The sequence below is a fragment of the Ammospiza caudacuta genome, chromosome Z (genome assembly GCF_027887145.1).
Source record: "Ammospiza caudacuta isolate bAmmCau1 chromosome Z, bAmmCau1.pri, whole genome shotgun sequence".
In the NCBI taxonomy this organism is placed as follows: domain Eukaryota; kingdom Metazoa; phylum Chordata; class Aves; order Passeriformes; family Passerellidae; genus Ammospiza; species Ammospiza caudacuta.
Genome location: NC_080632.1, coordinates 78,236,094 through 78,291,792, shown reverse-complemented (window position 1 = coordinate 78,291,792; position 55,699 = coordinate 78,236,094). Strand labels below are relative to the sequence as shown.

Here is a 55,699-nt window from a genome sequence, read left to right as displayed (position 1 = left end):
ATGCTGGAGTGAGGGAGCTGCCATTTCTCCCAGCATAAACGTGGGGCTGAGTTCCCAGCCACAGCCCCCAGACAGCCCTGTCCCTGTCCCTGTGATAAAGGTGTGTTGCTGCAGGGCTGGATGTGATGAAGGCTCACAAGAAGGGTGCAGAGCCCTGCAGCCTGGGCTTGACCTCTGAGTGCTTTTGGCTGTATCTGCAGCACAGCAACTCTTCAGTTTTTCCAAAGCTAGTCTTCTGCTGCCCTGCTTCTTTCACTGCATTTAGAGGTACAGAGTGTTTTTTCTCTTCTTGGCGCTGTGGGGAAGCCACCTCTCTCCCATCACCCCCAGACTGAAGGAAAGAGGTTTCCATAGCCCTGTCTCTTTCCCCAGCCTGCCTCTCCTCTCCAGCTGGGTGGAGCTGACTGTACGGAGCTGTCAGCTCCTGCTTTTCCACCCAACGCTGAGCCCTCTGCTAGACTTTCCAGCTATAAATGGATCTCGACTTTTCCAACCCCCACTCCCAACATGAGGAGATGTTGTGGGATATCGGAGCTGGGCCAGGTTCCTCTGAATTAGGAAAACATATGACCCAACTGCTGGCTTTTTGTATGTTCTCTGTGAGCATCGTGCTGGCTGTGGGGGAGCTGTGTGTGTCCTGGCGAGGGCTGTGCTGCTGAGTTCCTTGTGTGCACTGCGGAAGCAGCTGGTCTCAGGCCTGATGCCAGGCCTGCAGGTGCCATCACCAGCCCCACAGGTCACCCCACAAACACAGCATCGTGTGATCTGAGCAGTGGGTCTCCAGGGAATGCCAATGTTTTTGTTACTGGCTGCATCCTGCCTCCACATGCAAATCAGGCACTTCATAGAGGAGGCCTGGCTTTTGCACATAATGAGCAGTCCTGTTTGCTTCCCTTGATTTTGGGATTTATGGCAGGGATCCTGAGATCTCTTTAGCTTTACTGCATTCTGGCTCCTTGGAGAGGCAGGGAGCATCAATATTTCCTCGTTCACCAGGGAGCTGGGGCCTGAAGTATGCACACCAAGGTGACTCAGGGAGTCAGTAGCTGCCCTGGATTTTAAACTGAAGGCTTTTGTGTCATCAGGTGCTAGCCTCCATCAGCCCTGCGGGCATCCAGGCCGTTCATTCCATGAAGAGAACAGGTCTGTATTTAGAAAACTAATTTGTACTCTCATGTTGAAAAATTGCAGTCTGAGAGTCTCCTGGTTAGTGTGCTTTGTGGAAGCTGCTGGGCAGGGTTCCAGTCTGGTGACCTTTTGCTGGCAGCAGTGGGTTTGCATCGTTTTGTCTTAGACAGCAACACCTAGAGCAGCTGCTTCAGAGGCTTCCTCATCTCCTGGCAGTCATCCCTCAAAAACCTTCAGACTGTGGATAAGGGATCATGGAATATTCAGAAGGTGCAAGCCTGGTTTATGGCTGTGCAGTAGTCTCTCTGCAGTTCTGCTTCTGTTTCAGTTTTTGCTGTGGCAGCAGATGCTGTCTGACACATTTTCCTGCACAGGCTGCCTGGTATCCTGCATTTTCCTAACTCTGTGGCTTCATTGTGTTGCCTTTTAGATGGGTCAGTGCATCTGTTGACAGGGCAGTGTTCAATGGACAATGTCCAGGAATAATTATATTTTTTTTTAATGTGAGCTGGAGAATGTGATATTCCAAACCATGATATTGCATAGGGCTTATGGTTTATTAAAACCTAATTTCTGTCTCCCTTCTTGGAGTGTGAGCAGCATTTTGTACAAAACAGATGAGGGATAGATGAAGTGCTCCTTCACCCTTTTCCACTTCATTCCTGGGCTTTGAGCTCTGGGAAGATAAGAAATGAAATTATGTAGTTGTAGATGCTCTTACCTGTGGTAACCTCTGCTGCAGCTAGGCCAGGTGTCAGAACCTGCTGGTTTGCCAGCTCAACTTGGAGTGCTTCAGGTTAAACTTGGTTGTGGGGAGTTTTTCTGCTTGTAGTGTCCCTTCCAGATGTACAGGGAGGCTGGCTACCCCCAGTTCTTTATTTCCTTATGTAATCTGCCTTCCACTGAATACTTAATTCCCAGCTCTTCACCAAAGCCTGGACTCATTGCAGGGTGTTTAATGAGCTTCACTGGCTCTAGGTCTCTGTTCTTCTGATTCTGGAGCATGAAGCCTCATTGAGGTTTTGCTGCTGGTACCTGCTGCTCACCTGAAGCCCACAGTTCCTCCATCTCCTCATTCTTGTGTTTGCCTGGACTGGAAATTATGGTTTCCACAGTTCACATCTCTTGTGCCTGGGGTGAGTGTTTAGTGAGCATATTTATTTCTGGTTACTTAAGCATTGATGTGGACTCTGCACTTCCACCTGAGTCCTCAGTGGAGCCTCAGTGGATGAGCATGTGTCTCAGCCACCCAACACTGCAGGCTCTTTCAGGGGTCCTTGGCAGAATGGTGATGGGGCTGAATCATATTTTCAATTAAAGCTTTATTTTCTTAACAGGTTCCTGGTAGCCAGGAAATGTAGCATGGTTTGGGTTGGAAGGGACCAGAAAGGTTATGTAGCATTCCTGGTCACTGTGCTTGGAGCACTCCTTGTCAAATGCTGTGCTTTGCAGGGCATCACAGCTCTGGTACCTGCAGTGCCTGGTCCCAGGGGCGCCTGTGCAACACATCCAGCTGTGGTTTGGAAAACAGGGTGAAGACTGTAATTTTCTAGTGATTCTGAATTGGTCTGGGTGGTTGGTTTGAAAACTTCTTGAGGAATTACAGGAGCATCATGCAGAACTATTAGCTTGGTAAAACAGCAAATGGGAGATTGTGCTGATAAATGCCACATGTAATGGTGATCTGGAAACAGTTTCTCACTGCCCACAACAAGCTCTTTGGAGTCCCTATGGATTGTTATCTGAGCACATCAGCTAAATGTTCGGCTGTAGCCAAAAAACACTGAAAACAAAATTTGTTGGTATATATTCTTGTATACTAGATACATGTTGTGCCTGCATCTGGGTATCACATACCAGCTGGTCACCCTCTTTCAGAAAGAGTAATGTAGACCTGGAAATGATAGAGAAAAGTGTAATGGGGATGATTAAAGGACGGGGATAGCTTCTGTAGGAAGAGAGATGAAACAAGAAAAAGTAGATGATACTGGGAAAGAGCAAACATCTGTAATAGAGGATTCAGCAGGGAGAAGTTGAGTAAAGACTGACCTTAATAAACTTTGCTATTTCTCACAGCACAGAGGAAGTGCATCCAGCAAAATAATTTATTAGACAGGAGGCTGAGGAAGTCCTTTTTCAACACAGTTGATTTGTAGAACATGTTGCTACGAGATGGCATGAAGACTGAAAATACACACAGATTCCAAAAGGAACCAGACACCTTAATGGCAGAGATGTGTTTCAGTGTCTCTGAAACATGATGGTCAGTGTGTGACCTCCAGCTGTAGGAGCTCCCGATTGTTGCAGGCTGGAAGAATGTGTCCTTAGGGGAGAGATCACTCTGATTGCACTTAGTGAAATCACTCTGTGAATTTTATGTGCCAGTGCCACATTGTCAGGGATACAGCACTAGACCAGAAGGATTTGTGGTGCAACCCTCTCAGGTGGTTCTGGTTACCAGAGTGTGCTGGAACAGTGGGGTGAAGATGAACTGATTTGGTTTTGACCACTTTTGCTCTCACGAGTCTCCTGTGGGAGTCACGCACAGCTCACCACAGATTTTCTTATCACTTTTATTAGCAAATCTGGATGGACTTCCAGGAGAAGGGGACTGATGCAGGCACAGCCCATCGGCTGTCTTGGTGTGCCAGGCACTGCTGTGGTTGTTGCAGGGTGTGCCAGCCCAGTGAGCCCTGCCCTGCCAGGCAGGTGGCATGCTTGGCATTAGCTGTCCAGTCCTATCTTTTTTCCCTCTTGGCTTATGATTAAGATATGGTTTGTGCCCTGATGGAGCAAAGTCTGGATTCTTAGAGCCTCTTATTCGCATAACTGTGGGTGGTGGTGTTATCCATCCAAATGTCTTGTCCTACGGAAAGGGGAAAGAACAGACTGTTGCAAATTCTATTGTGAATTCCTTTATCCTTTCCAAGTCTTATGCTGCAATTTCCTTCACAGTCTAAATAGCAGAATGTCTCCAGTCTCTCTCCAAAGAGATCTGTGAAAGTTTGGAACTATAAAGCCTTGAAAAGCCTTGAAAAGGCTTTATGGTGGGTTTATTTTGCATTGTTCTGTAGTTCTGATAGACAGCCAGTATGCTGCTCAGGCTGTAGTCTCTCTTGCAAGGAAAGGAGATGTGTATATACATTATTTGCTGATAATGAAGTTCTCATTTTTGAAGCATTGTCAGTAGCCCCTCTTACTTGCTGCTCATCCCGTTGAAAACTTACCAAATCAATGTTTCTGGCATTTTGGTTTGTTTGGTTTGTTTTTAGTTTTGTTGTTGTTGTTTGGTTGTTTTTTTGGGTTTTTTTTTGTTGTTGGGAGTTTTTTTGGGGTTTTTTTTGTGGAAGCTGGCTGAGGCTGGAGCAAAAGCAAAAAGCAGTAATGGACATACTATATTTTGTCTGCCATTCAGTTAGCTGCAAGTGGATTCTTCACTGGTTAAGCCGGATCATTGTATCACAGTGAGATTTTGGGAACACTGGACTCAGAATCCAGTCATAATTTTACTTCTGCCTTGTTCCTTGAACTCATAAACATTAGAATGTTTGTGCCTCTTTCAGCGGGAAGGATAGAGCTTTAAAGCCAATTCCCTGTTCCCTACAGAGAAGTAAAAAAGTCTCCTGGCAGCCCCAAGCTGTTTTTAAACGAGACAAATGCCCATGGTGCCTGTCTGCCAGAGCCCCCAGCCCCTGCAGCGAGTCCCCTTTTAGCACACTGCTCCATGCAGCTATATCTGGCTCCAGTTCTTTGTTCGGGGAACGTGACCTCATCATTGTTTTGGTATTTCCAGTGATTCAGCCTGGTCCGGGGCAGGGAGGAGTCATTCCTGGTGCAGGCTGACAGGGTGTTTGTGCGTTTCTGGAATTCCAGAGTAGTGCAGCCTCAGCCCTTCCACTGCTTTGACAGCTCGGCTGAGGCTGGTGCACTGCATTCCTGCCTGGCAAATGGCCTGGGCGCAGCTGGTGGAGGGGTTGATGCTCCTGCTTTTGGGGGTAATGGGGATCCCTGCCTTTGCAGGGTACCTGGTGTGCTGAGGGTGAAGAAAGCAGCAAGCAGTAGCTTGTATGTTGAGGGAAGCCACAAGGGATCTCTGCTGTGTGGGTGGGAAGAGAGTCCCACAGAATGCTCATTCCTGTTCACGGGCTCCAGCATCCCAGGAGGAAGTTAACTTTGCAGCATCCACAGCAGCTTGGTAAGTGTTATGGTCCTTGTTTTTCAAGGGGGGAAGCTGAGGCACCGAGCGGGGAAATGGTCTTCTTGAGGTTTTACACCACTGAGCTGGAGATCCCCAGATCCTTACAGACCATGGTTGCTCAAGAACTACAGGAACTCCTTGTTCTTCATTGCCAGCTTCACCCAGGGTCACTGGTGTGAGCTGTATGCCTGCCTGGCACAGGGCTTATAGGCAGTGCCTGCTGGGCTCTGAAATGTCCTGAAACAGCTCCTTCCCATCCTCTCCCTAAGATCTTCCAAGGCTTGTTAAATGGGTATGCACGAACCCTGCGAGTCTCTCCTCTGCTGCTGATTCGAGTTGAAGGCACAGTGGAGAAAAAGACCCTGAACCCTTTAAACCTTGCTTCTTAACCTTGAGATGAGCTCAGCTGGTTAGAGCATGGTGCTTATAATGCCAGGGTTGTGGGTTTGACCCCTGAATGGGACATTCACTCAAGGGTTGGACATGATGGTCCTTGTGGGTCCCTTCCAATTCAGAATAGTCTGTGATGCCAATCTAGTCCCTATTCCCCATGTTCCATATTTGCCATAAATCCAGCTGCAGTACAGCTTGTAAATTACCCTGAGATGGCAAGGAAAAGAAGAATCCTGGCAGGAGATACCAAAGGCATTGAACTGGGGAGAGGTGGGTAAGTGTCAGAGATGCGGAGACCTGGAGCCTGGGGAGAGGGCCTGGACAACAGGAGTGGGTCAGGGCAGGTTAATGGAGCAGTGCTCCAAAATGCTTTTCTCCCTGGCGTGATGGGCTGCTGTGGCACTCAGGGAAGGCGTGGGGATGTGCCAGCTGGGGTGCAGCATGGGGAGTGGGATGGGTTTGCATTATTGCTAGCACCTACTGCATATGGAGCTTAGGATCTGATGGAGCATGCGGAATTGGGGAGGTCTCTCCTCACTAGTGGTCACTTCACTCCATGCTTCCCCTGGCAGGCAGTGGATCCATCCATCCATCCCTCCCTGTCTGAGCAGGGCAGGCGGTGGATCCATCTCTCCCTCGCTCCCTGTCCGAGCAGGGCAGACAGTGCATCCATCTCTCCCTCGCTCCCTGCCCGAGCAGGCAGGCGGTGGATCCATCTCTCCCTCGCTCCCTGCCCGAGCAGGCAGGCGGTGGATCCATCTCTCCCTCGCTCCCTGTCCGAGCAGGCAGGCAGTGCATCCATCTCTCCCTCGCTCCCTGCCCGAGCAGGCAGGCGGTGGATCCATCTCTCCCTCGCTCCCTGCCCGAGCAGGCAGGCGGTGGATCCATCTCTCCCTCGCTCCCTGTCCGAGCAGGCAGGCGGTGGATCCATCTCTCCCTCGCTCCCTGTCCGAGCAGGGCAGGCAGTGGATCCCTCCCGCACAGCCCTGCCGCGCTCTCCCCGCTTTCCGCGCCTGCTGTAAATGGCTCTGTGTAACACGAGCTGCATTTCTGCCATAGCCCTCTTCTGTGCGCATCTGTATTTACACTGAGGCTTTCATTAGCACTCTGGCCCTCGCTCCTCGCTGCTGCCCACATGCTCCCTGAGTGAGACCCTGGCACCGCTGTGCCTGACGGGGGGCAGGTGGCTGGCAGCAGCGGGAATTCCTCAGCCAGCTCCTGTCTGGAAGAAGTGCCTTGTCATCTTGCCTGTGCCCGCCATCCTGCATCCACAGGGGAGCCGCCGGCGGAGACTCCCCGCAGCCCGGCTCGCTGATCCCCGAGCCGCACGGGGACGAGCTGGTTTTCCTCTGGATTATCGCTGGCCCTGCGTGCTGTGTTCCTCCTGTGCCTCTCATGCCAGTGCTGCTGCACTCGGCTTCCAGCTGCGCTGAGCTGAGCCCACGTCCTGGGGTGGTTGGGTCTGGCAAGGTAGGAGCTGATCCCTTCTATTTGTTCTGCTAAAAGTAATGTGACCATTAATGACTGGATAATGTGGCCAGTCCTGCCCCTGCCTTTGCAGCATGTGTCAATTAGTGGGTTTATTTTGCATTGTTCTGTAGCTCTGATAGACAGCTGGTATGCGGCTCAGGCTGTAGCCTCTCTTGCAAGGAAAGGAGATGTGTATATACATTTTTTTTTAAACCTACATACTGGGAAAATCAAGCTTTTCTGCTTCAAGATGGAGTCTTCTTTTCTCTGTCTTGTCTGTTCTCATGCAGCATCCTGTGCGTGTTCTTCAGGTCATGTCACCTGCTTCTCCAGGAGATGTGAGAGCAGAGAGCAGTCTGATGTGTCTTGGGAGAAAGGGGGTGGGAGGAGAAACTCACTGAAGACAAAAATCAAGGAAGTTCCAATAGGCTCGGGAATGGCTTTAGAGAAGTTATTTTTAACCCAGAAAATCAGACAGGTGAAGAGCCTCTTTTCCTTGCATAGTCTCAAAAGGGTGCTTTGCTTTTGATTTTTTTTTTCCTTTAGTGCTTCAGGGCACACTGTTTTTATATGGAAAGGGCTGAAGCTGCTGCTGTCCCTAGGGATTGACTGAGGCAGTCAGTCTTGCTAGTCTGGTGCCTCCTTTCCAGTGAACTTTGCTGACATTTAGGGCACCTGCCCCTGCCACTGCACACCTTTGCTGCTCCCACATCGGGAAAAGAGGAGACAACCAAGAAACCCAATCCCTGCTGGATTTCCCTGCAACAGCCAAGGAGAGATAAAATAGGAAGGCATCAGCATTTTCTGTGTTTAGGTACAGCTGTTCCCTTTTTAGTCGACAGCAGCTGGGATGTGCACTCAGCCATCCATCTTCCCCAAGCCTAATGTACCTGGGCTTCCCTCCCATATGGACGAGAGTCTGTCTCCTCAGCAGGACAGACAGGGATGCCAGGCCTCCTGAGGTGATGGCTCACTTCTGAGAACTACCCCAAACACCAAACCGTGTTTTAGGGCCTGCTGTATCCCTGTGAGGAGGATAAAGGGGTGCTCTAGCTTATCCTGCGATGCTGCCAGTGGGTGTATAAATAGTGCCCACAGTGTACTATTTTGGTGACAAGCTCTTCCCAGGATTCATCCAAAGAGTTATGTGAGCAAGTGTTAAAAATAACACCAAGCCCTGCCCAAGTGCTGGCGTCATTTCAGCCAAAGTGTTGGGAATCTTCCATAGAGAGCAGCATTGGACCCTTGGTGGGGGCAGCAGGAGGGGGCCCAGAACAACTTCCCCTATTTTCATCCTCTTGCTGTCCTGCTGACTACAAAGGACTGTGTCCCTCAGCTTCAGCAGATGTACTGGTCACCAGGAAGGTGTGAGACTTTGACTTCTAATTAGGTTATTTGCCACTGGGCTTTCCCTGTGTGTTCTGAGCATTATCAGTGGGTCTAATGAGAGGTACAGGAAATTTAATCTAGCTCTAATCTAGCCTGCTGCCAGGTCCCTGCTGGTGGCTGGGGCTTGCTGCCTCACTAGAAAGTCTTGGGCTGTAGAATGGGATATGGAGGCATTCTGGTTCTGGGTTAGGTTTATCCTGAGGACTGGTAGCTGGAGATTAGTTTAACTGTGGAAAGGATATTAAATGTCTGTTGCATTATGGCTGTAGCTCTGGACATTCTTGGCATATGTGTTTATATGACATCCATATAAACACAAACATTATCCCAAACTTTTTCCCTTTTCATGGTGTAGTTGGTGTCTATAACAGAGAGCTGGACCACGCAGCAGAACTACCTGGGGAGCCATGCATCTTGAGCTGTGCAGCCAGTGCAGGATGCACCATCCCACTGTGGAGCTGGAGCTGTGGTTTGTTCCCCTCAGGCTGAGTTTTGCTTGTTGTTGGTCAGGTTCTATGCTGGTTATGCAATTCAGCTGCTGCCAAGCTGCAGCAGCATCATGGTGTGTGCTGGAAGGCAGGAGACCTCCCTGCAGGGCAGCAGAGCCCTTGCCCTTGTACTCGGTGTGTGAAGCCCAGAGCTCACAAAAAGGCTTCTTGAGGGGTTCATGCTCAAAGAAGCCCTGTCTGAAGAAAGAGCTAATGCCTCTTGGAGATAGACAGCTGATGTGGCTCCACTCAGGCCTGGTCTCATATGGAATGTAGCAGCCCCTGTGGGAGTAGAGCACCCATTGCTTAATTACACAGCTTAATACATGAAGCCTTACGCACAGGAGAAGAGGTGAGATGTCCTCTGGGTGCAAACAGAGGGGCAAAGCTGGGGCTCACCTGTTCGCTCTGAGTTGTCAGCAGCTGTATCACGGACAGGGATGCATCTCTTTCAGATGCTGGAATTCAGAATGATAGCATTAATCCCCCTTTATAGTTCATTGCCCCAGGTTTGCATCCCCAGATACATCAGTTCCACTTTCTGGCATTGTAGGGGAAGGGCTGGGTGGTTACAGCTGGACTTGATGATCTTAGAGATCTTTTCCAACCTCAGTGATTCGGTGGTTCTGTAGTCTTTGAGCACTTTCAGAAGGGCTGTATTTATTTTAAGCTGAAAGAGAAAAGCAGCAGGCATGCTGCTGTGAAAGCAGCAGGCATGTGAAAATTGCTAAAAAGGTTACAAGTGCTATTGGACACTCTATGCTTCACCTCCTCTGATATGGGATTACTAATTCTGGCAGATGTTCCCAGGGATGGGAGCAGGTCCTGTTGGAACATCATGACCAAGCATTTTCCCTGGCTGTTGCATTGAGAACAAGTGAGAGAGCAGAGGAGATGCTTGGCTTCTGGCTTGTACTGTTGTATCTCCAGTGCTCCATCATTCTTGCCCTCTCACCTTTTGGCTGGTCTTCTCTTTTCCATGCTGTGTGTCCAGAGCCACAGGCTGGGTGTGTGTGCAGGATGGAAGGCTTTCTTAAGCACACATTGAAAGCACAGGCTTCAGAATTGTCCGGACATGGAAGTACGTCATGGAGATGAAAAGCATGTTTCTGTTTCTCCAGGAACGTGCTCTGGGCAGTCAGTCCTTCATCAGGGGCTTCCTGCTCCTCAGTTATTCTGTTCCATCCTGCTGCTCTCCCATGTCCTGCCAACAAAGAGCTCTCTGAGTCACCACAGTGGTGCTTATTACTAGGCCTCAGCCAAGGCTCTGTGTATCATCATATATTACAGAGCTCCTGAGGGCTCTTTTAGGGCTCCTTCCACTCTGGCATGCTCTTGTTCCACACTGGAATGTGTCTGGAGTGTGTGGGGACGTCTTGTTTCTTGTCCTTAAGCACCTCTTTGGTGGATGTTTCTTGGTAGTTTTCTAATGGCTCTTCTATCTAGAATAGCCTTCTAGACTATTCTCCTGTAGTCTCTGCGGTGCCAGAGTCACACCCCAGGGATTCCAGGAGTTCCTGGGGTGCTGAGATGTCTCCATGGCGAGTGTGTGGAGCGGTCTGCTCCAGCTCTTTCATCTGCCTCACAGGAGGCTGAGCCCTATTTCAGTCTGCCCAACACAATCCAAGCTTGGCACGTTTGTCAGCCGTCTCCTGTGACCTGCTTTGCCTCTGTGGCCTGCCTCACCACTGCTGCCTGGGCTTTGCCTCTGCCAGCTTTTATTTTCTATTTTAAAGAACAGAGCGGGATTTCCTCCCACACACAGATCCCCTTTATCCCTGTAGCATTTCCTTCACTGGGGGTGCTTCTCCAACCTCAGTGAAATCATTGCCCACAGCCAACAAATTTCCCATTTCTGGCTCTGTGTGCCTGTCTGCACATGGTATGGCTGCCTGTTGTTTGAACATGACTTTTGGAGGAGGCAGACCTTGCACGACTTGCACAGCAGCTGGGAGGTGCAAGTTAAGACTCTTTGTGTTAATTAAATGTACACTGATAAGCACATTGAGCCACAAGGTTGCTTAATCATGGGCTGACCTGACATGGAGACCTTGAATACAGCTGACTGATGATCCATGACAGCTTGCCCTGGTAGATGGGAGGTTGTTAATAATAACCAGAGAGAAATTTAGAAGGGTTCTCAGCTGTGACCAAGGATTGTCTCCAAGAGGACTGAATTCTTGAGGAAAAGGTCTCTTTGTTGTGGTGGATGAAATCCACTGGCTGAAAGCTCACAGAGAGCATATTCTGCTTAGGGAAAAGATACATCTGGAGTATGTTTTTAACAGCCAGGTGGATTAGCAGCCAGATCAGCTGGCACAGGATGCTGTTGTACTCGCAGCTGCACCTGTGCATTTGCTGTGTCTTTCCAGGATCGTGTTTGTGTTTCTCCAGGTATTCTGCCTCACAGAATAAATTGCTCTCAGCTTTTAATCCTGCATTAGAGGCTTCCTGTTTCTCTGAGTCAAACAGAAGTCACACGACAGTAAGACCTCCAAAAGCCATGTAATAATCACGTCTCCCTTAGCAGGCACGGTGGACCTGGGCTATGCCATTTCTATGCCATTCCTTGGGTTTCTTTATTTAATCTCTGGAAGCTGACATTGATCAGGACCAATACTTGCTACATACTTCATTTTAGCAATTCAGTCTCTTCCTTCTGTTGATATTTCCTAATGCAGTGAGTTGACCAAGATAGTAACATGGGCATTTGTTTTGCAATGAAGTTGGAAAAATATATTGTTTCCATTTTTTAACAGTAAGGGCCTGTGAAGATTAACAGGTATGCATACCTTTAAATAAGTAAAGCAAAGAGCTTCTGAGATACAAAAGACCATGGAAAATTTTAAGAAAACTGATTTACTTCCTGACTGTTATGCTTTTTTGGTGGAATAGTGAATGGTTAGTTTTATCTGTTATACCTCAACTCCCCTGGGTGGCTCTCAGGGATCCTTTTTTTGTTGTTGAGGACGTGAAGAGCAGCTTGTCCACTTACCCTTGGCAGCAGCCTTTTATACATTTTGGAATGCTTTAATGCACCCCCTGCTTTTCCCCTGAGAACTAACCCACTTGCTTTGCAGCTTACTCCTTTCTGTTCTTTTTTCTGTGTTGTCTTTAAGCTCTCAGCAGTTTGTCCATTTAGGGTACGTCCATGAGCTGTGTGCCAGTGTGGGCAGAGGGGAAGGATGACTCCAAGTGTTGCACATGCAAGACATGCCTATTCACACAGCCCTACATACTGTTTGCCTGCTTCAAAGCCAAATGCCACTGTTGCTCAAGCTCTGCCTGTGATCTGCAGTTACCACAGCTCCCTTCTGAATGAGCAAGTCGTGCACAGTGATTAAAGGTGGGGATGTGCAGTCCGTGCTGTGTGAAGTGCTGTGGTAGTGGATATAATTTATGCTAATTTGCTGTTTGTGTATAGCCCTTATCCCTTCAGCTAACAGGGCTGTAGACAGCACAGGTGAAGGGTAAGAGACAACTGCTCCATCTGAGAGCCAGCAGGTGAATGTACAAGTGGCAGACAGGGCCTCAAGAAGTTTTCAGTGGTCCTGTTCCCTCTCCCCTTTGCAGCTTTTTTAGGTGCCTGCTGGGATGTGGGTGCTCAGCAGCCCAGGCAGTCAATAGTATAGCTCTGGAGCCCTGTGCCTGCCAATATTGTGCTGTTCTGTTGCTGCTGATAGGTGAGCATGGAGTGAATCTTCAAGAGTCTTTCAATCACAGAGTGCTTTGCAGCTGCCAAGACACTGCTCTATTTGCCACTAAAACAGCTGGGGCAGGTAACAGTGCAGAGCAACGCTGTGTGTCCAGTGTGGGTGGTAACTGGAGAAACTTTAAAGGGAAAATCAGGACAAACAGCCATAACTGATATCATGTGTCTCTAATAAAGTGGTTATGTACTCCCTGGGCTTCGTTGCAAAGTGGAGTGGGAATGTTTGAGAGCTGGGAACTCTATTGGGAACTTTCTGTTCTTTTTGGCGAATTCAGGGATGTCTCTGTTTGACTTTTGCTGTTGCTCAGAACGAGGATGGGAGGGAAGGAGTTTGGCACGTGCAGAGTGATGTTAATGAGGGTTTTCTGTGTGAATCATATGACCATAGAATGATTTGGGTTGGAAGGGACCTTACAAAGATCATTTAGTTCCAACCTCCCTGCCCTGGGCAGGGAAATCCAGAACAGTTTTCATACTTACTGTTGCCTTGGAAAACTGAAATATTTATGACTCAGTCTTTGAGCAAGAGGGCAGGAGGGTTTTTTCCATTCTTGGATGTGGCCTCTTGTGCGTCCAACAGTGATGTTTTCCTTCTCCTCTGCTTGCCCTCTCTCTGCTTCATCCCTTCCATTGCAGTTGCTGTGAGCTGAGCCTTGTGTGCAGTGCAGTCACCCTCACTTTGAGTCAGGCCAGCCGTGCCCCTGGAGTGGGCAGGGAATGTCACTTTGCTGCACATCATGGGAGCCATGAGCAGTCACCGTCCTCGGGCAGTGCGTGCTGCGTGCACAGTGAACCATTTCTGGGCTGCACATTCAGCTCAGCCCTGCAGCTTCTCATCTGCTTAGTTGGAAGTACATAATTTTTATTTGAGGTCAGAATGCAGCAGTGCTGTGGGTGCCAAGTTCACCAGCCCCAGTGTATTATGTTATGTGGCAACTTAAGGCTTTCCTCATGGCAGTGGGGAACTATTAAGTTATTGTGAAACTAGTTATTTAGGTAAATGGTGCTTTGGGGGCAGCATTGATCCTTTGAAAACTAATTTTAATAGGAGTGAAGCCATTAACACCTTAATATCCACTGTTACCATGTCTGCTCAGAGTGATTCAGAATGATTGTTTGCCAGATTAAAAGGCTTTTAAAATTTTTTTTAATAATACCCTTTCTGCTTCTTTTGCCAAGGTTTTGACTGGCGCGAGTTTATATTCCCAGTAAGTGCAGCATCAATATCCGAGTGAGTGCTTGGAGAAACAGCTTTGCTCTTAGAGCTGAGCTCCTACTTCAAACACCCTGAAACCTCAGTCTAGATCAGTTATGTCCAGGCTTTGCTTTAATTTAAGATTTTCTGTGCAGCTTTATGAGCCTGGCTTATCAGATCCAAGCTGAGCCTTCAGACATGATCCAGGAGCTGCTCTGCTGTTTGTGTTCTGATTTCCCTATGTCTAGAAACATCCAGCTACTTTTTTGTGCTCTTGCTTTGGCATTACTAAGTATTAGGAGTAGAAGATGCACATTAAGAGTTGGGGTGTAGGGTCATTTCTCCCTTTCACACAGAGTTCCAAGTGATTCACATCTCCCTGTTACCCCAGCCTCCTTTGGGGTGCAAACATACTGGAATCCTGAGCTGGAAAGGCCTGGAGACAGGCAGCTGGTTGTGGGCAGGGTTTAGTTTTCCCATAGATGCCTCAGTAGTGTGGAGGTATGTGGAACTGAGCCCAGCCCTGTGCGGAGCCGTGCCAGCACTAGCCCAATCTGGGAGCTGTGACTTTTTATGGAGCTTGTGAGGGCCTCTGTTCCTGGGCAGTGAAGCATCAATTGCCAGCACTAGGAAGGATTTGACCTCAGTACAGCAAGTTGGGAATTCAGACGGTGATTGGGATGGAGGAACCACCTTGCCCAGTATGATTTTTCTAGAAGTGATTGCAGATGGTCAGCAAAGAGAGGGAGCAGGACACAAAGTACCCTATCCTGTCTATTTGTTCCTGGACATTTGCTGGTATTTTGTTTGTTTAATAACCTGAAATGGATCTCTCAAGTGCCTGTCCTGCCTCCCTTTAATCCGTGTGTAATTCTTCCATTCATAGTACCCTTTGAGAAGTAAGAGGCAGTAAGCAGACTAGAGGAAGATAACAGGAATGTTGAAAGAGGAACTACTGCTCTGAAGGGAAGTTGTTAGTGGAGATCAGCCTCAAAATGGAAGCTGTTCTAAACATGAAATAATGCTCTGTGCTCCAAAAACTAAAACTTCAATAGTGATATTTTGTAAAGACACAAAGCTAAGGAAGCATCATCAGAGGCTGTTCAGTGTTATTCAGTATAAAGAGCTGGGATTATTCCTTAAGGAACAGTACAAATGGGAACTGGATCATTCAAAATTGAATGGCTGTGTGCCTGAGAAATGAGCAAAAAAAGTTCAGCTCTGTCTGAAGGCTCACTGGGGGAAAGTGATAGTGGGGGGAAAACTCAGGGTCTCAGAGTGATGTACAAGGTCAGCATCTAACATGATGTAGCCATGGAAAAGATACATGTCATCCAATGGGACACATTGGTCAAAGCATTTCTAGCAGACATGGGGAAATTTTAGTATATTTTAAGGCATGGGAGTCCTTGCTTGGAAGATTGTGAACATTTCCAGTCACTCTCTGAAGGCTGTGTGCAAACTGGGTCGGGTCCAGAGAAGGAATATGGATATGATCAAAGAAATGGAAAGCCTACCTAATGTGAAGTGATTAGAGAACTCAAATGATATGACTTTAAACACAGGCTGGATAAATGCTGACGTTAAAGCTCATTTTTGGAACATGAGTGAATAGGGGTGAGCTGTGCATGGATAAAGATAAGCTGGAAAGTCAGAGAATGTTCTTAAACATCAGAGGACTGAACTCGGGGAATTAATTCTATTAGAAGACAGCAAGCAACAAGAAGTGTCCAATTTCTTTAAAAAAACAGCAACAACTTTCCCCTTTGAAGCCATTTCCTCATTTGGAGGTGTGGCTCCTGCCTTGGGTCGCTGGCCCTGAAGAAATCAGTACTGCTGTTGCGGGCAGTGGGCAGGGCTCACTGGGACATAGGGTCATCATGCTGGGATGGTGAATTTTGATGTTGAGAATGTGTCTGTGACCAGCAAAACCTCACAGACTCCTGTGCCTCTGTCCTCAGCTCCCCTTGGAAGGCAGTCTCAGTGTGGATCGGTTGGTGATCCCCGAGGGAAATGTGAGGGCTAAGGGCAGGCATTTCCACTGTGCTAACATATGTTTTTATCAGCCTGCTTGGATTTTTGACCCCTCACTCAAAAGCTCCTGTGTCTGTTCCCACTGAACAGAAAAGATGCTGAGCATATGTCAATAACAATCAGCCCACATTGATCCCTGTGTGTCAGAGAGAGAGATGTTGTTTGACCTTGAAGGAATGGAGAATTATTTTAGTTTTCCTTTATCATGAAGTTTCATCATCTGCTTTTGTGTTGGCTCCGGTTTTCTGGTGGACTCTTGCTCCAGTTGGGCAGACCCATGCTCTTAGTTCAACTCTGACCAACATCCCTCTCTCTGGCATTTCCCAAACAGCCTGGATGGTGTTGGTGCTGTGTGGGGCTGCCATGGGATTTAGATTGCTGCCACAAACAATGGGTAAGCAGGGTGGGAAGACTGAGCTGCCTTTGCCTCGCTCCTGAGTGGTCCAGCACATAGGAAAGAGTGAAGATGTCCCTGTGACCAATACAAATGTGGCCAGAAAGTATATCCCAGGCATGTTCCTGCTGTTGCATGTGCAGATAGCAAGGCACAGGTTTTCTGCTGTGATGGAGAGCTTGCTGTTGCTTGTACCACCTTCTTTTTGCTCGAGAGGCATGGACACACTGAAGGTAATGAGGGCTTGGTCAAAATGCCCACCCTTTAGGAGGAGGTGTCAGACAGCTCCCTTTGCTGGGGTACAGCTGTAAGCTGGAGGCAGCAGCTGGGGCTGCCTGGCAGTTCCAAGGGTGGGCAGGTTGTGCCCCACACCTGATGGTGAGAGGTGATTAAAGACCTGTCCTAGCATAGTGCTTGATGTCAGAGCTACAGCCCAGAGAGCTGACTGGAATCTGGGGCTGAGCTGTTTCCAGTTCATGCATCACTGGAGCAGATTTACAGCAAATAGGTGGGAGGCTGGGTCAGCTGGTGGGTGATTTTACTGCCACAGTTGTGGCAAAAATGGAATGGGTTCTTCTTGTACGTCGGCATGTGCTGACCTTAGCAGCCAATTCCTGCATAGTATATGAAGGAATAGGCCCAAGACTGAAATGTGTTGGGCTTTCTAACACCCAGTTGATATATTTGTGACCTAGCTGTTGTCAGCAAGAACTCCATGTCCATGTACAGCTCACTTCCAGTGTGAGTGCAACACCTGTGGCTCCCCCAGAGAGGTAAGCTTTGCTGCAGCCCAGGACTGGGAGGAGGATGTGCCTCCTTACTGGAATTCACAGGTGGGAGATTGGGTTGTGCATTCAGCCCTGCAACATGGGGTAAAGAGGCAGGATTGCAAAGATCCTGCCCAACACCTGGGATGCTTGTGGACATTGAGACTGATACTGGTTAAAAAGGAATTTTCTCCTGCCAAGCTACCTACACTGGAGGGTGCTGGAGTCTGTGAGAAGCACCTGACCAGGTGAAGCAAGATGGGAACCCCTGTTACTGCAGGGGCAGGCATGTCTTGACTCCTCCATCTCTCTCTCTCACCTTCCTTCTCCAAGGAATACAGTCACCAGCCTGCAGAATCCCTGCTTCCTCCTTGCATGACACCGTGGAGTCAGCCATGCTCCCCTCTTGCACTGACTCATCTCTGTGATCAAATAGAAGTCATCTCCTAGAAGACAGTCTGCAAGAAAGGGCTTTGTTCTTCCTTATTAATTAGTACCTGAGATCTCCTGCTGCCTGCAAAGCTTTGGGACAGGCTGTCAGTTCCTAGTGCTGTTGCTGAGGGAGGCAGACTGGGGAGGGAGATGCTGCAGAGGGGTGTGTGCTGCAGAGGGTCGAGGCCATGTGAGTTTGAGATCTGGGGAACATGCAGAATGTATTTTGGGGAGGAGGGTACAGACGTTTATGTTGGGAACTGACCTATAAATAGGAGTGCTTCTTCAGGAACCCCTTGTCTGCTTCGCTGCTCTGTCTGATTGTAAAGAAAAACCCCCCGACTCCATCTGCTCTGGTGTGTGTGTCTGCTACCCCAGACAGGCGTTGCTGTCAGGGAATTGGTTAATGCCAGTGTCCTGTGGCAGGGGCAGGGATGAAGGCAAGCACTCAGCCTGCCAGCATTTGTACCTCCTGGCGTCAGCATTGGCAATGCTTGTGGAGGACTGGGGAGGGCACCGAAATAGTTTCCATTCTCCTCTCTGCTGTGGGAACGAGTCTCCTGGGTAACAAATGCTCCTTGTTCTGCACAGAGCTCCACAGCTGAAACTCTCCGTCTCTCTCCTCGCTGTTGCTCCCTGACTGTCCCAGCTAAAGGGGCCGGAGATATCTGCTTGAGCCTGCCTTAATTAACACTGACAGTACAATGGGACTGGCCAAACGGGGGTCCTGGGGCTGCACGTTAATGGGAGCACAGTAAATAGTCTCATTTACAGCAGCTTGGCTGGAGCAGAGCCTGCCAGGACTGGCTTTCTGCTTGCTGCAATGGCCAGGCAGGGACGTAGGTCCCTCACTCCTGCATCCTCCTGGGGGCTTGTCCCTGCCTCTTGAGCAGGACCAGCTGGTGGAGTGGGTCCCAAGCATCCCAGGAAAGGCGGGCAGTGGGCTGGGGAGCAGAAAGTGCTGCTGATACGACCAGTACATTGACTTCTTGGGAAGGACCTGGCCTGTGGAGCCTGACCTCTGGGACTGGTAGAGTGATCATTCACTGTGGTTTGGAGGTGAGTAGCAGAGCTGTGTGATGCTGGCTCCAGTGCATTGCAAACAGTCTGCACAGCCTACAGCCCAAGGCCCTTCCTCTTTTCCCAGTGGAATGGTCCTGAGCTAGGGGGAACACTCGACTCCTGCCTCTGAAGCCCTTGGTAGGAACCACCCCCTAGCCCCATGGTTTTCTGACAGAAATCTGATTTAAGTATTTCTTGAAGAGATATTTTAAAAGTTTGTAGTATTCTTGGATCTGAGATAATTGGCAGCCACTTCCAGTAATGTCTAACACTTTTCTGTCATAGCTTTTTATGTCATAACTTTTTTTATTTGACCTCTCCAGAGGTAAAAGTTCTATATTGTAAAGTTCTATATTGTCTGGGTTGTTGTATTTGTGTTACTTCTTTGCTGCTTTGGGTACATCACGGCATAAAGTAAAAAGTACTTAGCCATGTGGCAGTTCTTAATTTCATAGAATTTTGTGTTCATGTAACAATTTTACAGCTTCTCTGCCTTGCTCTGATCTGCTCACTTCCTACAGAGCCTCAGTTTAGAAGGTTGGGGCTCACAGGTTTTTTTTTGCTTTTTCCAGTGTGGGTGCTCCAATTTCCGGGCTGTGCTTGGCTCTACACAGGGCTGAAGGCACGGGGCTGGATGAGAAAGGGCAGTAATGTGAGTGGTCCCTGCAGGATGGATGCTGCTCCAGCACTAGAAACATCTGCCCTGGGACAGCACAGGCCAGAGCACAGCTGAGTTTCTGGGGTGTGTGGTTATGCCCCAGCGGGTAGAAAAGCAAAAGCAGCCACATTTGTCCCTTGCACAGCTACTATGCCCTGTCAGGAGCCGCACTACTCCGCCTATTAAGCAAGTTCCATCATCCCTTCGCACCAGCTGCCTCTGGAAAGGCAGATATGGAAAAACCCTTCCAGGTAGCAAGAGAGACTGAGCTGTGCAGGTTGTAACCCCCTGGTTCAGGTAGGAAGATCTGCTGTGAGTTGCGAGAGGCTGGGATCTAGCCCAGGTCATGGGCTTTAATCACAAACTGCAGCTAAAAGTTGGTGGGACCTTGATTTGAGGCCCGCTGTGGGAGCAGGGACTGCAGACATCCTGCCCCTGCCAGGTGGCTTCAGCACTGTGGGAAGTGGTGGTGGTTGTGTCTTGCTCTGGAGGTGTCTGCATTTCAGGGATGCTGTATAGATGCTGTTGATGAAGCTGTCTAGGGCAAGGCACTACAGAAATGTAAAGAAGCTTCAGGAAGCTTCTTGCAGTCTTCCCATCCTCCTCCTCCTCCTCCTCTGCATTGCTTTGCAGACTGCCATTTTATCTCCAAGGGTTCTAGCTGCCATTATCAACAGTAGGAACACTCCAGTCCATTTTGCTTTCCTTTGCAAAGACAGGGTGAAGAGATCAGGCAGCCTGCAAGCACACAGCATCCAAAATCCAGTCTCATCGCAAAACAGGATGCTGCAGCTCTATTTTACAGCACAGGCTTCGATCTTTTTATTTCTCCTAATGCTGCCTACCTGATTTCCCTGTTCCTGTAAGAATCAATCCTCCATCATCCCCTCCTTTCCTGCTCCCTCCCATCCCCTGCCTTGTCTGAGTTCCACAGGGACTGACTGCGAGCTGAAGTGGCGGTGCTGTGGGCATGCTTGCTCCTTCACATGCAGCAACGTCACAGCAGCAGCAGCAGGAGCATCGGAGATGTGATTGCGCAGACCTTCTGCATTGCCAGGGATGCAGCTGTGAGGGGAAAAAAAAAAAATCAGAAACGAAAAAAAAATTGACTCTTGTGTTTTCCACAGCATCCTGGTGAGAGAGCGCGGAGCCTTCTGGAATTTGAGCGCTCAGGAGTGCCGGAGCAGAGTGTGTTCGCTGACGGGAGACGGGGGACGGAGGATCTGTGGAAAGGTGAGATGGATGAATTATCGGGGCGGGTGTCAGCTGTGCTGTTGGTTTTCAGGCCGCTCGGTGGCCAGTTTGTTTTTGTGGAGGGTGCCAGCTAGCCGACGGAGCTTAAGGATTTTAGGGTTGCTTTGTCTCTTCAGAGGCTGCATTGCTTTGGAGCTGGCCGTGGCTGTCATGGATGGGAGCGGGCGAGGAGGCTGTGGCTGCCGCGCAGAATGTGTGTTTGTCCATTGTAGCTGTGAAACAGCAGCTGTCACGCCCGGGGCTGGCTGTGTAGAGGCGAGTCGTGCTTCGCCCTGGCAGTGCCTCCACAAGCTCTCCATTGTGCCTGCCATGGCAGCCCAGCCCGCACGGATTGGGGTTGTTGTGGTCCCGGTGCTGCCATGCTCCCCGAACATCCCTGGCGGTGATGCTGCTGTGCAGCTCAAAAGCTGTTTTGACAGACAGCGCTTCCATGAAAAGACAGAGACAAAGGGCTCAGACAGAGGAAAGGTTGCTGTCACTGTGGCTTTTGCCTTCTTTTTACGGCTTTTTTTTTTTTTCCTTCTTTTTTCCCTCCCCTAAATACTGGTAAATCGTTTGTTCAAAAGGCATTAGGGTAAATATCGTGGCATGTAAAACGCTGTCCTTCTGCTGAGTGACACACGGGCTCTGTGCAGGCTGGAGTCCTTTGTGTTGCCAGGGTGTGTCTGTGCTGGCTGTGTAAATGGATGCACTCTCCCTGCCTCTTTTCACAGATCAGATGAGAAAGGTTATCTGGGAATGGAGGAATTACTGCTTTTAATTACTGAAATGAGGGGTCCGGGCTGGGTACCAGTTACTGGAGCTTAATTACATGGTCTTGTTATAGCCAAATCCCTCTTTTCCCTCCCTGCCTTCCTTCTTCTTCCTCCCTCCCCCACCCTCTGCACAAATCCTTCCATTAAATTGCCTCTGCAAATAGGAAAAGGGCTCAAACAAAGAGAAGGATATATGTGGGATAGAGATATAGATGCTGGAGGGGCAATGTGACAGTGAGAACAATAAAGCAAAAGTATAAAAGAATGAGATTTTGGTATATGTGTTAAAGTGACGCGGCTGTAGGGGAATGTGCAAATGGGAATGTCATAGCAAAAGGAGATAATCGAATAGCAGATCCAGTCTTTTGGAGTTATGGAAAATGCTGAGTGTGTGGGGTTGCAGTTGCAGGATTTTGGGTGAATATGAAGTAAATGGCAGTCAGAGAATATCATATCAGACAATGTGGGGATTGATGGTTGTCATAAAGGTGTACTAAAGTACAAGGGAAGTAGAGATCTGTATTTTTATTTCCACACACCTGCAGCCTTTTATACCAGTGTTGCTAAAGAGTGAGCTTGGCAGGTCTTACCTATTTACGAAAATTTTTTCCCATTTGCCAGTGACCCGGGAATAATTCAGACAGAGCTTTTTAGGCCTATAAAGAACAACAGGATGACAGGAAAAATGTAGATAAAATGGTAGATGTTTAGCAGAGCTGCAGAGGAACCATGGAAAGAGAAGGCAGATGGGAGGCATTGCAGGGCTGGGGGAGCAGGAGGTTTGGGTCAGAGACCAGTGGGAGACTGCACAGAGGGGAAATTCAGGGTTGTCATTGTCAGGGAATGCAAATGTGTTGTTTCTGTTGTCATTCTCCAGCCTCTCACTGTGTTCCCCGCGACGCTCAGTACTGTGTGCAGCCCTGCAGGGTTTGTGGGGGTGGGGGTGATCCTCAGCACAGCCTTTTCTGCAGTAGTTCTCCGGAGGAACCATTTTGATGCTGCAGGTTCTCGTTTGGTTGCTTCCCCTCCGTCCCTATGGAGTGACAAGGCTCCACAGCCTTTATCCCCAGTGATGAAGGCAAACCCAGAGTTTCGGTACAGGGTGAGCCAGGTAAGGAGGAGAGGGCTTCCAGCAAAATCTCAAAGTGGCGTGTTGCCTTCTTGCAGATCGATGACAATATCCTGGAAGCAACATAAGGCTTCCTGAACTGCAGCTCCTTCTCACCCCTGTCTTGCTCTTGGACATTGGAAAACCTCTCTGTGTCTCCCAGAATCCAGCCCTTTCAGGCTGATGGGAGCAGGGAGCGGGATGTGTCTGCAGATGTGCACCAGACTGGGTTTGCTGCTGCAGAGCAGGTTCCTATGGGAGATGGGTGGTGGGTAACAACAGCGTGACTGTGTGCAGCACATCACGGGCTGGAGGGCAGGATGTGCAGCAGAATGTACAGACACACATACCTGCATCAGCATGTCTAAGAAAACTCAAATATGTATATGTATATATGTGTGTACAGTGCCTGCCTTAAGGAATAAAAAAAAAAGGTGATGCAGCCTCCTCTGTGTGGGTGGGAATGTCCCCAGGGCATACAGGCTGTGCCTGGCTAGTAGGTACCACTCTTACAGGAGCATCTGTTAAGCAGTGAGAGTGCACAGATAATCTCTGAGACGCTTGAAAGATGGGCAAGAGGTTCTGGTGAGTGGAACTGGCTGAAATCATCCACAGGACTGTCTCTTCCTCACTGCACCGATGCAGATGATGGAGATAAAGTGCAGCTGGATCTCTAGATACGAGGGACCTGGACCTGCATTGCAGAAAGTGCAGGTGGCCCAAGAGAATATGCTGTGAACTCAGCAATGGTCTGCCCACAGCTCCATTACTGCTTGTCCGGTGTCTGAGGCTGTGTGAGCAAACAAAGAACAAATTTTTAGTCCCAGACATCTTCATTTTCTTCCAGTCTGATGTTCCTGGTGAGTAGAGATGTCACTCTGGTGTGGTTCCTGATACCCAGACAATACTCTGACTTTTGTAGCCCCATCTTGCGCTTTGCCCTGTTTTTAATTTATTTCCCTGTCTTATTTTTCTTTTCTAGTGTTTTCTGAAAGACTTATGTAATAGTAAGGGCAGGTTGATATATCTAACATGGGTCACTTTCCCTGCCTTTGCAGAATAGCTGAAGACTTTTGCCTTTAATATTTGTCAGCCACATGGTTTCACCTTTTTCCTCTCTTTTCTAATGGGTATTTTTATCAATAGTGCAGTTGCCAGCTGTGAGCAACCAGCGATTCTTTCATTGTTCATGTCCTTCTTTCAATAACATGTCCTTCTGACTTGAGTGCTTTCATCTTTTTGAATTTGTTTCCAGTCAAAAGCTAATTTCCTTTTCTGCCCCTTCTTCCCCCTGTATTATCCAACCTGTCATTGATGCAGCTTCAATATTTGTTTTGCCAAAACACCACTGAAGGTGCTGTTTTTCTTACCACTAATATCCTTCTCGGTGTGGTTACTCATTCAGGTTGATCAGGAGCCTTTCTCTTCTAATCCCCTCATCTGTCTTGGTGAGTCTAGATTTTTTTTTTTAAACTTAATTTCAAAATATTTTCTGCAGTACTTCTCCAAGCTTTTTGTTCTTGTTGGCATTATAACTGTTTGCTCTGACGCGCCAGAGACCTGCTCTTTAAAAATTAAAAACGTTTCATTACAGCTCTGTTTGCTTTTTACCATTCTGTTTAATATAAACTGGGTCAGTTTGAGATGTTCAATCCAAAGCAACTTCTGTATCATGGGTGCTGGGTGAAAACTCATCTCAGTAGGCAAGATTCTGATAGTTGAACCCAAAAAAAGTAAATCCATTGTAAGAAATGTGGAGATCTCTGCTGGTACTTGAGAGGTGGTGGATTGGAGGTAGAGGTACCTTCCTGTCAGCTGTGGAATCAAGGCCCATAGTGGACAAGATTTTACTGTGGAAACCATTGGAATCTGACTGGCAGTGGAAAACCTCATTTGTCTTCTATCTCTGCTGCTTCATGGGCAGTATTGTGATGGGGATAAAGTGCTTCTGCTTGGCCAGTCCATGAGCCCAAAAGAGCCAGAGGCCCACCAACACATTCCAGCTATGTGAGAGGCTGCTGGATAAGGCTTGAAGAAGCTGAGAGGGCTTGGCTGGCCGGGGGTGAGATCAGTAGCAGTGATCAATGACAGCTGTATTGGTAACAAGCCTTAGCAGGGATTTGCCATTGTTGTTATTATCTGCCAAGCAGGTTCCCTGCATGCGCTCACACTCATCTCAAAATTGCTTACTCTCCAATAAGAAAGAAATGGGCTGTCAAAATACCTCTGGTCTCTGATTCAGTTTTCTCTCTTGATGAAAATTATTTTAATATTTATTTTCTGAAAAAAGTGGGTCAAAGCCAGGACATATGTGTTAAGATGAGCACAAAAGCAGGCTGGCCCGCAAGCTCTTTGTCTCCTCACCACGGTTGTGTTGCAGCCTCAGGATCATACAGACAATATTTTTATTACCTCTCAGACACATGCAAGTACTTCTTACTGGGCAAGGCTGTTGGTTGCTAAATTTACAGGTAGTGGCATAAAAAACCCAACCAAAACCCGCTGTGTTTGTTAACTGCTGTAAATCAGATGGAGAGGGAAGGCAAAGCTGTAGTGTTGGTGAGTGGCCGTAATGAGGCTGATGGCAACTTCTTGCTCAGGCTCAAGTTCTGAGTTTGGACTCCTGGAAAAGAGACCATGTGTTGGTTTTTGGGCAGTGCTGAGGCTGTGGGGCTGGCAGTACCTTTGAGTGATAAATAATCAACATTTGAGTCATATTGGCAATGCTTTGTACTGACCCTGAGCAAGTGATGGGAAACTGGCCTTGCCACCAAGCCGCCACTCTGTGCTCCAACACAAAATGCTCTCTGCAAGCAGAGAACAAGTGTCACTGGCCCTGTTATGCTTTTGGGGACAGTGTCAGAGATATCTCACAGTGTATGGATGCTAGCAGTTGTTTTTGGGAAGAGGGGAGTTTCTGCTCTGGGAGTTGTAGGGAAAAAATATTCAATTAAAACTTGTATGGAAAACCGTAGCAAATATCAGGTTTTCAGCTGATACTTTCCTCAGACCCTCTGTTACCTCAGACTAGAGTCCTTGCTCCCTACCCAATTTATACTAATGTCATCAGTTTGACTCCAGAGCCTCATCTTATTCTTTATGAACTCACAGTAGCTGCCATTGCCTCTGGAAGAACATGCCCTAAATGCTTTCAGTGTGCTCGTTCTTCTCTGTTATGGTCTGCCTGCCTGGTGCAGGACCAGCCACATGGATGCTTTTCCTCCTTTTGCCTGTAGGCCAAATTCACCCAGGTTTGTTCAGCAAAATAACTTCTTTTGGTCCCTCTCTGGGGTTCCCATGGCAAAGAGCAGGGATGCTCAGGCTTCACTCCCATGTGTAAGCCCCTGTGTAAGCTCAGATGGCATAGCTGTACTCCCAGATGCCCTTCTTAGCAGGGAGAATGACCTGTCTTAATTATTTCGCTAGCACAATTTTCTGCTCTTAGCAGGCAGGTTCATTACAGTGTTTGCTTACACGGTGTTTTTCCCTGTAATCCCACCCTCAAACCTTTTCCAGTAACTCAGGTGGCAAAATGATAAGCCCACACAAGGAGAAGATGCAGTGGGAGGAGTGAATATTTCATATCTCTGGTCCCAAGATGCTGTTGACCCACACAGTGTATCTTCCTTGGCTTGGCCTAATTCATTGTGATGGCTGATACCTGGAGTGACCCATCTGCCTGGGGTTAGGCTTACTCTGGCCTACCTCTCCTTCACCACTTGGTCTCCTGTGAATTGCTGTTGTGGCTTCCAAGGGGTTTCTTGCCCAAGTATGTCTTAGCCTGAGCAGTGATTGTAGCTCCCTTCAGAAAACCAGCAAGAGAATTTTAGCAGGCATCTACACTTAGCCATTTCCTACTGGCAACATGCTGCTCTCACTTGTCCACTGTCAACGGCATCTAACTTACTCTACTGCTGAGATTTGGCATCTAACTTATTCTACTGCCCTCCAACTGCAGGTTGCAGTGCTTGGAATACTGTTGAGGAGAGCATTGTCCTTACGCAGACGTCTCCTCCACTTTCAGCCCCTTGTCATGTCCCTCATTTTCATTTCCATAGCCCCTTGCTATTTATAATTACTGTATAAGGCACTCTGAGGGTGGTGACTGCTTATTAGAGTAAGCCTGACAGCCTGTTTGCTCCCACATGCTGCTCAGAGGGGCTGGTTTTGGTTTTGGCACTTGGTCAGAGGAGAGGTGAGGAGCGTGGAGCACAGGGTGACCTCCAGCATCCTGACCCTGGTGAGGAGGGCTGCCCAGTCTGTAGCACAACAGGAGAGGAGGAGGGGAGAAACTGCAAGGAAACAGGTGTGTCCTGGCACTGACAGGCAGTGGCATGGGCGTGGTTGATGCACAAAGGTGGCAGTGCTCCAGCCACAGCCATTCAGTTTATGCTTGGCTGTATCTGGTTGAGACATCGGGTGTAATTTTGGATACACTGGGGTTTCTGTGATCTCTGGTTTTCTTGGTGACTTAGCAAAAGTTTCAGAGACTCCACAGAATATTTCCATCTCCATAACCCTGACCTCTCCCAGGCTTTGTGCTGGTGACATTATTTGGTACCCCAAGGTAGAGAAACACCCCAAACTGAAATAGTGCATTTGTAATTGTTCCAGGGGCACTGAGGAGTGATTCCGCTCAGAATCAGAGTACATTCAACAGCCAGGATTTTGGTCCAGTGCCTTGTTTCTGCTTTCCCCTTGGCATGAGTTGAGGTTGAAAAGAAAAACCACAACAACCTCTCCACCTGCCCATCAAAATGAAAGGGGAACATTCTTTCAAGGGTGCAGGCCACTAGACCTCACTGCTTTAGTGGGAAAAATTAACTTTGGAGAAATATCCTCAGCACAGACCCTAGTAAGACTTTGAGGACCCTTCTACCTCTTGAGGGACCCCAAAGAGAAATTGCTTGTTGACATACTGAGAATTTATGCAGCCTGAGAGTGCAAGCTCCAAAACCCACACTCCAGAGACGAGGGAAAACCAACTGCTTTCCTCAGAGAACAGATATGTTTAAAAACGTCCCCCAATTTCTCCTAGGCTAGTTTTGTTGAAATCTTGAAATTTTTTAGCTTGCTGGTAAGTTACATAAGTGTGTCTAAGAGAAGATGGTCACAAAAGTGCGCTTTGTCAGATTCCAAATTATTAAACTGATTAAATGCATTCCAGCTCATTAAACTGATGTTATTAAACTGCAAAAACTTACTGGTTGTCACCCTGGACATAAGGGACATTAACTGGCAGGCAAATACATATGGATGTTAATGTACATAAGAAATTAAATGGAAGATTATTTTACTGCTTCTAATCCCACTGCCAATTGGAAAACTGTGTAAAATTAGTCACCCCAGCTCAGAAGCATGAATGCATAGCTGGAGGGAATTGAGAAACTGCCTAGGAAACTGAAAAAGTCCCTGGAAAATGTTCTTAAGAGGAAAGATTGAAAAAATTGAAGTTACTTATGGCAAATGGGAAACTGTGGGGTTTGTGATATGAAATACTGAACAATCTAGAGAAAGAAAATAGTGATTTTAGAGGTGCCCTGATTGTAATGTGAAAGCACTCCAGGAAATTAAGGAGGATTATTTGAAACTGATAATATGAATACTTTTCACATACTGTGATTAATTAGTCCATGAATCTTGCTTTCAAACTTCAAAGCCCAGCAGTATTCCCAAATGGCTTGGCATTCTTGTGAATAAGACTACCCAGTGTATTTATAGAATGTGTTCAGAAGTTGCAGAGCTTTAAAACCTTGTGGTTTTGTTAAGGACCATCTCAGTGCAAGGCCTTAACACAGGCAAACGTTTGTCTCAGCTACATGTCTTGTCTGAGACTAATGGTCCAGAAAGTACGCAGCAGCTTCAAGAAGGAAGATGTTCAAATGTGAACGTGTCCTATCTGCAAAGATCTGGGAGCCTGCAGTCTTAAAGTGTCTCTTCAGTTGTCTCAAACACCCCTGAAATGATTAAAGGCAGACTACTCACAGAATCATAGGATGGTTTGGGTTGGGAAGGACCCTGGAGTTCCCTTCTCATTCCACACCCCTCCATGGGCAGGGACGCTCCCAGCAGACCAGGTTGCTCAAAGCCCCATCCAACCTGGCCATCCTTTCAGTAGACTTGGTGGGTCTCCTGGAACTCTGACTGCTCTCAGAGTCAAGGATCATCCTTGTTTGCCCTCTTTTTTTTTTTCCCCTAGTCAATAGGTTTGTGTGGCCCAACATGATCAGCAGAAGACCTTGGTTAATCCAAGGTTATCAGATTTAGTTTACCCTTAATGCTCTGTTGAGCCCAGTCATTCCAAGCCTAATTAGCACATGAGCTGTCTTGTGGAGTGATATCCTAAAATAAACTGTCCTGAATAGAGCTTTACAAACTGAGCTCAGTTTGGGTTGCCAGCCCCTACAAGGGATATGTTTCCCTCTCAGAAGGAAAATATGTGTAATCATTAGGAGTGTCTGGTCTGCTTCATAAGTATTTTATTAAGATTCTGCCTTGCCTTTTGTTAGTTCTGCTGCATGGAAAATATTCTGTTATATAAACTGATGTTGTGGTTTCATCCAGAATCTCTTGAGTTCTGCATTGCTGCCAGCCATGTGAACATACAAACACACCCACACTTCTGGAGGACACTTGGAGAGAGGTTTGTAATCGGACCAAGGATCTGGGAATACTCTTGTGCTTGAGCAGAACGAAATCTTGGCACTGAAGGTTGGCAAATTGAGTAGAAAATATGATCCTCTCCCCGCCCTAGCCCAAGGACAAGTAATGAAGTTAAATATCCCTATGTTCAAAAGAACTGACAGATAACCACTAGCGTGGCATGTAATTTGGAGTGGAAGGCACTGGTTCAGGAAGTTACAAGCTCCAAAAATTTGCAAGAATTCCAAAAAACAAAAGGGACACTGAGAGATGATTGTATAGTCTTGTAAATTTCGATGGGCACGTTATGAAACATGCTGTGCAATGTAAACTACTCCCAAATGAAGGAGGCTGCGTGTGACTGGGTAGTCTCAAAATGGCCCAAGGATTTGTTCCTACATCAGACACTTCTTGTCTCAACATTCCAGGAATAATTCTGCCTTTTTTATCTTTACCCACACTGAACTCTGCTGAAATGAGATTCAGACATGACTGCAGAGGACCTGTTTGTTCAGCTACCTGGCCAAAAATAGGGTCAAGAAATGCATGATCTTAGCAGTAATCAGGCAATTTCCATTTTCAAATATGAGTGCTAAACAGTCTTGTCCTCCAGCTGCCTTAAAGGGATTGTAAAATCCAGCCTGGGTCTAAAAGCATTTGGGTATCAGTGTTATTATCATATATATCCATGTATTGATAAATTATCTATATAATGTGTTTGTATTGTATAATTATATATATTCATGATAATGTAATATAATATAATATAATATAATATAATATAATATAATATAATATAATATAATATAATTAATATACCAACACGTATATCATATGTGGTCTTAAAGTCCTTCAGAAGGCAGGATAAATTCTATGTATTAATTCCTCAGATGCTGCTTTTATTGGGCTACTGAGCTTTTTTGCTTTGTACTATGCTATCAAGGAGTTGCCAGCCTCCAGACCATTGTGTCTTCCTGCAGAAGCGACACAGAAAAATGTCTTCCTGTGTATCCAGGCATTTCTTTTGGTCTTGGTAGAACAGCCTAGGGCTAGGAAGGGTTAAAGTCTCCTGCAGCCTTAGCAGGAGTCAGCTGTTGGTCACAGCTGCTGATTGAAAAACCATTTGGATGTGCAGTGTGGAAGAGGCACATCGAGTGAAAGCAGGCTGCTGCTGGGATATTGCTCTGTTTGTGCCTGATTTTGGTGCTCCTGATTTGTTTGCATGCACTGTGCATTAACTTCCGTGTAGGATTGCATCATTTAATGCAGCTTTGCCGATGCAGGCATTCAGGCTGCCTGCAGACCCGATGTCCATCACTCCTGGGTGATGCCATACCTGCACTGCTTCTCCTGTTCACTGGGGTGTGGCAGCAAACCATTGCAGCACTGCTGTGTTCCTGTCTGAAAATAATCCTGCTGGCACTTTTTGACATTTCTAGCTGCTTTATTTACCATGACTTGTGGGGTGATTTTTGTTATTCCAAGAGCTTGGCCTGGCCGTGGTTTTACTTGACTCCCCTGTAGCACTTTTGCTGTCAGTTCTGTTTCTTCTGTTGAGCTGCATGAGGTTGTACAGCTGTAACCTGCCATCCCAGAAATGTTTGTTTTTCACTTGAGAGTGATTCCTACATATGTGGCGCTCTGGGCTGAAGAGACAGTAAACATAATTTTACAGCTTCTTTTTACAGAGTTATTTTAAGGCTGAGTTCTTTATTTGTCAGGCTTTTTCAAGTGGTCACTAATGCTTTTGTCTTGCAGGGAGAGTTTTTGTTCTTGCAGGGATTGTTTTGCAGCTGTGATTCCTACAGTACATAGTCTGGACAGAAGTGCAATGCCAGTTTTAATCTGCACAGAAAGGAAGGTAGGGAAGATACACAGCCACAGAGTGGCTGGAGTCTGTGTGGATGTGCTGATCTGTACTGCAGCAAGACCTTGTTCACAGTGAAGACAGACTTTGTGTCCATTTTAGGACTTAGCTTGTCTTTTTTCCCCAAGTCATGAAGATGGTGGAAGATACTTGAGGTAAAGCTGGCCTTGTGTGCTTTTTTTTGTGCAGACTGCTCCTAAAATTATCCTCTCATAAGCTTTGGATAAGTAGGTCATCTGCTTTGCCATGGTCTGGCCAACACTATGTTGCCTGAAGCCAGATTCCAGTAAGGGTTAGGGAAGAAAATTCAATGCAAGTGATACGTCACTTCTCTTGGAGAGGTCTTTCCAAAGCGTGGTGCAGGGTTATGTGAACTGACAGATGCAAGTAACCAAGGTGACCACAATCCACAGCTGCAGTGCAAAGAGTAGATTTATCCTGTCACCTCGCTGGCTGGAAGGTTTCAAAAACAGATGGGGACACATACCCTGCTGAGTTTACTCCATCTTAGGAGGGACCAAAAGCACATGGGCCTGTTCCTGGGCCTCCACATCTCAAAGGGCCTGGCCCATGTGCAGTGTTTCACAGTTCTGTGCTTTCTGTAACCTCCAAGCTTCTTATCTCTCTTTGTCCCAGTGGGGAGACCCAAGTGTGTGAAGAACGAAGTTTAAATCATTCAGACAGCATTCTGTTGTCTTCTACAGAAATTCCATTTCTCAAGACAGACAGAAAACAACACAAAGCAAACACAGTACTTGAAATTTCCCACAGTGAATAGTCTTAGCATCCCCCAGCTGCCAAGTTGTCTTGAGTGACAACAATTCTGTTTTTCCTTTTCACTATTTTTCCACTTTCAAGCCTTTTTTCCCTGCAGTGGTGTGATTCTTAGGGTGCTCTATGCAGGGCCAGGAGTTGGATTTGATAATCCTGACGGGTCCCTTTTAACTCAGCATATTCTATGATTCTGTGATTCTAATTATAGGGATGCTACATATCCCCAGCAAGCCCAGAAATCTCCAGTGCTGTTGAGACTTTTGTGTCCTCTCCATTTCTTGATGTCATCTCAGGAGCCTTCACCCTGCTGTGGAGACCTGAATAAGAGCAGCTGTTTTGCCACCCTGTGCAGGCACAGGTCAGGGAGCTGGCCATGATTCCCAGAGCCGAGCTGAGTTTGATGCCGGACTCCCTCAGCCAAACACTCCATTCCCTGCCTCCTGTGGCTGCTGTGGTGGAGAGTTTTGAGCTCACAGCTCATAGAAGGTGGTGGGAAAACCTTCAGTCCAGCTTTCTGCTGGCTTTGACTCAGGTTCACCCACAGCTGATGGCTGTGGTTTTGTCACCACTCAGCTGCAGCTGCTGGTTTGTGGGGTCCTCAGTTGAGCAGGTCAGTAGGAGGAGCACAGTGATGGGGCAACCGGCTGGCAGCCCTGCTTTGCACAAATCATAGAAGCACACCGTGGCTTCTATGGTTGGAAGGGACCTTAAAGGTTACCCAGTTCTGTCCCCCTTGCCATGGACAGGGAAGCCACCCTTTAGGTCAGGATCACTAAGGCCTGACCAAAGCTGTGCACTTAGGGAGGGGTAGTCTTGGCAACTTTGAATACTGAGTGTACCCAGAAATTTTGTACACTTAAAAGATTTTCTTTCTTTCTCTGTGGGTTCTTGGGTGCTCTAGTGACCCTGCAAAACCCAGGCTCCAGCACCCAGTCAGATCTGTGCTTCAAAATGGAATTGTGTGATTTCTGCTGTTGTAAGATCTTCAGGAAGCTTTCAGAATGCTCAGGCAAAAAAGATGCAATGCAAGCATAGTCCGTCCTGCTGCTACTGCTGCTGCTACTAGAGAGTGTGATAAGAAAGGATTTACTGTGTCTGCAGTTTAATTCATTAGCAATTTCTGTGTGATATGAACAGCTAGAAACATCAGTCCTTTTCTTCTCTGCGGATTTGTATAAAGTAATTAGGAGCATATGTGCTGGGGGCTGGGGCCGGGAGGAGGAGGAGCAGGTTCCATCCCAGAGCACCTCAGTGGATGCTCTGAGTCATGGCCTGTAAATGGCTCTTGCCGAATGCCACATGCCAGATGATGAGTCACAGAGCAAGGGAGCACAGAAAAGGGAGAAACTGGTTGGGTCACTGTCCTGGCTCCTATATTAGCTGCTATAGATCTGCTACTTGAGCTGTTTCTGATGTCTTGTGTAACTCTAAATGCACGGAGCAGCTGGGGTTTCTTGTCCTCTGGCTGGAAGGCAATACCTACCTCACACTGCTTGTGTCAGCAATACACACACAACACCCATTGCTTAGTTTTGTGTGTGCTGGTAACCCCTGGCCCGTGCAGCTCCTTTCTGCAGCAGCACAAGGGCTGTGACTGACCATCACGTGCTGTGGTTTCCATTTGGAACACATCATAATCCCATATAGTTCTGGGATGTAATGATACATTAATCATGGGCTTAGTCAGGCTGTCCTGGAAACCGCTGGAAAAAGCCCTGGCCAAGGCAGGGCTTTGTGGAAAGAAAAGGGAAGTGGTCTTTTCAGGAATCACTGCGCAGCATCACAAGAGAGATCAGCCTGAGCAGAGGCAGAAGTTTAGGAATTATTTAGTCTTTCTATTTTTCTGCAGCTCCCTTTAAACATAAAGTGCTGGAATATTCATGCTGGGAGCATGCAGACCACTCTGACTATGCTCCCTGTCCCCTAAGGCAGGGAAGGAGAGCTGGAGGTTTAGGATGAGTTAAACAATAAACATTTCCTTTTATACCTCTTTTTTTTTTCATGAAACTCACTGGATGATTTAATAAAGCACTTAATGAAGGTGTGAATTTGATAGAGATGTATTAGCTGGCAAGTAAAAAACAGGTGTCCAAACAAATACCACTAAATAGACTCATCCTGCAACAACTTACAGGCTTCCTCACCTCCTCCCTCTGCTTACACATACCCATGGTTCAGGTCCATCCTCAGGCCACTCACCCTGAACCACTTATCCTCTTCTCTGATGCTGCTCCCTGAATGCCCTCCAGTTTTCTGGAATCTTCCTAATGAATTGTTGTTTAAAACCATCCAATACTTTCTGGCAGCTTTTGTAGTGGCAGAGCTGGGGCAGGGATGAACTGCAGCATTGGTGCAGGATGCAGAGAGCCCTGAGATCCCCCACACTGTTTGAAGGGTCTTTTTCAGTTTGGATCAATCTCCCAGCCCTTTTGCCTGGAGGTAGACATGCAGGGAGTAAACTGAAAATATCTCTCCCATGGAGGAAAGAGGAGATGTCTGTATTGTGCCTTTGTCTGCAAGATCACACAAACCGTTGCTTTTTGCAGCATTGCTACTGGTGCTTGTTTTGTAGGGCTGTGAGGTTTCTTCAGGCATGTTAATGCAAATGCATTGTAGGAGTCAGGGCTTCACATGGAACAACCCTCAAAGAACAGGCAGCTCTAATACAAAAGAATTTTTTCTGCTTCTTCTGTGAAACTGAATGCCTAGCTTTTAACCCTGTTTTTGCATATTTCACCCTTGAATGACATGATGAATTTTGGTCTGCCTGAGGAAGGTGATGATGACAGTGAAACCACAGCCATACAAAAGGAGTCAGCAATAACCCTCACAGTTAAAGGTTTCCTTTGGACACTCAGTTTCATGGATGAAGGAATGAGGTTTGTAGAAACAATAATCTGTTCAGAAAAGCCATCCTCCAAAAAGCCAGCATTGCCTCCAGCTGACAGTTCGGATGATGCTGTGCTTGCTTCCTCATTCTCTGTGCTCTATGTGCAGTCTTTTTACATTAAAATCACATTCATCTCTCATATCTCTGCCTGCCTCCTCCAATACATTACATTTTAGGAGGAAGCCTGTGTTACCTTGAGCTGAACCCTGTTGCCCCATGTATGTGCAGGGGACAGCACAGAGCAGGGTATTAAGGGTTCAGCTCTAGAACTCCCAGAATTGTGGCTGGAGCCATAACAAGTATCAGAGTATGCCTGGAGGTGTGCAGCCACCACACATAACCCGTCAGCCCTTGGAGGCAATTGCAGCCAGGTCTGGTGGCTTCTGCATCTTCCCAGCAGTGTTGCAGAGGCAGGAGCTGGTACCCAAGGCTGAGAAGCCGTGAAGCTGCACCAGCCACCTTTGAATTAGCACAGTGTCCTCAGTCTTAGGGGTGTGACAGGAGAGGGATTTGAGGGCCTCTCTGTGGTGGTCAGCAAGGACTGAAAAGGCATGGCATGCAGAGCCCAAAGGAATCTGCATGCTCCTGTTACCTGCAGCATGCAGCCTCCTCTCTAAGGCTCAGACATGACCTGATAGGCAGCTCTCAGATCAGTGCTGAACCATCCTTTGCTGCTCAGCACTCACCTGCTTTTTACCTAGAGCTTTGCTGCAGCTAAGGAGTTTTTGTTGTGTGTATTTATTTCTGTGGGGGAACAGTCATTCATGAGCAATTCTGTACCGAATGCAGGCACCTCACATAAAGCTGTTTTCCCTGCTCTGTATTATCCTGCTTAGAATGAAGCATCCACAATGTGGCCCTCACCTTCTCCAGGTAACCATTAGCACCTCAAGGAAGAGCTCCCTGAATAAACAACCCATATCTGCCATGTTGCAGCAGATGGTGTCAGTATGGAGAAGGCAAGAATTCTGACATCTGAAAATAAAATGGCTGATGTATAGGCGTGTCTAGAGTCGTGGTGCTCCCTGCATGTCTCCCTGCCTTGCACTGCTATTACACCCTGTTCTAGGCAGGAATCAATGCTGGATGCTGTGTTTGCTCTCGTCTGTGTAGCATTGAGCAGGATTCATGACAACAATAAGAAGAATTAACTGATTTGGCAAAAAATGTTCAGGTATGAACTGCCTAACCACATCTGTAAATTTCCTGTTGCAAAAGTGAAGTGAGGGCTTCATAAAGAACTGATCAAAACCAGCAAGATCTGAGACTGGTCTGTTTGCTGCATTTTATTCCCCAACAGCAATCCCAGTGTAGCAGACTCTGAGTAGGAAGAGGAAGGATGCTTCTGCAGTTTTCCAGAATAAGGAAGGGTCAACTAATGGGAGGATGCTGTGGTGTTGGGAACTGAAGAATCCCTCTGGTGGCAGTGCCATTGCCAACCTCCCTGCACCCCTAAGTCCAGAGGAAACCAGGAGAGGTTGCAGGGCAGAGAAAAGGAGTAGCTATGGTACAAAATGTTGTGCCTATCCCTAGGGAAGCCATCAGAATGTCTCCTGGCAGGAGCTGTCTGCATGTCACCTGTGATCCTCCACCTCGGAGCCTGGTGCTGGGAGCAGGTCGTGGGTGAGGGCAGGATGGGCATCTGTCTGCTGCAGGGTCTCTGGTGGGCAGTGAACTGCAGCCCTCCGGGGAGCCTGTGCTGCTGCTGGAGCCAGAGAGCTGGGCAGAGCTCTGTGTTGCAGCCACAGCACTGGAGAGACAGATGGGAAATGGCTGCATGTCAGCGCTGACATTTCGCCGTCAAATGTCAAAGTGTGTCTGTGCGAGCCTGTCCTCCCACAGCAGCTTCTGTGCTGACGTGAATTGTGTGCTGCTCAGCAGGGCCTGTCAGCAGATGGGTGCTGGTGCTGGGAGCCTGCTCCAAGCAGCCATTTCCCAGAGGCAGCAGAGACCTGGTGCTTCAGCAACAAAGTGCGCTGCCATCACGGTCTGTATCTACAGAATGATGCTGTTCAGGTGGTTGCATTGTGGCAGCACTTGAAATACAGCAAAGCCTGGTGGAGAGATGTGATGTGAGCATTACAGTCAGACACAACAGCAGGAACAAAGGTGGGGTGAACTACATGGGAAGACAGGCAGTGAGAGACCAGCTTTTTACCCAAAATGCTTGTGAGGTGGGAGTGGGAGGACAGGATAGGCTTCTGCTGAATGCAATAGAAATAAACTCAGATAAACTCAGAGCTCCCGCTGTTCCATCAGTGGTGCATAGTGTCCAAATTGAGGCAGGAACACCCTTCCAGCAAGAGTGTCTCTGTGTGTGTGTGTGTGTGTTTGTGTGTGTGTGTGTGTGTGCCCCCAAATCAGGAGCTGCTGTTATCCACAGTGGATCTTTAGCAATGGGGTCCTAGGAATCCTTGATGAAGAAAGTCTGTCCCCCAGGATCTGGGCTGAGTAGACATCAGCCTCTGTGGCAGCAGCTGTGGGAAAGGAGCCAAAGGCGTGTAAGACTTTGGCTTGTAAGGCAAAGGCTTTTACACCCCTGAAAGGTTTTTTACAGCTTTTACTCCCCTGAAAGGGGTGTAAAGGCTAATAGAGGTTTTAGGGAGACTACAGATGAGGGGGAGTTTAGGGTTGCACAGTTAGTAGTCCAGTTGGATATCCACCACCTGGTCCAAATGGTCCTCTCTTCCTCAGAGCCTAAACCTGGATGAGACATCCCAGGAGAAGCAGACATGTAGGAGAGTGTTCCCACCATGTAAGACTCTGGTACCATCTACCAGAAGGCCTGTCTGTTTTGCATTATTGGATGTTTACTGCAAACATTAGCTCTGTGTCCCTCTTTGTGTTTTTATTTCCTGCCAGCATCATCCTGTGTCTGTGAGAAGCACTACTGTGTGTGGGAGGAAAGTATTTCTTTTGATCATTTTTATAATCTTCTAATTGCTATTCTTACACCTTGAAAGAAGTGAAGTTCCTGATGTTTCTGTGTAGCTGTCTCATTGCTCATACTCTTGTTCTAACTTCATTTAACCCACATTTCTCACTTTCCCTCCTGTGCTCCCACGTGCCTTTGCAGGTCTGCTCCAAATCCGTTATCACCCCGCAGTTACAAATGTTGAGGTGAGGTAAGGTAGGCAAAAGCTACTGTGAATACCATTTTCTGGAGTCTGAAGGTCAGTGATGGGAGCCCTGGAGTCCAGAACAATCCTAGGATGCAATTTTCAGGGTGCAGTGATCACTGGGGATGCCTGGCTGAGTTTTGGGATGTGTAATGCTGACCGAGGTTGCTTGGGCCAAGGTTTTCAGAACAAGTGGTTGATCTGTGAGAGCATTAGGTCATTTTTTAATCTCTCAGACTCATCCTGGATCACTGCTCTCTTTTGTGGTTTCTCCCTCTCCTTGCTGCCTTAGCTGCCTGCTGATGCACTTGTCTGTGTTGGATTATCTGTAGAAGGGAAGGCAAGAGGAAAACCCTCTCCAGACTTGTGCTGGAGGTGCTTGTAGGCTGGACCTTGGGGTTAGGTGAGGCGGGATAACTGGATTTGTCCTGTGCTCTCCCAAGTCAAACACTGGTGAACATCTACAAGAAAGATGAACAGAGACTTTTGACATGAGCAGAGAGTGATGGGACAAGAGGGAAAAGCTTTAAACTGAAAGATGGCATGTTTAGATTAGATATTAGGAAGAAATTCCTTACTGTGAGGGTGGAGAAGCACTGGAACGGGTTACTTAGAAATTGGCCCGTCCCTGGAAGTGCTCAAGGCCAGATTGGATGGGGCTTTGAGTAGCCTGGTCCTACGAGGGTTGGAACAAGATTTTCTTTAAGGTCCCTTCAGCTCAAACCATTTTATTATCCCTCTGGCTCTGTAAGAACCTGCTATTTTGTGAACACAGGGAGAGTGGGGCTCTCAGTGCCCTGCCTGTGCTGTGCCCTGCCTGTGTGGCTGCTGGGACTGTGGCAGTCTCACTGTTGTGAAGTGCAGCAGGTAATAAGCGGGTAAAAGACACAGATACTGTGGCAGAGATATATTATCCCTCCCAGACTACAGTGGAGACCAGTTTGAGCTGAGGTTTCACTATCAGCCAAAGGTCAGCAAAAGTCAGTGTGCTGTATGGGACCTGTTTGACCAATGCCAGTGGCTCCCCATGGTCCCACTGAGGTCATCCACTCCTTTTCACTGGGGAAATCCTTGTGTGCATAAGTAGTTGCATATTTTGGCATGTCCCCCTGGCACCATTAAAAGGGCTCAGGACCTCATGGAGTCTCCTGGATTTTGGAAAGGAATGACTGTTGCTGCTTTTATGTTCCAGTCTGCTCCTCTTTCCAGTCTCTTCCAGGACATTTGTGTGTGTCTGTTGCAAGACCTTGCCATGTTTGGTTCTTGAAGGAAAGTTCAATGTACCTAAAAGGAAGCAAAGAACAAAGCACTGTTCAATCCAGTGTGAGAAGATAGACTGCTCTCACCAGAGTGCAGTGCTTCCCTTCAGACCCTGTGCAGTGTTCCTGTGAGCACACAGTGCCATCTGCAGTGAGGTCTTTGTTTGGCCCAAATCCTGTGCAGCCCTTTGGCCTCTTGACTGAAATCAGTTACTCTCTTCAGATATCTTTGAGAGGGGTCAGGTGAAATCACAAGTGTTGTCCCAGGAGCCTGCATGAAGGGTGACGTGTTTGTTTTACTTTGTGATGGTTTGTTTCCCAGAAGAAGGATCTTGTGCTCAGGGACTTGTGCTGACAAGGAGCCAGTCTGTTTGTTCCTTGTCGACACATGAAATCTTCAGTCAAACCAAGGATGCTTTAAATAGCCACTGCCTTTCCTGAGAGGTGACTTCCTCTGTGATTTTGTCTCTCTGTAGGTATCTGAACTCCCTCATGAGAAGTGTCCTCCCTGCCTCTCATGTGCAGCCCTACCTGTTCATGGGTGGTACCAGCTTCACTGATGCCCTGAAGAGTGTTCCTCACCATGGATAGTCCACCCAAACTGACTGGTGAGACGCTGATTGTCCATCACATTCCCCTGGTGCATTGCCAGGTCCCCGATAGACAGTGCTGCTCCATGAGCAAAAGGACCAACCCCTTCTGCCAGCCAGAGCTCAGCATTACACGGACCTCTGCCCTTCCAGACAGAGACCTCTCACAGACTGACTCCTTGGTGTACAGCAGCTTTCTCCAGACCTCTGAAACCTCAGCAGAGGCCTCAGATCACAAAGAAAGAAAAGCAAGGGATCTGATTGTCCCTAGCGTCAGTAAGCGACACAACCCTTTCCTGCTGAGTGAGGGTGAAGACCTCAGTATTTTTGGGGATGACTTGGGTCAAAAATCTTTCCACCTTCACAACTCACTCGTTGATGGCAAGCCTCCCTTCAGTCTGCAGGATCTGGCCTTGCCCCCTTTCCACCTCCACGACTCCAACCACATTGTGAAATCCTGGAACATGGCCAGCCGGTCTGGTGTGGTGGATGGGCAGGAGGACAAACTTGGCAGTGACGACATCCAGAAGAGGAACAATGCAAACAGGTGCCAGCAGGCCTCAGAGCGCATGGAGCTGGATGAATGCAGCTGCCATCGTGGCAGCTCCTCCAACTTCTCCTTCGGCAGTGGTGACCAGGAGTGGAACCAGAACATGGGTGAACCGCTGAGGAATCAGGATGCCCTGCACAGGACATGCAGTTGTTCCAGCTCAGAGATCCAGCACTGTCGCTGCTACAGTTCATCAAGTCAGTCTGAAGTGATTGACCAACAGATGGGCTACATCAGTGACTCTTCTTGCAACAGTTCTGATGGGGTCCTGGTGAACTTCAGTGCTCTCTACAACAAAATGAATGGTCAGCCTCAATCCAACCTGAATTCAGCTAACCTGTCCTGTGACTCTTCCTTCTGCAGCCACTCAGACACAGGAGCTTTTTACCTGGATTTACACTCATCACCCACTGAATCCAAGATGTCTTGTGAGTCGCATAACCCAGAAAGTTCAGGAAAGGTGTGTGGGTGTCAACACTCCTCCTCACCTGTCCTTGATGCCAACTGCAATTCCTACCACCTCCACTGTGAGCCTTGCACATCGGAGAGCTCAGACCTCACTGCCTGCTTCCAGAGCCAAGCACGGCTTGTTGTGGCTACTCAGAATTACTATAAGTTAGTCACGTGTGACTTGTCTTCCCAGTCATCCCCCAGCCCTGCAGGATCTTCCATAACTAGCTGCTCAGAAGACCAGACCAAGGGTAGCCCAGCCCAGCCCACAGAATACTATCTGTTCAGAAGGCCCGACCTGAGACAAGAAGACAATGTAGAGGGCAGTGAAGAGGAGCCAAAGGGAGAATCCAGCCAGAACATGATTGAAGGTCAGGTCTATGTCAATGTGTCACCACCAAACCTCAACACAAGCCGGCAGCGCTCCAGGAGCTATGATCAGAACCTGGACAGGAGTCCTGGCAGCAGGCTGGGCTCCCTGGAGCGCATGGTGAGCTGCCCAGTCAAGCTGAGTGAGAGTCCAGCCATACCCATTCAGAGCTCTCCCCCCAAGAGGGTGACATCGTTTGCTGAACTGGCTAAAGGACGGAAGAAGAACGGCACCTCCCCACCGCACCGCTCCAGCGGTGACTCCTCCCTGGAGTTCTCTCCCATCCCTGAGACTCAGCGGGACTGCCCAACCTTCCTTGAAGAAAGAGCTCGGCGCAGCCAGAGTCTTCCACCCATGCCCTTCATCCATGGCCTGAACCAGAGCTGCGAGGGCTTCTGTTTGAATCATGCCTTTGGGGACAGCCAGGCTTTGTGTTCCACCAAAGACTCCGTCTCCAGTGAGAAGGTCCCCAGTGGGCATGGGGCAGGTGAGCAAGCCTCTCTCTCCCTGCTGACGGAGGCAGACGCCAGCTTCTCGGGTAGCTCTGCCAGTGGCCACGGACAAAAAGATGTTAGAGCCCGAGCAGACGGTAAGGAGCCAAACAAGGCAGAAGGGAGAAGTAAAAAAGAAAGGCAGCTCATTGGGATATGAGGGGAGCAGCAGGGAAACCTGCATGACGATAAGAGACCAGTGTTGGGGCAGTTTGGTTCCTAGTCTGCCAGACCCTGTGACAAAGCCTTGCTGAGCTTTGTCACAGAAGACTTTCAAGTCTCATATCAGGGCAAGTGTCTAGTCCTTGTATTTGTAAAGCTTCCTGAGGGTTTGTTCATACCTCTCACATTGTGTTAGCAAGGACATGGCATTAATACTGAGAGAGTCTGTGCAGCTTGAAGGGTTGTATCCCTTCCAGGGCATTTACTGTGCTTCTCCATGAGACTCACCTGCCCTTAGCTCCTAAGATGGAGATGTTAAAATGCTCAGCAGAGTCATAGTCACAGCCTTTCTTTTTTGGAGTTATGTGCGGCAGAGGTGGAAAGGGAAGAGGCATAGCCAGCAGTCTCCTTTCCATGCAGGTCCTGGAAGCTCACACAGTTTCTGCTGGGACTTAACAGTGTGAGTCCTGCAGAGTCTAATCTGTATGTCTCTGCTGGAATATCCTGGTCATGTCTCCCACAGTGCTGTGGATTTGTGCAGCAAAGGTTCCCAGGGGGAGCTACTGTCACAGTTACCTCTGTGGGGAAGCTGTAATATGTGAGTTGTATTCCACCTTGATATTGCTGTCACTTGTTCTCATGGGGAAGCTGTGTGACATTCCCTTTGGAAGTATGGCCATTTCTCCAGCACTGTGGGAGACTTCTGTCTCTGCCCCAGGCAGATATTATACCTGCTTCGCAGGTAAAAGCCCTTCTAAAATGCCTGTAACTAGACCGCTGCAGTAAATAGCCCCTATTATGTCAAAAAAATCTTGTGCCTTAACAGACTGTCTCCACTTAATGTTCTGAAAATATCTAGCAGGAGTCAAGAACATGTGGTTTATTGCCATGGCAGAGGCAGGAGAGATTTTGTCCTTTGGAGTAAAAGGATTTTAGTTATTATCCTATTTGCTTATTGAGCCTTGAATGTGTGCTTGGTGTGGGATGGCAGTGAAGGCAGGGCTCTGCTGGGGGAGGGCAGCATGGCTACAGCCCTCTTAGCTTCAGAGGGAGGGCTTGGAAGGAGCAGGCCCTGCTCAGTTAAGGGGGCACAGACAGGAGCTTTCAGAAAAACATGTCTCAGCAGTTGCTGCCCACCACGCCAATGGGGTCCCCCCTTCTGCACTGTGACAGCAAGGCAGGCATCAGGGCTGGGCAGAAAGCTCCTGCCTGCAGCTGGAGATGGAGGCATATCTGCTGTGCTCCAGAGCAGTGTGCAAGCCTAGAGGCTCTGAGAAGGGCTAGAGGGAAAGCAAGCCCTGCTAAAAGCTGGCTACAGGGAGAAAAGTCTGGAATACCCTGCAGGCAGTTTGTACACCAGGGCTGATCAAGGATCTCAGTCAGCCCCACATACAGACCCAGTGCTGCGTGTTTTGCACTGAATGCACAGTGTGTCACACTTTAGACGTGTCCCTCAGGATATTTGTGGCTCCACCAGGAGCTGGAGGCATGTAGATTAGCCCACCACACCCCCTCAGGACCTCCTAGCACATCATTTGCAGAGCAGGCTGGCACTTTCCAGGGTTGGAGGTGGAATGTTGGGAATGTCCTGTTTAGGTCTGGCAGAGGCATGAAGGATGAAGGAAGCTCTGTATTCCAAAGTGGGGGCAGTTACAGTGAAAAGAATAGGGAGGGAGAAAGGAAAGCAGGCAGCCTTTGCTACAGCACCAATATATTGTGATGCAGGATGCAGAGCTGCAGTGCTATTGCATGTAATGCTTGTGCTGGGCTGTGCAAGTCCACAGTGCATGTGGGAGGGGACAGTCCTTTGGGATGAGAAATCTGACTCTACTACAAAGTGTTGGGCCTTGACTTTGTGGTACTGCTTGGGCAGAGGCAGCTCAAGGGCAGGCACCTGATCCCATGGCTTTGTGCTGTCCAGGGGACAAGAGATTGGGAAAGGATGTGAAGCTGGTGACCCTGCCAGGACAGACAAGGTCCTGGTGCAGTGCTGTGCTCTTCCAAACATCTGGAACTCTGCACTTGGGGCCACGTATCTTTTATCTTGCCAGCCCTGGATGTGTGCAACCAGTTCAGACTTGAACCACTCTGTAACTGGCCTCTAGCTCATCCTCTTCCTCCTGCAACAAAGAGCACATTCCCTTTTGCCTGTATTCTGCTTGGCTGAGGATGATTGTTACTCTGCACATTCCTCACCCTTTCTTCCCCTTTCTCTCCCTGAAGGTGGTGGCACAGACAGCAAGCCTGTGGTACGCTACAGCAAGGACCAGCGTCCCACGACTCTGCCCATCCAGCCCTTTGTTTTTCAGCACCACTTCAGCAAGCCACCCAAGGCACGTGCCCTGCACAGCCATTTTGCCTCCAGCCTTTCCCAGCTCTACAGCTTGTCCAGCAACCGGCCTGCCAGCCAGCAGATCTCCATGTCCCAGTGCTCAGCCTTGGCCACCTCGGCAGAGCAGGCGGCAGTGGCGGGGAGCCAGGCCCATGGCACGCTCGTGACCCAGCAGCGCTCAGCAGACGGAGCTGCCTCGCGCGGCGATGGGAGCATCAAGAAGCCTGGCCCCGAAACAACCCGTCCATCCCCGCTGGGCAGCTACTCCCCCGTGCGGTCCAACGTGCCTTTCTTCCAAAGCGTGGACTCCTCTTCCTCGCCCACCTCTGAGAGAGCTGAAGACAGCCAGCCCCCCAGAAGCAGGTCCTGCCCCATCTCTGCTAACCTGCTTCCCACGAGGTCATCTCCTGCTGTCAGTGCCATGCAGCCCTCCAAAGCCACCAAAGCTGACACCCTAAGGCAAAAGGAGAACCCCAAGCTGATTCCCAAGAAGGAGGCCCCGCTTGAGCCAAGCCCACCACTCTCTGAATACCGACTCCACAGTGGGTCACTCCCACCCCTCTCAGTGGGTGGCATGTCCATGAGCAGAGTAGGAGGCCATGCAGATTCACACTGGAGAAGTGGCAGTGAGACCAGCAGCTCTGGTCCCCTGAGCAGCATGGGAATACGGCCTGTCAATGGTAGGTACCCATCCTCCAGGACTGCTAGTCTGGAGCATCTACAGCTCCCTGTAGCTCTGTCTGCTCCCTGTAGTGCCACCATTTCCTGTAGCCACAGACCAGGATAAAAGTGCATCTGGATGCTGCAGGAAGACCTGCAATAAGAGCATGTCCCTCCAGTCCCAGCTCCTACACTGTGTCTCCAGAAAGTGCAGTGTGGGCTGCTGGTCTTACAGCACCCCATACCAGGTGCTTGCACCCCGAACCTGCTGCCTCTGTGCCTGCATCCACAAGGGCACCCAAGCTCCTGCTCTGCTTTGCCAGGCAGTGGCATCCACTTGTCTCCATGTGTGTGTGCTAATGTCCTGAAATGCTGCTGGACCTCTGAGTAATGTGCTGTCTCTCTTTCTCTGTCCTCCATCTTTCTCTTGCTCTCCCCTCCTGTTTCCCTTCCGCATCCTCCCGTGTGCTCTCGTCATCCTGTCTGGTGCTCACTGCCTGCGGCATCCCAGCGAACCACCTCTCCCCCCAAGCGCTGAAGTGGCGGGAGTACAGGCGGAGGAACCCCCTGGGTCTGGACCGCGTTTCAGGGCTGCCCAGCTTAGCGGGCAGCCTGGACAGGAGGCAGCAAGAGCCTCGGCTGAACCGGGGCAACCCCATCTTTGAGCTCCCTGGCGCTCTCAGCACCAGCCATTTCCACTGCAAGCTGAACGGTGCGCACCACCTTTCTGCCGGGGGGTCTTGGGAGGTGTTTCTTTGAGGCTCAGGTTAAGCTTGGATTCATCACTGCTGTGCCTGCTCAGAGCAGGAGGGATGATGCATCTCTTCACAGTGAAGGGTTCAAGAGGAAGGTGAAAATTGCCTCACTGGTTCAAATCTTTGTGGAGCCTTCCTTCTCCATGAGATGAGAGCAGTCAGGTCCAGCTCTGAGCTGGGTTGGAGGGCAAAATAAATGGCTCAAGAGCCTCCTTAGACCTCAGTAAGTGCTCCTGGACTGTGGTTAGCTTGTAGTTTCTCTCACACAGGAGTTTGGGCCCTTGGAGATCTCAGATCTATGCCCCATGGTGCCTGTCCATCCTGTGCCCCAGCCCTGACAATGTGCTGGGTGCTGAGCTGTAGATTTCATGAGGCAACTGACAACACTAAAGGCCTTCACAGGACTCTGTCTTCTGCAGGCTTTGCCCTTAAGGTCTTCCCTGTCCTCCAAAACTTGTGCAGGAAGGGCTGACAGGGGCAGTCTGCTTTTGACTGAACCTCTGACACTCCTGTGGGGAGAACAGTGTGGTCTGTCTGTGGGAGGAAGAGCATTCTACAGGCTAGCCTCAAGCCATGGAGGGAATTCCTCAAAGCCCTATACCTCACTCCGCCAACCCAAACAGTTTCTTCATCTTTCAAGGGAAAATGCATAGCACAGAGTCAAACAGATAGAAGTAAAGCACATGGAGAACTCCTATGGTATGTCACCCTTTGAAAACAGAGACCATCCCAGAGAACAGGCAGCAAACATGCAGGTTGTTGTCTGTGGATGCCTGTGTGCAGCAAATAATGATTTTCTCTCTACTGACTTCTGACCCTGCTTGCAGCAGCATGGGAAGTCTGTGCAGCAAGGTTTCCCTTAGCTCTAGCCCATGAGAGTGAACCTCCCGCAGCATCTTCCAGAGCCTGTGGGCTCCCAGTCAAGCTGGAGGTGATATTGGGTAGGCCATGGGGATCAGCTGTGCAGGCACACATTGTAAACCACTGCTGGGGTAGCCACAAGCCTGTAGCCTTGCTGTCCCAGCAGAGGACAGGTGGCATGAAAACTGCTGCTTGGGTGTGTGGGACTGGGGCTGATTCTTGTCCCCTCTGTCTTACCCCTGCAGGGCAGTCTATGAGGCAACTCCAGCTTACCTACAATGACTTTTTCCCTGACTACTTCTCGCTAGCAGAGAAACCTCCTGCTGAGTTCTGCCTCTCCCCAGATGGCAACACAGAGTCCATCTCCATCGACTTGCTGCAGAAGAAGGGTGAGTCCAACCATCTCTGGTGGACCATGTAATGTGCCATGGAGTGTGCTTGAGCTGCTTCTCCCAGGAAATGTGATTAGAAAGGATCTTAGGTGCACAGGAATGGGCAGAGAGAGCAGACAGGCACAGGAGTGTGACCCTAAGGCAGGGCATGCTGCCCTGGCTCTGTGTACAAAGGTAAACCTGTGTGTATCTGTATGATGTTGCAATGTGCTAACCTGAGATTTTGTAATTTAGGTTGAAAGTCTGTTCAGTCCTACATAAGTAGTATAAAATTGTGTCAATTATATAAAAAGGTAGGAGAAAAGACTCCAGAGCAGGGCAAGATATGGCTGTGGTGGGATCCATGCAAGGGGCAGGGCTGGCAGGACTTGACAGCTGATTTGTTACCATTTCAGAGGCAAGGGATGTGCAGAAAGGTTCCCATGCCTTTGCCAGCTATGTGCTCATGATTACCAGGTGGCAGCTTTCTCTTCTGTTTCAGTTCTGTTCTCACATTATCCTGGTGCAGGTGACAGATTATACACCACTGGCTTGATACTGAAAGTCATGACAGAACCTGCCAAATGCAAGGCTTCTGCCCTGCCAGCCTGTGGCATCAAGGCAGCAAAAGACACATTGCCTCAGACCCCATCTCTGCTGCCTCAGGCATGGGGTGTGGAGGTGACCCTTGGGAATATTGACAGGCTGTCCTACTGGCAGCCTGATAGGTGAGTGCTGGAGCCAGCAGGAAGAGTTTTGGTGAGGATTTATGAGAGTCTCTGCATGGTTTTTGGCAGAGAGGGCTTGTGTGTAGACAAGGGCTTGCAGTGCCCCTATATCTGATTATTTCCAGGAGTGTTTTGCAGAGTCCATCCCAGCAGCCCCTCAGACAGCTCTTTGACCTGTTGTTTTCCACTAGGTCTTGTGAAGGCTATCAACACTGCTGTTGACCTGATTGTGGCTCACTTTGGAACCAGCAGGGATCCAGGGGTGAAGGTATGTCTTGCATCCAACTCCATTCTGGGTGGCACAGAGAGTACAGAGCAAGATTGCCTCTCCATTCTCTTCTAGTCAAAAACTACAGGTTATCTAACAAAAGCAGGAGTAGCAAAAACAAATCAAATAAAGGTGATGGCACACCATGCAGCAGATAGTAAATCTATAACAATTCCTGCTGCATGCTACAGTATGTAGATGTGTTTAAAGGAAGATCAGAAAAACACAGGGAAATTATGTTTATTAAACATATAGGAATAATATCCAGCTTAGACTCTGAGTTGGAAGTAGTTGTAGGATGTGAAAGTATAAAGGGCAAGTATTATGTACGTTTGTTCTGGTTTAACTCTCTCTTTATGTACTTACTCTGGCTCTTTATAAGAGGAAACACCAGACCAGCTGCCCTTCTGGTCTGATGCAGCACACCAGCTCTTTTTTCTCACACAGTGGAGAGATGTGTTTCCCTCCTTCACATGTCCCATGACTCTGGTCTGGCACTGGTGCCAGGGTACAGTGCAGTGTTCCCCATCCCTGAGCATCTCACATTTTAATATGAGATACTGAATAATTTTAATAATGATAAAAAAGTGCATCAGACTTCACCCATCTGGGGCAGCTGGTCACACCCATGGTAGCCCTTACCATGAATACATTTAGCATATTTAGGGTATATCTAAATGGCTGTGTTAGGCCCTTGCTCCCCTCATTTCCAGTTTCTGGAATAACACAGAAGTGCATCTAGGTTGCCCCAGAGCTGGCTGTATTTGGCCTGCGCTCCCTCATCCCTGTTTCTGGAATAACACAGAAGCAGAGCAATTTTGCTTGTGTTTGTAGCAGGCATTGTTTGCAGTCCTGTGACACCCAGCATGTTTGTGGTGCCTCCTCTCAGTGCTGAATGCCTGGCTTCAGTCAGGCGACTCTGGGCAGCAATGTGACACTGTTTGGACATGATAACTCCCCTGGCATGCCATCCCCAAGGAGAAACCTGACTGGGACAGATTCCAAAACCATTCAATCTTATCTCAGAGCCCAGTGTAATTTTGTCCTAATTACAGCTGTTTCTGATGCAGAGATTGCTGTGCAACATAACTGGAGCTGTTGAGATTCCCATGGCTTTTTAGGGCTTTACTGTGAATTTCCAATACTTGCAGTGTAGGTTTGGGGAATAATTGCAACATTCCCCCATTACTTTGCTTATCAGACAATGCTGTGGTTTTAACCTCCCATTTCTTTATACATCAATGTGCCAGGGCTGAGCATTCACCTGTCAAAAGGCAGCATCCATCCCTGCTGCTGCCATGCTCAGTGGATCTGACAGGATTATTCCTGAGCCAAGTTCAGTTTCAGTTCAGGGCTTTTGTGAACCTGTGCCAACTGGTCAGTATAATTCCAGCTCAGCTGGTAAAATCTGTGCCCTGAGCACCATTGCCTGACCCATTTGGATAGACTCCTTGGCAGCTCATAGACTGTAAGCAGCAGAATGTGTCCCTGCTCTGCTGGTGCTGGGCTTTTACATGGGCTCTTACATGCCTCCTCTTCACCTCAGTCTGAGCTCTGGCCATCCTTTTTGCCCTTATCAGTATATTTACAGTAATCTCCAGGAGATATAGCTTGACATGTCACTGAGTTAAGTGTTCTAGAACCCCTCAGTGCTGGTAGTTCTATGTGGGTTGGTGCTTCCTAATCCAGAATTAGCTACAAGAAAATCTACAGCAGCAGGAATATCCCCAGCTCTTTTCTTCCTCAAGCAAGAGAGCCTTGTTATCCCTCTTGGGAGAACCAGGCATGCTTTCTCATTGGGATGTCCTCTTCCCAGCATAGGATATTCTTTTTTCAAGTTACTGCCTCTTCCCAGCCTGGGGAAGAGCTTGCAGAGAGCAATCCAGAACTGGTGTATGAAGCATCAGGAGTGAAACCAAAGACCCTCATGTTCAAGGAGCTGCCTGGATGTTGCTTGCTGGGTGTCTGTAGTGGGACTGAACTGTTTCCATGCATCTGTACCTTGAAAACGGTTAGCAACACTCTCCCTGTTGCCTGTTTTCCACTAGGCCAAACTTGGGAACAGCTCCGTGAGCCCCAATGTGGGGCATCTCATCCTGAAATACCTGTGCCCAGCTGTCCGGGACATTCTGAGTGATGGGCTGAAGGCTTACGTCCTGGACATGATCATTGGCCAGAGGAGGAACATCCCCTGGAGCGTGGTGGAGGCATCCACCCAACTAGGTATGGATGCTGGGCAGCAGTGCCTGTGGCATTTGTGGTTGGGAGGTGCTGGGGAAGTTTGGCTCTAAGGATGGGGGTGCAAAACACCCATTTTCCTGCTTGGAACAGGGTGCACATGTGCAATTTCTTGCAAGAAGGGAGGGACTCTGCGCTGTTCTTCCCAAGTATTTATTGTCATTTCCCCTGAAATTTGCAAATTCTCCCATAACAGGCCAAACCAACAAAAAAAGGAAGGAAAAAAACCCAACAAAATTAATTCCACATTGGTTTCTTCATCATACTGGGAAGCCTCATAGCCTGACTGTGGCAAATCTTGAGCTTTGCAGTTATCTCTATGACTGCAGACACCCCAAATTATAAGCACACACCACAATATTCTCTTTACATGCTGATTTTGAGCCAGTGGCTCTGATTGTCACCGAAGTGTGGGAGGCAGGTCCTGGTAATGAAACTCTCCCAGAGTTTTGGAGTGGTGGTCTGGGATGGATCACAGCCCATCTCCCATGTGTAGTCTAAGTGTTGGTATGGAGTGAGCTCACATTGGTGTGGTGGAGAGGCAGTGCACACACAGACATGGACACCCAGAGAATGTCTGTCTTGCCTTGGTGCTCCATCCTGTGGTGCAGTTTTGGCTTTGCTCATCACAGCTAATCTCAACAATTTGCTTCTCTCCACAGGGCCCTCCACAAAGCTGCTGCACAGCCTCTACAGCAAGATCAGCCAGTACACAGAGCTCACCAACCACACCATGCGGTTCAACGCATTCATCTTTGGCCTCCTCAAGTAAGCAGGACCCCTGGGGTGGCTGCACCTCCCTGTCCAGGGCTGGCAGCAGCTGTTGGTCCTTGACTGCAGGCAGGCAGAGTTTACCATGAAACAAACTTAAGAATCTGGGAAGCCACTTCCCAGAAGCAGGCTAGAGAAGGAAGAAGCTATAAGTCTCAGAGAACTCCTTCCAGGTCAGGAGTGAGAATGAGTGGCTGTAGTAGCCAAGTGAAGAACTGGGTCAGTCTGTTTTAGCCTCAAAACATCAGGTGAGAAAACTCTGTCCAACTTCGTATGAGGTTAGACATAATATTTGTATTATACATATGTATATATGTATAATATATGTATAATTCCTCTTTAAACCACTGTTTCCTGGAGCTGCAACAGATCCCAAGGCATGAGGTTCTGAAGGAGAAATTGCCCTGGTCTGGGACTCCAGACTGGCACTTCTAGTTTGCATAAGGAATGTGCACACTCTGCTCTGTTTAATATGTTTTTGTGGGTGAAGGGATAAGTACTGCTAGGATGGTGTTTCCCTGCTCCTCTCTGGTGGTTAGCAACAGCTCTGGCAGTGGCAACAGAGTTCCCAAGATCTCTGGGAACTCTGTAGAATTCCTCCAGGCAGGAGCAAGCTCTGCCCAGCTCTCCCCATGCAGGGTGACCCCATTCTCCTCCACTGGCATATTTTGGCCTGAGCCACCAGCACTGGTCTTAGTTTTGTAGATCATTTGCCTCTTCCACAGCAGCCTCTTCTCAGCAAAACAAAGCTCTATCAAGGACATAGGAGGAGAACAGTGAGGAATCACGGTTATTCGTGGTTACAGTTACACATTTAAAGCTGTGTAGATGTTCAGTGACAGGGCTGAGTGTCTGTGATCAAGGCATGCAGATGGGAGCGAGCCGCTGTCCTTTTCCCGAGGTTCACAAGCTCATGCCTTGTAAATGCCCTTTTCCAGCCACACTTCTTGTGGCATATCCATGAGGATGAATGGGGTTAATGGATTTTCACTGTTTCTTTCTTACCCTGCTAATTTTCCATTCCTGCAGTATCCGGTCCTTGGAGTTCTGGTTCAACCACCTTTACAACCATGAAGGTAAGAGCCTGAAGGCTGTGGGCTGCTGTGGGAGTCAAACTCTGCACACAGTTAGAGCATGGGATGGAAATGTGTTTGTCCTGTTGCTCTCTCAGCTTGGGCTGCTCTTCTCTGCCCTGAGGTGAAGGACTAAGCTATTACACAGTCTCAATGTAGCAGGAAAATCCCAGGTGGAAGTCCAAGCATCATGCAGCTCCTTCCACCTGAACCTGGACTTCCATTCTCCTTCCTACCCACAGCTAGTACCCAAGGCTGTCAGTGCAGATCCCTCAGTCCATTTGCAGGAGGTCAGATCTATTCCTCTCCAAATTTCTATGTTCCCTGACCAATGCCTGAGAGTTTTGTATGCCTGGAGATGTGCACACTTACCTGAAACTTTTCAGTCATGGAAAATAGGAAGAAACGGAAAGGAAAACCTGACATACAAAAAGCAGATTTTACTGGATGTATCTGTTTTAGACTAGAGTAGAGTAGAGTAGAGTAGAATAGAATAGAATAGAATAGAATAGAATAGAATAGAATAGAATAGAATAGAATAGAATAGAATAGAATAGAATAGGGTCTGTGCTTATCTTGGCTTTCTGAAGCAGAAGACGGCCATATATTAGACCATAATTAAGACCTGGAAGCATGAGCAAAAGCTGGGGCTGTCAGGTTATTCCCATCTTTTTTCCATGGCATTTGGTGGCAGAGGTCATCTGGGCTGATAAGTCTGCCAGGCAAGTCCTGGCTGCAGGTACAACTGGAAAGCTCTGTCTGGCCAGTTGCTGAGAGGTCACAGAGCATCTGGTGCTCCCTGACCCAGGCCTGAGCCTCACACTATGACCAAAAACAGGTGTGCATCTCCTTTCCTCATAGCTTCAGCAGCTTTGTGGTGGCTTGGTAATGGTGGCAAGAGTGTCTCCTCTAATTAATGTCTTTTCCTACAGACATCATCCTGGCACACTATCAACCAGTGGGCTTCTTGTGCCTGTCTCACAGTGTGTGCCAACCTCTTTTTGAGGAGCTCCTGCTCCTACTCCAGCCGCTCTCCCTGCTGCCCTTCAACCTAGACCTGCTCTTCGAGCACCACCTGGTGCAGATGGGCAAAGAGCAGCAGCAGCAAAAGGAACTGCTGCGTGTGAAGCAGGACCTGCTGCTTTCTGTGCACTCCACCCTGCAGCTGATGCGGACCCGGGGCAGCAGTGAGGATCCTGATGGCTGCAGCACCGCCCCTGAAACATGCCAAGGGGGTGCCAGAGATGGTGACATCTCACCAGGGCACAGCCCACAGCAAGCTGTGAGTGAAAAGAGGGTCAAGGGAGTGGGGGCCTCCTGCGGAGAAGGTGACAGGGAGGAAGAGCAGAGCACGATGCGAGAGAGCACGTGGGAGGGGAAGAAGGACAAGCAGGCAGGCTGGTGGTACCAGCTCATGCAGACCTCTCAGATTTACATTGAGAGTTCAGCCGAAGGCTCAAAGTTCATCCACTCGGAGAAGAAGAAAGCAGCTTTGAATCCTGCACCCCGGTCAGTGGAGACCCAGAAGGCACCACCTCCCCGAGAAGGGGTGGTGGAGGGTGCAGAGGCTTGTCCCATTGCTGAGGGCACCTTGGAGGAGAGGCCCAAGGCAGACAGCAAGCCAAGTCCTGAAGCTGTGGAAGAGCCCTTGGAAAAGCCCCAGCAGGTAGTGGTCGGTGAAGAGGTGAAGGAACGGAGCTGGCCCTTCTGGATGGGCAGCCCCCCAGACTCTGTGCTTACAGAGCTAAAGCGCAGCAAGGAGAAGGAGGCTCAGCAAAGAGTGGGAGCAGCAGCAGCAGCCCCCCAAGAGGACAGCAGCACCAGTGCATCAGAGGGCAGCCAGCCCATCAAGTGGGGACACTTGTTTGGGTCCAGGAAGGTACAGAAAGAGCCCAGACAACCAAACAGGTAAGGGCAGGGATGGTTTGGGGCTGAGAAGGGCTGGTTAACCTGGAGTATGGCAGCACAGGTGGAAGTCAGACCAAGAACTGACCACTGGGCAACACCATGGTGGTACATCAAGGGTCTGTAACCTGCACAGTCCTGCCAGCCTGCCTTAATTCCTCTCATATCCTTGCTCAGTCTATCTCATAGGCTTTCTTCTTCTGCCTCAGCTCTGTCACTGCCTTGGCATCTAAACCCTGCTACATGGCACCATTATCACCCCATCCCTCCCAAAACCACATGTTGAGAACAGAACACAGAGCCATTGCTGTTGCTTACAACAGGGGTGGGGGGAGGGTGAAGTTGCTAGTAGCTGAGACCCCTGTGCACTGCCTCTACCTCTATTCACCCTTACTGCTCCTGAAAATGACCACTGGAAATGTCTTTCCCAGTCCAGGCTGTGGTGTTAGATCTGAGCCCTCCCTGCCTGGAGACCCGGGGCACTCCCTAGCAGTGCACTCAGTGCGTGAGGCCAAACCTCTAAGGCGTGACCTTGCCATGAGAGCACCTGCTCTGTTTCCTTGGGTGCGCTTTGCTGCCACTGACTGCTTCTGTCTCCTCCTTCCAGGTTGCCCTCCGGCTGGCTGAGCTTGGACAAGTCCGTCTTCCAGCTGGTGGCCCAGACAGTTGGGGCTAGCATGTGGCGTGAAGCAGCCCCGGAGCCAGACCCTCCCCATCCAGAACCACCTGAGGCACCTGCTGTGGCACTACCAGTCCAAGGGATGTCTCCTCACCCTACCTGGTGAGTGACACCAAGTGGACAGTCTTGAAGGTGCTGGAATGTGTTAGGTTGAGGGTGGCACGGTTCTGCCTGTTGCAGTTTTCCTGGCCCTCTTTGTAGTCATGGATCAGAGAATGGTTTGGGGCAATGATGCAGCTTGTGCATTGATCCACCACAACTCTGCAATCTGCAGGTGATGGGGAGCTGGGGGGGCAGCTGAGAGTCTGGATGGAGAGGGAAGCAAGGGGTATTTTCCTCTCCCGCTGGGCCTGTGGGTGGGGTGGGTGTCCTGAGGTGAGCTAACCCTACTTTCCTTCTACCTGCAGTGAGGTGAAAGCTCTTTGCCATCACATTGCCACTGAGGCAGGACAACTGAGCTTCAACAAAGGGGATATTCTGCAGGTCATCTCCAAGGTGGATGGTGACTGGCTGCAGTGCAGCCTTGGCTCCGAGAAGGGACTGGTGCCCATCATGTACGTCACCCACCCTGAGGACGAGGACTATTGACACATTTAGGAGGCCAAGCACAGTTCCCTGGGCTCCTCTGGGGTAGCCTACCCTGCCAGAGGAACAAACACAGCTTCTTGCTAGTTTCTTACCTTTCCTGCCATTACAGAATACAGTAACCGTAGATGGTTCCTTCTTGCTCCTCCTTGTGCAGCTGCCAAAGGCCAACTTAGCCCCCGGGGTCTTCTGCGAGCTGCACATCGTATTGCCAGGCATCGCCATGCATGCAGCCACACCAGGGACCGCCTGACCCCCCCCTCCGCCCCTCACTGTCTGCAGCACCCACAGGCCATGGACTTGTACATTACAGGAGCCCAGGCAGTCCCTGCCAGGGCAACGCTGCCCCGCTGTTGGGTGCTGGAGGTGCAGGATGCTGGCCGTCCCCTGCCGGGGGGTGGCAGTGCAGTCTGCAGCATCCATCATCCCCGGCATCCTCAGCTGAAGGGGTGGGAGCACCCTGCGTTGTCAGGGTCCCTGCGAGGCTGGGCTGATGGGTTGTGTTTATTGGGGCACTGCAAAGTAGGCTCCCTCACGCTGGAGCATCCCTGTCCTAGTGTGCTGTAGTGGTTTCTAGTGGGTTGTACCGGGACAAGTGTCCTGGCAGTGCCACACTGCAGGGCTGGGGCTGTGCATGGCCACAGCCAGGGGAGGGGGACGGGGTATGTGTGTGAGTGTGGAGCAAAGGGGTGTGAGGGGCTGTCAGGAAGGCACGGGGTTGTTCAGTGTTACGTAGGTCCAGGATGGGTAGTGCCACCCTGTGCAGAGATGGGTGCTTTGGGGGGAGGCCGTGTGCCCTCCACACTGAGCAGGGAACCGGTGCCTGGGAAGCCCTGGGATGCTCAGTGGAGGGCGCTGGAGGGGAGGGAATG

At 48.9% G+C, this 55,699-nt stretch overlaps 1 protein-coding gene across 4 annotated transcripts; it reads left to right on the top strand.

The window, feature by feature from the left end:
• Positions 1 to 5,027: 5,027 nt before the first annotated feature.
• RUSC2 (RUN and SH3 domain containing 2) lies at positions 5,028 to 55,443 on the top strand. Of its 4 annotated transcripts, none has more exons than XM_058823467.1 (13): positions 5,028 to 5,323; positions 20,448 to 20,553; positions 39,465 to 41,435; positions 43,825 to 44,613; positions 45,105 to 45,305; positions 46,455 to 46,598; positions 47,500 to 47,576; positions 49,625 to 49,799; positions 50,477 to 50,582; positions 51,615 to 51,661; positions 52,591 to 53,566; positions 54,171 to 54,344; positions 54,650 to 55,443. In XM_058823467.1, the coding sequence occupies exons 3-13, from the start codon at positions 39,572 to 39,574 to the stop codon at positions 54,828 to 54,830; spliced, it is 4,734 nt and encodes a 1,577-aa protein (XP_058679450.1). In that variant the 5' UTR covers positions 5,028 to 5,323; positions 20,448 to 20,553; positions 39,465 to 39,571; the 3' UTR covers positions 54,831 to 55,443. The 4 variants fall into 4 exon arrangements, with proteins under 4 accessions (XP_058679450.1, XP_058679448.1, XP_058679452.1 ...); XM_058823465.1 differs by having other exon boundaries at positions 39,465 to 41,537; XM_058823469.1 differs by lacking the exon at positions 45,105 to 45,305 and having other exon boundaries at positions 39,465 to 41,537.
• Positions 55,444 to 55,699: the final 256 nt, after the last annotated feature.

Coding starts and splice junctions, on each gene's coding strand:
- RUSC2 (XM_058823465.1), top strand. CDS start 39,572: ATGGATAGTCCACCCAAACTGACTGGTGAGACGCTGATTGTCCATCAC. Junction 46,599..47,499: donor CGACTTGCTGCAGAAGAAGG/GTGAGTCCAACC, acceptor GTTTTCCACTAG/GTCTTGTGAAGGCTATCAAC. Junction 49,800..50,476: donor GGAGGCATCCACCCAACTAG/GTATGGATGCTG, acceptor TTCTCTCCACAG/GGCCCTCCACAAAGCTGCTG.